General features: G+C 35.7%; 2 protein-coding genes across 3 annotated transcripts in view; both read left to right on the top strand.

Annotated features, from left to right (window-relative positions):
• Positions 1-22,064: 22,064 nt before the first annotated feature.
• On the top strand, positions 22,065-49,522 carry ctsc (cathepsin C). The gene is made up of 8 exons (XM_061919271.1): positions 22,065-22,553; positions 24,718-24,863; positions 26,637-26,794; positions 35,910-36,065; positions 37,686-37,804; positions 42,736-42,867; positions 44,266-44,498; positions 46,836-49,522. The coding sequence occupies exons 1-8, from the start codon at positions 22,394-22,396 to the stop codon at positions 47,100-47,102; spliced, it is 1,371 nt and encodes a 456-aa protein (XP_061775255.1). The 5' UTR covers positions 22,065-22,393; the 3' UTR covers positions 47,103-49,522.
• Positions 49,523-62,010: 12,488 nt separating this feature from the next.
• Positions 62,011-72,089, top strand: part of rab38a (RAB38a, member RAS oncogene family) — a 23,873-nt gene continuing 13,794 nt past the window's right edge. The window contains exons 1-2 of one of the 2 annotated variants that reach the window (XM_061919269.1): positions 62,011-62,487; positions 62,540-62,875. In XM_061919269.1, coding sequence (XP_061775253.1) covers positions 62,424-62,487; positions 62,540-62,875 — 400 coding nt within the window. In that variant the 5' untranslated portion in view covers positions 62,011-62,423. The remainder of the gene's footprint in view (positions 62,488-62,539; positions 62,876-72,089) is intronic. The other variant, XM_061919270.1, reaches the window with a different exon arrangement.

Genomic DNA, 72,089 nt, shown 5'->3' with positions numbered 1-72,089 from the left:
GAGAGCAAACTTTAAACTAAAGACAAACTCAATAAAGATGAGCGAAAGACAGACTTTTTTTTTATTGTTGTGATATTAGCAAAAACAAGACTGCTTCGGTAAACTTTGTAAAAGGCAGTAATACAGCATCAATCACAAAATAAACTCATTTGGAGAGCAACCTGTGACCAAAATACAAATTTAATAAGGATGAGCGAAACATAGATTTAATCCGTTTGTGATATTAGCAAGAACATTGTTTTTGTTAAAATTTGGAGAAAAAAAAAAAAAAAAGGCAGTAATACAGCATCAATCACAAAAGAAACACATTTGGAGAGCAACCTTTAAACTAAAGACAAACTCAATGAAGATGAGCGAAAGACAGACCCAATTTTTGGGGGGTGATATTAGCAAAAACAAGACTTTTTCGGTAAACTTTGTAAAAGGCAGTAATACAGCATCAATCACAAAATAAACTCATTTGGAGAGCAACCTTTAAACTAAAGACAAACTCAATGAAGATGAGCGAAAGACAGACCCAATTTTTGGGGGGTGATATTAGCAAAAACAAGACTTTTTCGGTAAACTTTGTAAAAGGCAGTAATACAGCATCAATCACAAAATAAACTCATTTGGAGAGCAACCTGTGACCAAAATACAAATTCAGTAAGGATGAGCGAAACATAGATTTAATCCATTTGTGATATTAGCAAGAACATTGTTTTCATCAAAATTTGAAATAAAAAAGGCAGTAATACAGCATCAATCACAAAATAAACTCATTTGGAGAGCAACATGTGACCAAAATACAAATTTAATAAGGATGAAAGAAACATAGACTTAATCAATTTGTGATATTAGCAAGAACGTTGTTTTTGTTAAAATATTTTTAAAAAAAAAAGGCAGTAATACAGCATCAATCACAAAAGAAACACATTTGGAGAGCAACCTTTAAACTAAAGACAAACTCAATAAGGATGAGCGAAAGACAGACCCAATTTTTTTTGTGATATCAAAAACAAGACTTTTTCGGTAAACTTTGTAAAAGGCAGTAATACAGCATCAATCACAAAATAAACTCATTTGGAGAGCAAACTTTGACCAAAATACACATTCAGTAAGGATGAGAGAAACATAGACTTAATCTGTTTGTGATATTAGCAAGAACATTGTTTTCGTTAAAATATTAAATGAAAAAGCAGTAATACAGCATCAATCACAAAAGAAACACATTTGGAGAGCAACCTTTAAACTAAAGACAAACTCAATAAGGATGAGCGAAAGACAGACCCATTTTTGTTTTGTGATATTAGCAAAAACAAGACTTTTACGGTAAACTTTGTAAAAGGCAGTAATACAGCATCAATCACAAAATAAACTCATTTGGAGAGCAACCTGTGACCAAAATACAAATTCAATAAGGATGAGAGAAACAGACTTAATCCGTTTGTGATATTAGCAAGAACATTGTTTCTGTTAAAATTTGAAAATAAAAAAGGCAGTAATACAGCATCAATCACAAAAGAAACCCATTTGGAGAGCAACCTGTGACCAAAAGACACATTCAGTAAGGATGAGCGAAACATAGACTTAATCTGTTTGTGATATTAGAAAGAACATTTTTTTTGTTCAAATTTGAAAATAAAAAAGGCAGTAATACAGCATCAATCACAAAAGAAACACATTTAAAGAGCAACCTTTGACCAAAAGACACATTCAATAAGGATGAGAGAAACATAAACTTAATCTGTTTTTGATTGACCAACTTAGTCCTGGGTTTACCAGACAGAACCTGGTCCTAGGTCCCCTTTAATGCTGTCCAGATGTGATCTTGCATCCGCCATAAAAAGACTTTGTTCAATTTGGCAAAGCTGGTCACTCCAGATTAGGACCCTGCATTATGTTCCTTCTCACTCAGCAAAGCATCTTAGTTTGAGCACATCACTAATTGACTTGTGACTAATCAATGATCTTTTGTATGAAGAACACAATCCAGAAGGTTTACATGGCCGTACATATCAACAAACGCGGGGCCGGTCCCCCCCTCCCCCCCCGGGCTTTTTCTGGCCCCGTGTCAGTCGCTGATATCACTTTGACTAACGTGCCCACACAGTGTTTATGGGACCACTGTGTTCGTACTCTGAATGTGTGAGACAACATTCCACAGAACACTTTGGTAAAACACTTTAGTACCAAAACTTCTTTTTTGACACTGAATTCATGCGTTTGAAACATTCTTTTTTTTTTTGTACATCAAAAAATGTTGACAATTTCATTGGGAAAAAATATGCGTGTTTAGAAATGATTGTTTTGTAAATTCAAACATTTTGTGCCGAAAAGCTTCAGTGTATACAAATATTTGTTGTTTCAGACGTAAGCAATCCATCCTGTTGGGGGGGGGGGTTCATGTGGCCCCAGTTCGTCACAGTTTACCTGACACATGAAACGTGACCAAACGGCAGGAGAGTGTTGAATACCTGAAAATGTGTTTTGTGGCAAATCCTAACTTTGACCAGAGTGTCAGTTGATATGTAGAGGGGCGCTTTCCATCATTTTCAGCAGACTGCATTGCATTCCTCTCATGGGAGATCCACTGGGGCCACATGAGTTCCTTCCGTACTGTAAAGTTCTGGAATTGGGCCTCAAGTTTTGAAACAATGAATATTTCTGCATTTATTTTTTTTTGTACTGAGTTTTTTTTTTACACCAAATATTTTTTCCACTCGTTTTATTTTCCACTGAATTTTTTCCCCACTCTTTTTTTATTTCCGATGAATTTTTTTAAACTGACTTTTTTTTCTACTGAATATATTTTCTACTCATTTTTGTTTTACACTTATTTTTTTTCCACTCACTTTTTGTCCACTGGTTATTTTTTGTGCTGATTTTTTTTTTTAAACTGATTTTTTGTTTTACACTGAATATTTTTTCCACCCATTTTTTCCCCCAGGAGTATTTTTTCCACTCATTTTTTTTACACAAATTTTTTTTTTTTATACTGATTATTTTTTACACTAATTTTTTTTTACTCTGAATAATTTTTCCACATAATTTTTTTACACTGGTTATTATTTACACAGATTTTTTTTATATTGATTTTATTTTACATTGAATATTTTTTCCACTCATTTTTTTTTAGTTTTACACTGAATTTTTTTCCACTCATTTTGTATCCACTGAATTTTTTTTCCACTGGTTATTTTTTACACAATTTTTTTTCCACTGAATATTTTTTCCACACATTTTTTTCCACTGAATTTTTTTTACACTGGTTATTTTTTACACAGATTTTTTTTTTTTTACATTGATTTTATTTTACACTGAATATTTTTTACACTCATTTTTTTTAGTTTTACACAAAACATTTTTCCACTCATTTTTCATCCACTGAATGTTTTTTCCACTGGTTATTTTTTACACAATTTTTTTTTTTACACTGAGTATTTTTTCCACACATTTTTTTCCACTGAATTTTTTTTACACTGGTTATTTTTTCGCAGGTTTTTATTTTTTTTACATTGATTTTATTTTACACTGAATATTTTTTACACTCATTTTTTTTAGTTTTACACGGAATTTTTTTACACTCATTTTTCATCCACTGAATTTTTTTTCCACTGGTTATTTTTTACACAAATTTTTTTTTCCACTGAATATTTTTTCCAACGCATTTTTTTCCACTGAATTTTTTTTTACACTGGTTATTTTTTACACAGATTTTTTTTTTTTTTTACATTGATTGTATTTTACACTGAATATTTTTTCCACTCATTTTTTTTAGTGTTACACAAAACATTTTTCCACTCATTTTTCATCCACTGAATGTTTTTTCCACTGGTTATTTTTTACACAATTTTTTTTTTTTGCATTGATTTTATTTTACACAGAATATTTTTTACACTCATTTTTTTTTAGTTTTACACAAAACATTTTTACACTCATTTTTCATCCACTGAATTTTTTTTCCACTGGTTATTTTTTACACTAATTTATTCTACACTGAATATTTTTTCCACACATTTTATTCCACTGAAATTTTTTTACACCGGTCATTTTTTTACACTGATTTTGTTTTTACACTGGATATTTTTTCCACGCATTTTTGTCCACTGAATTTTTTACACTAGTTATTTTTTACACTGATATTTTTACACTGAATATTTTTGTCCCAAATTTTTTTTACACTGACTATTTTACACTGAATATTTTTTCCACTCATTTTTTTTTACACTGAATTTTTTTTTACATTGATTTCTTTTTCTTTTTTTTTTTTACCACTGAATGTTTTTCAAACAGGGTATTTTTTCCACTCATTTTTCTTTTTACACTGAATTCTTTTCCACTCATTTTTTTACACTGAATATGTTTCCACCCATTTTTTTCCACTGAATTTTTTTTTTCACACATTTTTTTTCCACAGTGAATTTTTATTCAATGAAAATGTCAGCATAATTTGACGCATAAAAAAAACATCAGTTCACAAAATTCAAACACTAAAATTCAGTGTCTGAAAAAAGTTCTCCTAATAAAGACACAAACCACCTGTACCATAACTGATCTGTGACTCCCGTGCCAAAGGGGCTCCAGGGGGGCTCCAGCGGGGCTCCAGGGGGCCCCAGCAGGGCTCCAGGGGGCCCCACTACGCTTGTTAGTAACCTTGTGGCTTGATAAAAGCAAAACAATGTAAATGTCAGAGACTTTGTATCATATTTTCATATGTTCGACTTCATCAGAGTGATGTATTTGTTGCAAAAACAATAATAATAATCGAATAGTCGTCGACTATCTTAACGATTAGTCGACTAATCGGACTTATGAAGTGTGCACGTTTTCAGCCGCTCCAATTACAACATCGGCTTTGAGACTCCGCTTGACATATTTTGAGGTGTGAAAATGTTTTATTTATGTAATAACTCTTGTTACACTTTTTAAAGCAAGGAGGGGCTTGTTGAAATATTTATGTCAACAAGTAGAAGTCAAAACAGCAGCAATAAAAACAAACAAAGCAACATTAAATCTATTTAGTTTCCTCGCAGAGAAAAGTGCATTTTGGGTCTTGGTGATCAGAAACATGAAGACAAGTAGACTAAGTTTAGTTGGTGATCAGAAACATGAAGACAAGTAGACTAAGTTTAGTTGGTGATTAGAAACATGAAGACAAGTAGACTAAGTTTTGTTGGTGATCAGAAACATGAAGACAAGTAGACTAAGTTTAGTTGGTGATCAGAAACATGAAGACAAGAAGACTAAGTTTAGTTGGTGATCAGAAACATGAAGACAAGTAGACTAAGTTTAGTTGGGGATTAGAAACATGAAGACAAGTAGACTAAGTTTAGTTGGGGATTAGAAACATGAAGACAAGTAGACTAAGTTTAGTTGGTGATCAGAAACATGAAGACAAGTAGACTAAGTTTAGTTGGTGATCAGAAACATGAAGACAAGTAGACTAATTTTAGTTGGTGATCAGAAACATGAACACAAGTAGACTAAGTTTAGTTGGTGATTAGAAACAAGAAGACTAATTTTAGTTGGGGATTAGAAACATGAAGACAAGTAGACTAAGTTTAGTTGGGGATTAGAAACATGAAGACAAGTAGACTAAGTTTAGTTGGGGATTAGAAACATGAAGACAAGTAGACTAAATTTAGTTGGGGATCAGAAACATGAAGACAAGTAGACTAAGTTTAGTTGGGGATTAGAAACATGAAGACAAGTAGACTAAGTTTAGTTGGGGATTAGAAACATGAAGACAAGTAGACTAAGTTTAGTTGGGGATTAGAAACAAGAAGACAAGTAGACTAAGTTTAGTTGGTGATTAGAAACATGAAGACAAGTAGACTAAGTTTAGTTGGTGATTAGAAACATGAAGACAAGTAGACTAAGTTTAGTTGGGGATTAGAAACATGAAGACAAGTAGACTAAGTTTAGTTGGGGATTAGAAACATGAAGACAAGTAGACTAAGTTTAGTTGGGGATTAGAAACATGAAGACAAGTAGACTAAGTTTAGTTGGGGATCAGAAACATGAAGACAAGTAGACTAAGTTTAGTTGGTGATTAGAAACATGAAGACAAGTAGACTAAGTTTAGTTGGGGATTAGAAACAAGAAGACAAGTAGACTAAGTTTAGTTGGTGATCAGAAACATGAAGACAAGTAGACTAAGTTTAGTTGGGGATTAGAAACATGAACACAAGTAGACTAAGTTTAGTTGGCGGACTTGGACTAACCAGACTCAACTCTGTCTGTCCCTCGTTAGTTAGCCAGCTAACGAGCTAACTCCTGTCCCGTCCGACATGCGCTCTTTAAAAGGAAGTTTACATCCATTCATCCATCCATTTTATACCGCTTGTCCCTCTAGTTTCGCTTCGCAAATCAAGCAAGTTATTCATGTTTTCACATGTTTATGGAGAAATTAAATTATTCATGTTTTGACATATTCAGGTGAAATTTAATTATTCATGTTTTTGACATGCTTAGGGTGAAATTGAGTTATTCATGTTTAGGGTGAAAGTGAGTTATTCATGTTTTCACATGTTTTAGGTGTAATTGAGTTATTCATGTTGAGGGTGAAAGTGAGTTATTCATGTTCTGACATGTTTACAGTGAAATTAAATAATTCATGTTTTTGACATATTTAGGGTGAAATTGAGTTATTCAGGTTTAGGGTGAAATTAAATTAATCGTGTTTAAGGTGAAAGTGAGTTATTCATGTTTTGACATGTTTTAGGTGTAATTGAGTTATTCATGTTTAGGGTGAAAGTGAGTTATTCATGTTTTGACATGTTTTAGGTGTAATTGAATAATTCATGTTTTGACATATTAAGGTGAAATTAAATTATTCATATTTTTGACATGTTTACAGTGAAATTTTGTTTTTCATATTTTTGACAGGTTTAGGGTGAAATTTAGTTATTCGTGTTTAGGGTGAAATTAAATTAATCACGTTTATGGTGAAATTGAGTTATTCATGTTTTGACATGTTTTAGGTGAAATTGAGTTATTCATGTTTAGGGTGAAAGTGAGTTATTCATGTTTTGACATGTTTTAGGTGTAATTGAGTTATTCATGTTTAGGGTGTAATTAAATTAATCATGTTTAAGGTGAAATTGAGTTATTCATGTTTTGACATGTTTTAGGTGAAATTGAGTTATTCATGTTTAGGGTGAAATTTAGTTATTCGTGTTTAGGGTGAAATTAAATTAATCATGTTTATGGTGAAATTGAGTTATTCATGTTTTGACATGTTTTAGGTGTAATTGAGTTATTCATGTTTAGGGTGAAAGTGAGTTATTCATGTTTTGACATGTTTTAGGTGTAATTGAGTTATTCATGTTTAGGGTGAAAGTGAGTTATTCATGTTTTGACATGTTTTAGTTGTAATTGAGTTATTCATGTTTAGGGTGAAAGTGAGTTATTCATGTTTTGACATGTTTTAGGTGTAATTGAGTTATTCATGTTTAGGGTGAAAGTGAGTTATTCATGTTTTGACATGTTTTAGGTGTAATTGAGTTATTCATGTTTAGGGTGAAATTGAGTTATTCATGTTTTGACATGTTTTAGGTGTAATTGAGTTATTCATGTTTAGGGTGAAAGTGAGTTATTCATGTTTTGACATGTTTACGGTGAAATTGAGTTATTCATGTTGAGGGTGAAAGTGAGTTATTCATGTTTTGACATGTTTTAGGTGTAATTGAGTTATTCATGTTTAGGGTGAAAGTGAGTTATTCATGTTTTGACATGTTTTAGGTGAAATTGAGTTATTCATGTTTAGGGTGAAAGTGAGTTATTCATGTTTTGACATGTTTTAAGTGTAATTGAGTTATTCATGTTTAGGGTGAAAGTGAGTTATTCATGTTTTGACATGTTTTAGGTGTAATTGAGTTATTCATGTTTAGGGTGAAAGTGAGTTATTCATGTTTTGACATGTTTTAGGTGTAATTGAGTTATTCATGTTAAGGGTGAAAGTGAGTTATTCATGTTTTGACATATTTTAGGTGAAACTGAGTTATTCATGTTTAGGGTGAAAGTGAGTTATTCATGTTTTGACATGTTTTAAGTGTAATTGAGTTATTCATGTTTAGGGTGAAAGTGAGTTATTCATGTTTTGACATGTTTTAGGTGAAATTGAGTTATTCATGTTTAGGGTGAAAGTGAGTTATTCATGTTTTGACATGTTTTAGGTGTAATTGAGTTATTCATGTTTAGGGTGAAAGTGAGTTATTCATGTTTTGACATGTTTTAGGTGAAATTGAGTTATTCATGTTTAGGGTGAAAGTGAGTTATTCATGTTTTCACATGTTTTAGGTGTAATTGAGTTATTCATGTTTAGGGTGAAAGTGAGTTATTCATGTTTTGACATGTTTTAGGTGTAATTGAGTTATTCATGTTAAGGGTGAAAGTGAGTTATTCATGTTTTGACATGTTTTAGGTGTAATTGAGTTATTCCTGTTTAGGGTGAAAGTGAGTTATTCATGTTTTGACATGGTTTAGGTGTAATTGAGTTATTCATGTTTAGGGTGAAAGTGAGTTATTCATGTTTTGACATGTTTTAGGTGTAATTGAGTTATTCATGTTTAGGGTGAAAGTGAGTTATTCATGTTTTGACATGTTTTAGGTGTAATTGAGTTATTCATGTTCAGGGTGAAAGTGAGTTATTCATGTTTTGACATTTTTTAGGTGTAATTGAGTTATTCATGTTTAGGGTGAAAGTGAGTTATTCATGTTTTGACATGTTTTCAGTGAAATTGAGTTATTCATGTTTAGGGTGAAAGTGAGTTATTCATGTTTTGACATGTTTTAGGTGTAATTGAGTTATTCATGTTCAGGGTGAAAGTGAGTTATTCATGTTTTGACATGTTTTCAGTGAAATTGAGTTATTCATGTTTAAGGTGAAAGTGAGTTATTCATGTTTTGACATGTTTTAGGTGTAATTGAGTTATTCATGTTCAGGGTGAAAGTGAGTTATTCATGTTTTGACATTTTTTAGGTGTAATTGAGTTATTCATGTTTAGGGTGAAAGTGAGTTATTCATGTTTTCACATGTTTTAGGTGTAATTGAGTTATTCATGTTTAGGGTGTAATTAAATTAATCATGTTTAAGGTGAAATTGAGTTATTCATGTTTTGACATGTTTTAGGTGAAATTGAGTTATTCATGTTTTGACATATTTTAGGTGAAATTGAGTTATTCATGTTTTGACATGTTTTAAGTGTAATTGAGTTATTCATGTTTAGAGTGAAAGTGAGTTATTCATGTTTTGACATGTTTTAGGTGAAATTGAGTTATTCATGTTTAGGGTGAAAGTGAGTTATTCATGTTTTGACATGTTTTAAGTGTAATTGAGTTATTCATGTTTTGACATGTTTTCAGTGAAATTGAGTTATTCATGTTTAGGGTGAAATTGAGTTATTCATGTTTTGACATGTTTTAAGTGTAATTGAGTTATTCATGTTTGCAGTGTAATTAAATAATTCATGTTTTGACATATTAAGGTGAAATGAAATTATTCATATTTTTGACATGTTTACAGTGAAATTTAGTTTTTCATATTTTTGACATGTTTAGGGTGAAATTGAGTTATTCATGTTTAGGGTGAAATTAAATTATTCATGTTTTGACATGTTTTAGGTGTAATTGAGTTATTCATGTTTAGGGTGAAAGTGAGTTATTCATGTTTTGACATGTTTTAGGTGTAATTGAGTTATTCATGTTTAGGGTGAAAGTGAATTATTCATGTTTTGACATGTTTTAGGTGTAATTGAGTTATTCAGGTTTAGGGTGGAATTAAATTAATCATGTTTAAGGTGAAATTGAGTTATTCATGTTTAGGGTGAAAGTGAGTTATTCATGTTTTGACATGTTTCAGGTGAAATGGAGTGATGGATGTTTTGAGTTGTGCAGAGAGTGAGTCAAGGATGTTGTTTGGGAGCATCTAGAGTACTTCCACAAACTCTTCTGAGGTTGAGCAGCAGAAAGTGCTGTCCTCAGCACTCTTCCTGCACGTTATCAGCCCCGCGGGTGGAACTCCACATTATTTGTGCTGCCTCAGCACATAAACACACAATCACTGCTTGCATCTTTTTTTTTTTACGACTGCTTTGAAATCATCTTAGATTATGTGTAAGAAAGTGAATAGAAAATTATTTTTTTCTTGCTTGGACATAAACCGACAGAGCTGCTAACTAACTAGCTGCTAACTAACTCTTGACTCATGACACAAATTCACCATTTTTACAAACAACATTGAAGTTGACTAAGATGCTTTTTGTCTGCAAGACAAATATTGGGAAATGGATGACAACAAGACAGTAAATCAACAGAATGTCAGTTGAAAACAACAACAGATTTCAAAATTACCATCTGCAAACTACTTTATATACAGTATATATATATATATATATATATATATGTATATGCATGTATATGTGTATATGGGGCGGTATAGTTTGGTTGGTAGAGTGGCCGTGCCAGCAACTTGAGAGTTGCAGGTTCGATTCCCGCTTGTGCCATCCTAGTCACTGCCATTGTGTCCTTGGGCAAGACACTTTACCCACCTGCTCCCAGTGCCACCCACACTGCTTTAAATGTAACTTAGATATTGGGTTTCACTATGTAAAGTGCTTTGAGTCACTAGAGAAAAGCGCTATATAAATATAATTCACTTCACTTATATACATGTGCATATACACATATGTATATATTCATGTAAATATATATGTGTGTATGTACATATATATGTAAATAAATATGTATATACATGCATATACATATATACATGCATATATATATACATATACATACTTACATATATATGTATATAAGTATCTATATACATATATGTATATGCATATATATGCATACGTATATTTACATATATATGTATATATACACACATATATGTATATGTGTATGTATGTATATGTGTGTATATACATATATATGTAAATATATGTATATATATGTAAATATATGTATATATACTTATATACATATATGTAAATATGTGTGTGTATATGTATATATATATATGTATGTATATGTATTGAATTGTACGACTTCCATTGATTGTTGATAAATCTTTGACATATTTAATGAAGTGATTCTTTAATGTACCACTAGATGGCGCCCGCGTACCACTTTTGGTACACGTACCACAGTTTCAAAACCACTGACCTGTGAAAAATAATGACCAGGAGAATAAAATAGTAGTGAATTACGTGTGTGAATTGAAGGATTTGGTTCAGAATCGATTGTCGATTGAATGTATCATTTGGTTTACTAATTATATTTAAACTTGTCAAAACAGGTTACTGGTTAGAAAATAGTATTGTGGTTGCAAGGAGAAGACTTAAACACGTCTTTTAAAAGATGTATTCTTTAAACAATTTTATTTATTGTATTTTTTTCAAGTTTTGAAAATTATGAATTCATATATAATCAGAATGAATAAGAAATCGCGATTTTTGCGGTGAATATGTGCTTTAGTGCAACCTTTTTATTTGAAATGTAATTTTCTCTGATTATAATCCCTTCAGCTATCGAGGCAGAAAGGAAATGTCAACACAAGCGTGGAAAAGACTCAAACAATGCCAACAAAATAGTCAAATCACATTGAATACTTAGCTATGAGATCTTAAAATGAAGGAAAGTGTACGAAATGCTTCATAAAGTGTAAGAAAATAGTGCAGAGTGTGAAAATCATACCCAACTGAAAGGGTTCACTAAGGTTGTTAGACGCAAAGCATTTTTTTGAGGATTTTGGAGATAAAGGGGAGGTGCAACACCGCCCGGTAGTTTAGCAGGGGGTCAAAAAGCAAATAATGAATTAATGAAAACATGCAGACTGTCTATCTGTGTTGGCCCTGCGATGAGGTAGCGACTTGTCCAGGGTTTACCCCGCCTGCCGCCCGAGTGCAGCTCGGACAGGCTCCAGCAACCCTGAAAGGGACAAGCGTTAGAAAAAATGGATGGATGTACGCAGAGAAACCTGAGAAGAACTACTTCCAGCAGGTTTAGAGGCCGGAAGTTACAGTTGTGCTCTAAAGGGTGAGCTAAGGCGGTGTGTTGTTAGCGCTCTTGCCTTGCATCATGTACACACCACATTGAAAAAAAAAAACCCCGAAAACGTTTCCTCTTTTATCCGCAATTTCTTCATTTTGACTTCCTCTGCTCAAAGAATCAAGCGAACTTGATTGCTGATACCGTCTCCTGATTGGCTGTTAGCGTGTCACCTGATCACTTCCCGCGTTGCTGGGTTGCCAGCGAGCGAGTGCCTTTGTTCATGCAACCGACCTTGCTTCCAATGAACGATCGGACGTTTTATTCAACGCTGTGTCACGGCACGGACTCGAAACCGCATTCCTCCGGCAACGGTTTGTCCGAGTCCCGAATCAATTGGCGGGAACTTACTGTTATGTTTACTAAGGGGAGATGACGGCAGACGGACACCAGGGGGTTAATGTTCATAAATGTATTATGTATATAGAAAATGTATATATAATAATAACAAACAATACTACTGAACTATATAATGGACTCTGACCAAGCGTTGCAGGAGGGATGCGAGTACGAGTCCGTGGTGTGACACGCTGTTTTCATTGATCTCGATGCTGATACGGTCTATGGCCCAGCCCTAGGTTAATAGTCGTCGTTTCCTTGACTTTGTGTGCCAACTTTCATTTCCAAGTGCTTCTGTGTTTCCCAAGTATTCTTCTGACCACGAACCATCTGCTGTGACGGACATTTTCACGCCATTTTAACTTCGGAAGGACTTTTTTCGAACTCTCTTTATTCCAGGAAATCTTGTAAAAATTTCCACCATTTGATATCGTGTGGATTCATTTTTGATGAACTTTTTTAAGCTGTGTCGTTTTTTTTTTTTGTTTGACTTTGAGAAGTGTAGAATGTAAGATGGGTTCCTATTGAAGTGTTTGTGAAGATTCTGGTTGTAGTCTGAAACATGCAGTATCTTTCTAAGTGGCTTTGTGGAGGAGCTGGGGTTCCAACCTTTCTAGAACTTGCTTTAGAATGTTCTTAAAATACTCCAAACTGGGAATAAACTGTCCTCAGATTGTGTGCTGTGGTCCTAAGTGTGTTGCTGACGTTGACACCACAAACATTTTCACTCTCCATGCGATACCAGTGTTGCAGCCTGGAGTGCTGCCAAGCAGGCGCAAGACATCGAAACAACGTTGACAACTTCTTGAATTAGGTCCTGATGTTGAGCAACTGGAAAATAACATTAAAACAACATGCTTTTTGACGACATTTAATCAATGTTGGGTTCTAACGTTGATTTTACCGTTGAAATGTGGTCATTTCCAACCAATATTCTACCACTCAATCAAAATGTTTAATTAACATGCTTGTTGACAACATTTAATCAATTTCGGGTTCTAACGTGGATTTGATCGTTTAATTTTTTTAATTTCCCAATCAATATTCTACAACACAAATACAAATAACATTATTATTTTTTTTCCGGACATTCTGCCCTGAATGTGTTATCAAAGTATGTGGGGCCTCGTTCTCTAGTGTTTTAAAAAATACAAATAAAATGCTGAAAACAAACATTACTTACAGATATTTAAAAGTTAGTGTCAGCTTTACTGCACCATTATTAATGAATACAAAATGTGGCCCGGGGGTCATTTGCAGACCAAAACTCCAGTTTTGTTACACCTCAACATAATATGTGAAAAAACAACAGTAAAAGTGTAAGAAAAGAGACAAAATGACAAAATGTAGTGAGAAAAAGCTGATATTTGGATTACTATTAATTCATATTACAAATTGTCACTTATAACACAAAGCTGACACTAAGTTTTGATAATATTAATCAAATAATAAATATCAAAATGTGCCACAAATACTTTTTTGTATTAATTTTGTAAAAAAAAAAAAATCAATATATTACGTTTTGTTTTGTTTTCTTACATTTTTTCCATTTGATGTTTATTGACATCCAGCATCAGACATTCTTATCCATGACATCATATTCACTTACATCATATATCTGTTGTCTGCCCTAAATGTCAAAATAGTTTGTGTTTATATCCCAACTATATCAACCCCCCCCCCCCCCCCCCCCCAAAAAAAACGCACAACATGCTTTTTGACGACATTTAATCAATGTTGGGTTCTAACGTTGATTTTACCATTGAAATGTGGTCATTTCCAACCAATATTCTACCACTCAATCAAAACGTTGAAACAACATGCTTGTTAACGACATTTAATCAATGTTGGGTTGTGACATTGATGTGATGATTGGAATTTGGTCGTTTTCTTGCAAATATTCTACAACACAAATACAACGTTGAAAAATCAATCGATCAATCAATGTTTATTTATATAGCCCCAAATCACAAATGTCTCAAAGGACTGCACAAATCATTACGACTACAACATCCTCGGAAGAACCCACAAAAGGGCAAGGAAAACTCACAGCCAGTGGGCAGGGAGAATTCACATCCAGTGGGACGCCAGTGACAATGCTGACTATGAGAAACCTTGGAGAGGACCTCAGATGTGGGCAACCCCCCCCCCCCCCCCCTCTAGGGGACCGAAAGCAATGGATGTCGAGCGGGTCTAACATGATACTGTGAAAGTTCAATCCATAGTGGCTCCAAGACAGCAGCGAGAGTCCCGTCCACTGGAAACCATCTCAAGCGGATCAGCAGCGTAGAGATGTCCCCAACCGATACAGGCGAGCGGTCCATCCTGGGTCTCGACTCTGGACAGCCAGTACTTCATCCATGGTCATCGGACCGGACCCCCTCCACAAGGGAGGGGGGGACATAGGAGAAAGAAAAGAAGCGGCAGATCAACTAGTCTAAAAAGGAGGTCTATTTAAAGGCTAGAGTATACAGATGAGTTTTAAGGTGAGACTTAAATGCTTCTACTGAGGTAGCATGCTTTTCCACGACGTTTAATCAATGTCGGGTTCTAACGTGGATTTGATCGTTGACATTTTTTAATTTCCCAGTCAATATTCTACAACACAAATAACATTATTTTTTTTTTTCCGGACATTCTGCCCTGAATGTGTTATCAAAGTATGTGGGGCCTCGTTCTCTAGTGTTTTAAAAAAAAAAAAATAAAATGCTGAAAACAAACATTACTTACAGATATTTAAAAGTTAGTGTCAGCTTTACTGCACCATTATTAATGAATACAAAATGTGGCCGGGGGGTCATTTGCAGACCAAAACTCCAGTTTTGTTGCACCTCAACATAATATGTGAAAAAACAACAGTAAAAGTGTAAGAAAAGAGACAAAATGTAGTGAGAAAAAGCTGATATTTTAATTACTATTAATTCATGTTACAAATTGTCACTTATAACACAAAGCTGACACTAAGTTTTGATAATATTAATCAAATAATAAATATCAAAATGTGCCACAAATACTTTTTGTATTCATTTTGTAAAAAAAAAAAAAAATTCAATACATTACGTTTTGTTTTGTTTTCTTACATTTTTTTTCATTTTATGTTTATCAATCAATGTTTACTTATATAGCCCTAAATCACTAGTGTCTCAAAGGGCTGCACAAACCACTACGACATCCTCGGTATCCAGCATCAGACATTCTTATCCATGACATCATATTCACGGCATAGCTCGGTTGGTAGAGCGGCCGTGCCAGCAACTTGAGGGTTGCTGGTTCGATTCCCGCTTCTGCCATCCTAGTTACTGCCGTTGTGTCCTTGGGCAAGACACTTTACCCACCTGCTCCCAGTGCCACCCACACTGCTTTAAATGTAACTTAGATATCGGGTTTCACTATGTAAAGTGCTTTGAGTCACTAGAGAAAAGCGCTATATAAACACAATTCACTTACATCATATATCTGTTGTCTGCCCTAAATGTCAAAATAGTTTTTGTTTATATCCCAACTATATCAACCACCACCCCCCCAAAAAAAAGAAACACGGAAACAGCAGAAAAACAAAGTAGTAATTGCAAATACATCAATTAAATAAAGAAAAAATAAATAATACATTATTAATAATAATCAGAAATAAAATACAATAATATATATATATATATACACACACACTTGTTTTGTTTGCTTACATTTTTTTTTTAACCATTTTTTTGATTATTTCCACAACGAGTCTATATTTCACTGTATCGATCCGCACATCACCGGGAATCTCCGATATTCTCCGGTGTTCCGATGTTCCAGCCAACGGAAATATCAGAAATAAGGAAGAAAAAAAAAAGTCAACCCTGGAAGAGCTGCTTTGGTTTATTGCTGACACAGCAGTAATAATTCATCATGCGGAAACATGGAAACAAATACTGACTGCACACACTCACTCATGTCTTTAAGTACGCTTCGGTCAATATCCAATTCATTAGTCGTGTGTGTGTGTGTGTGTGTGTGTGTGTGTGTGTGTGCGTGTGTGAGATTTAAAGACGTGTATGAGCTAACTGGGCAGTGGTTTTATGCCTCCACAACCTGTAGAAAGGGTGGTCCCCACAAGTTCTGATCAACAAATGATAACCAGTGTGTGTGTGTGTGTGTGTGTGTGTGTGTGTGTGTGTGCGTGTGTGAGATTTAAAGATGTGTATGAGCTAACTGGGCAGTGGTTTTATGCCTCCACAACCTGTAGAAAGGGTGGTCCCCACAAGTTCTGATCGACACCTTGGTCCCTATTCCAAATGACAACCTGTGTGTGTGTGTGTGTGTGTGTGTGTGTGTGTGTGTGTGTGTGTGTGTGATTTAAAGATGTGTATGAGCTAACTGGGCAGTGGTTTTATGCCTCCACAACCTGTAGAAAGGGTGGTCCCCACAAGTTCTGATCAATAACTTGGTCACTATTTCAATTGACAACCTGTGTGTGTGTGTGTGTGTGTGTGTGTGTGTGTGTGTGTGTGTGTGTGTGTGTGTGTGTGTGTGTGTGAGAGAGAGATTTAAAGATGTGTATGAGCTAACTGGGCAGTGGTTTGATGCCTCCACAACCTGTAGAAAGGGTGGTCCCCACAAGTTCTGATCAACAACTTGGTCCCCATTCCAAATGATAACCAGTGTGTGTGTGTGTGAGTGAGTGTGTGTGTGTGTGTGTGTGTGTGTGTGTGTGTGTGTGTGTGTGTGTGTGTGTGTGTGCGTGCGTGAGATTTAAAGACGTGTATGAGCTAACTGGGCAGTGGTTTTATGCCTCCACAACCTGTAGAAAGGGTGGTCCCCACAAGTTCTGGTCAATGACTTGGTCACTATTTCAATTGACAACCTGTGTGTGTGTGTGTGTGTGTGTGTGTGTGTGTGTGTGTGTGTGTGTGTTTGTTTGTGTGTGTGTGTGCGTCTGGAGGCGATAGAGCGTATTGATTTTGTGCTGAAACAGCGAGCATCATTTCAGGCTTTAATCAAGCGATTCATGTCTGATTCTATTGGCTGTCTGAGTTCAACATCATTCCACTCCATCACGCCGTTATTGCAGCTGTCCCACGGAAATAGAAGAACATTCACACTCTCTTTCATACTTTTTCATTCAAACTTGAATTTACTGCATGTTTTGTACTTATTTGACGTACTACCGGGTAGCGATTCACCTAAAATCCAGTGGTGCATATTTTAATACCTTAGTTGCAGGTGATGTCACGGCCGGTCGCAAGTACTTGGCCGGGAAACAAGCAGTCAAAACTCTGCCGGGCTGCCTTAGGTAACGTTCCAATTTTCCAATGCCAACAAATTGCGCTAGCTGGATGCTAATTGAGAGTGGATTTGCATATTTTCCAAACAGGACGCGATCCAAGCACGACTGTTTAGGAACTAATAAGTAGAAGCATTTAAGTCTCATCTTAAAACTCATCTCTATACTCTAGCCTTTAAATAGACCTCCTTTTTAGACCAGTTGATCTGCCGCTTCTTTTCTTTCTCCTATGTCCCCCCCTCCCTTGTGGAGGGGGTCCGGTCCGATGACCATGGATGAAGTACTGACTGTCCAGAGTCGAGACCCAGGATGGACCGCTCGTCGGGACCCAGGATGGACCGCTCGCCTGTATCGGTTGGGGACATCTCTACGCTGCTGATCCGCTTGAGATGGTTTCCTGTGGACGGGACTCTCACTGCTGTCTTGGAGCCACTATGGATTGAACTTTCACAGTATCATGTTAGACCCGCTCGACATCCATTGCTTTCGGTCCCCTAGAGGGGGGGGGGGGTTGCCCACATCTGAGGTCCTCTCCAAGGTTTCTCATAGTCAGCATTGTCACTGGCGTCCCACTGGATGTGAATTCTCCCTGCCCACTGGGTGTGAGTTTTTCCTTGCCCTTTTGTGGGTTCTTCCGAGGATGTTGTAGTCGTAATGATTTGTGCAGTCCTTTGAGACATTTGTGATTTGGGGCTATATAAATAAACATTGATTGATTGATTGATAACACCGTTGCCCACCAGTGACAGAGCAGGACAGGGCTAAGGACACTGTGCAAGTCGCTTCCTAGTGATACCACTGACATACTTCACAGGAGCCAGGCGTGCCTAGTTGAAAAAAGTTTTAACATTCCTCTTGTGTTAGCTTTCTGTTACCATCTCTTATGTTAACGGGTCGGTTTTGACCCATGTCTTAAATCAGCTGTAAAATACACTAAAAACAATTATCTATCACCCAATTTGTTTCTCATCTCTTGGTTACCTCGTTAGGCTTCCTATTCCTTGAAAATATTGGTTTTAATATTTTTGGTTTGGGCCATTGGGCCTTTTTTTGTCAGTATACCCCTCGATTTCAATTTTTTAAAATGGTAAAATGAACCTCTAGAGAATCATATACATAAAAAAAAAGGTTGTTGTGTTACCTAACTATTACTAAGGGGTATTAGAACACATCTCTTAAATAAATGTGTTTTATTTATTTTTTCATTTTAAGAATTTTAACTATAGTAACATCTATGGTGTTACGGGTCAATTTCGACCCATATATATTTACTTCAAGAAAAAGGCTAAAAAGGTATTTTTTTCAACAACAGAAATCCAACATCAAACAAACAACAACCAATCAAGCAAGTGAAACCAAGAGAAATAGATTACTAGTTCCAAAACTAATAAAAAACAAAATCAGAGTGGCAAAAAGTGACACTTTTAGTGTCCGTTTTTTGTTTGTTTTTGTACAGGATAACAAGGTCAAATGAGAATCCACTAAAGCTCACATTATTGGGAGAGGAGCTGGCTGTCAGTGTGTTCAGTTTTGGCTCTTATCATCTTATTTTTATAACTGGGTCAAAACCGACCCTAACAACACCAAGGGCATAATTTCTACCAGAGCATTTTATAATTTAGTTAAAAAAATTTAAATGTTTTATTTTGTTGACAAAGAGGTTCCTGACAAAGTCAAAAAGCTTTGATGCAAAAAAATAAATGTATGTGGTGTTTTTATGCATTTAAAAACTAAAACACAAGACGAAGGTTAATGTACATATCTTAATCAAAGACTTTATCCAGTAGAAAGTGACTTTTCGGTCCCGTCCGTCTCCTCTCTCCCCTCCTGCTCCCGGCCACTTGCTGTGAGAGACAACAGAGGATTAGATTGACATGTACCATTTGTGAGATCTGGTCACCTGCCAGTTGTGTCTCGCCGTCAGCACAGCCACGCCCCCGTCTGATGGTGCTTTGTCCTCAGCACTGTGGACAGAGGCGGTGACCTTTGCTCCTGCAGGCAGCGCTGGCAACATCTCCCTCCACAAACACGTTAGCAGTAAAATTCGATGTGAAATACTGTCACTCACAGCATGACAAACTCCAAAAAATTTTAAATAGTTTGTTTTAAATCAGATTAATCAGGCTTTTACATTTCAATTATCACTTTCACCATGTAAATGACATTCAAAAAGGACCGCTGTAATAAAACAAATGCAATTTTATAATCAGAAGGTCATACGATATCTGTTTAAATGTTTCACTCAAATCTAGGTCAAATATTTCCTTCAATTTGCTAATAGTTTGAGGCAAAGTTCAGCTTACGTTAAAGTTTGGAAAAACCAACCAAACAGGAAGTGGAGGCGCCGACACGACCTCACTGGAAGTCACTTCAATGTTCACTTCCTGTATCAATAAAACACAACTTTGTTCGTATCGTTGTCTTGTCAAGTATACACACACACTAGGTTTGCGGTCTCATCCGCGGATTATCCGCGGGTCGGGCGGTGTTCATGACGTAAAAAATAGATTTTAATTAAAATTTGGGCGGGTGGCGGTTGAAGCATCCGGAAATATTTGATATGCACGATTCTGTGATTGGTATCTTTTGCCATTCAAAGTGCCATTTAAGACCTGTGTCATAAAGCGAAAAAGACAATAATGGATGCTATTATTCTACGAAATGACTGCCGGCAGTCACCCAGATAATAAGTATTAGTGCGTGCTATGAAGCCATTGGCTTTGTCGCCTCCTACAACATGTACGATCTGTTTGTCAGTCCAGTATCATGTTGTGTGTGGCTTCCGAGGCAACACGCACACCACTGCAAGGCATACTGGGTGACACAGAGTACACTAATGGTTGTGATATAAACAATTTGAACACTCTTAGTAATATGCTCCACGCTGTGAAGCCACACCAATTAAGAACAACAAACACATTTCGGGAGAACATCCTCACAGTAACGCAACATAAACGCAACACCACAAATACCCATAATCCTTTGTATTCATGACAAACCCTGACTATTTTCCACACCCAGCTAGCAGCAACCTCCCCCCCCCCCCTCCCCCCGTGCGTCGTGCGGGGTTGTAAAATATATTCAGGTTGTATCACGGATACAAAGGATTATGGGTATTTGTTGTGTTACTGTGAGGATGTTCTCCCGAAATGTGTTTGTCAATCTTGTTGGGTGTGGCTTCACAGCGTGGCGCATATTAGTAAGTGTTAAAGTTGTTTATATCACAACCATCAGTGTACTCTGTATCACCCAGTATGCCTTTCAATCTTGTACGTGTGATTGCGGAAGCTGCACACAACATGTTGCCGGACTAACAATGGGTTCGTACATGTTGTTGAAGGTGTCTAAGGCAATGGCTTCACAGCACGCCCATATTCTTGTCATCAGGATGAACGCTATTGGATAGTCGCGGTAACGTTAGCGGCTCCAATTGTCATCGTTTCTCTGTGAAACAGGTTTAAATAGCTCTGTGAGTGGTAAAGGCAAACAACTTCTGATGTATTTCAGCGGGCGGTTGGCGGGCGGGTACGGTCCTGATAAAATGTTGGTTCGGGTGGACGGCGGGTGGATGACGACTTTAGTGATGCGGATGCGGATGATATAATTGCCTATCCGCGCATCTCTAATACATACACATTTATATACACACAAACTGTTTATACACGTATATATATATATATATATATATATATATATATATATATACACACACACACACACGCACACACGCACATTTAGTATATACCGACATATATATATATATATATACACTAACATACTGTATATACAGACATCTGTATACACACACACACATGCACGCACGCACACACAGTATATACAGACATATATATACAGACACATACATACAGTAATATATACAGACACATACATACAGTAAAGATATTTTCTTCATTTCGATTGCTGCATTTATTTACATTTTTTTATTTTATGTAATATATCGATTACTGCTTGAAAATATTGTAATTACATTGTTTTGGCCCATTCCAGAGAATTATGTCACATGACTTTGTTCCACCAATCAAATGTAAGCACTAGTGACGTTGGCTCCCATCTCACCAATCAGACGGAGGCTGGCAGTCACATGACCACCCACACTACACGCTGTAAACAAATGACATGCAGTTTTACTCACAAAATAGTTGTATCAAACTAATGTAATAAAAAATACATCGTAACAGTTTCTCATATATGTAACTATAATATTTTAACCTGTATTGGATAAACCGAATGATATTGTTAAGCAACAAAGAAGTAGGAATTGTGTCTTATTTCCTCTTTCGCTATTGTCTCAGCTGCGCAAACTCAGAAATTGTGTCACGTGATCGCGATTAACCAACCCGAACAGCGACACAAACAAAGATTAATTCAAAAGCGAGAGAAGTACGTCTTTCTATTTCCGGGTTTCCTGCCGCCACCATGGGGTAGAAAAAGTATGACCAGGAACTCGATCAAGTAGTACGAAAATCTACACTTACGATGTTTAAGCGCGTTTTTAGATGGTATAAATATACACATTTGTTATTCGCTGCTAGTTTGTGGTCTGATTTAGGATTGTTGTTAGCCATTTTCTCATGCATGTACCGATACCCTTCTTGGCTATTCATGTTCTTTGTTTAAAAAAACAACAGTTGTACCTTGCCATGATTCGTCAGTTTTGGGGGACAAGCGGGACAGAAAGAAGAAGTTGACTTTTTCTTTTTAAACTCCTTGTAAAAAGTTTCCGTGTTAGTAAAGATGAGGTTGAATGGCGTCCTGGCGTGTTTGCTGGTGATGTGTGCTGATGTGTGCCGGGGGGACACACCAGCCAACTGCACCTATGAAGACCTGCTGGGGACTTGGAGGTTCCAGCTGTCCGAGGGGGGCCACAATAAAGACATCAACTGCTCCTCTGCAGGTAAGTCACGTCCCTCACCTTTCTTACGTCATCAACGCTGAGAGGAAGCTTGTAAATTAGTCGTGTCCAAACTTAAAGGCCTACTGAAATGAGATGTTCTTATCTAAACCGGGATAGCAGGTCCAAAGGGAATAAGCGGTAGAAAATGGATGGATATATGTAGTGAAGTGAATTATATTTATATAGCGCTTTTCTCTAGTGACTCAAAGCGCTTTACATAGTGAAACCCAATATCTAAGTTAGATTTAAAGCAGTGTGGGTGGCACTGGGAGCAGGTGGGTAAAGTGTCTTGCCCAAGGACACAACGGTAGTGACTAGGATGGCGGAATCGAACCTGCAACCCCCAAGTTGCTGGCACGGCCACTCTACCAACCGAGCTATATTGCCCCAATATGTGTGTGTGTATGTTTCCTTTCTGCCTTCATCTGAGAGGACTGTAATCACAGGAAGTTCCTTTTCAAATTAAAGGTTTACATTTCATATAGGCCAAAACTATCAATAATTAAGCTCAGCAAAATGTATCAAAGTGAGTTGTAGACCCTGCTATAAATAGTTGTCCGTGTCAAAACAATCACATGACGCCAAGACTGAAAATATCAATCAATCAATCAATCAATGTTTATTTATATAGCCACAAATCACAAATGTCTCAAAGGACTGCACAAATCATTACGACTACAACATCCTCGGAAGAACCCACAAAAGGGCAAGGAAAACTCACACCCAGTGGGCAGGGAGAATTCACATCCAGTGGGACGCCAGTGACAATGCTGACTATGAGAAACCTTGGAGAGGACCTCAGATGTGGGCAACCCCCCCCCCCTCTAGGGGACCGAAAGCAATGGATGTCGAGCGGGTCTAACATGATACTGTGAAAGTTCAATCCATAGTGGCTCCAAGACAGCAGTGAGAGTCCCGTCCACAGGAAACCATCTCAAGCGGATCAGCAGCGCAGAGATGTCCCCAACCGATACAGGCGAGCGGTCCATCCTGGGTCTGGACTCTGGACAGTCAGTACTTCATCCATGGTCATCGGACCGGACCCCCTCCACAAGGGAGGGGGGGACATAAGAGAAAGAAAAGAAGCGGCAGATCAACTGGTCTAAAAAGGAGGTCTATTTAAAGGCTAGAGTATACAGATGAGTTTTAAGATGAGACTTAAATGCTTCTACTGAGGTAGCATCTCGAACTGTTACCGGGAGGGCATTCCAGAGTACTGGAGCCCGAACGGAAAACGCTCTATAGCCCGCAGACTTTTTTTGAGCTCTAGGAATCACTAATAAGCCGGAGTCTTTTGAACGCAGATTTCTTGCCGGGACATATGGTACAATACAATCGGCAAGATAGGATGGAGCTAGACCGTGTAGTATTTTATACGTAAGTAGTAAAACCTTAAAGTCACATCTTAAGTGCACAGGAAGCCAGTGCAGGTGAGCCAGTATAGGTATATATGTATGTATATATGTATATAAAGGTATATACAGTACAGGCGTAATATGATCAAACTTTCTTGTTCTTGTCAAAAGTCTAGCAGCCGCATTTTGTACCAACTGTAATCTTTTAATGCTAGACATGGGGAGACCCGAAAATAATACGTTACAGTAATCGAGACGAGACGTAACAAACGCATGGATAATGATCTCGGCGTCTTTAGTGGACAAAATGGAGCGAATTTTAGCGATATTACGGAGATGAAAGAAGGCCGTTTTAGTAACGCTTTTAATGTGTGACTCAAAGGAGAGAGTTGGGTCGAAGATAATACCCAGATTTTTTACAGAGTCACCTTGTTTTATTATTTGGTTGTCAAATGTTAAAGTTGTATTATTAAATAGAGGTCGGTGTCTAGCAGGACCGATAATCAGCATTTCCGTTTTTTTGGCATTAAGTTGCAAAAAGTTAGCGGACATCCATCGTTTAATTTCATTAAGACACGCTTCCAGCTGACTACAGTCCGGCGTGTTGGTCAGCTTTATGGGCATGTAGAGTTGGGTGTCATCAGCATAACACCAGTGTTACTTCTGCTGCTATTTTTAGTTGAAATCCTCTTTCAGCATCTTTTAGCATCTTTTAACGCTTCCTGCGACACTAAGTGTTTCATAGTGTAAGTGGGTCATTACCACGTAACATCATTTGAAATATACGTCTGTGTTCTTGTCTTTTGCAGCCACAAGCGAGAACACGATGGCGGTGACGCTGGAGAAACTTTCCGTGGCCAAAGACGAGTTGGGAAACCTGGGCTTCTTCACTCTGGTTTACAACCAGGGCTTCGAGGTGGTCATCAACGGCTACAAGTGGTTCGCCTTCTTCAAGGTAAACAAGACAATTCCCATTGTTTTATCGCAAAACAAAATATTGAACAGTAATACATGCCAGTTGGGACTTAGTCTCAAGTAGCAGAGAGCATGCTTTATCAGTATCATGCTTCAAATCCCGCAGCATTGAATCTGCACAAATTGTTGTATTTGTTTAGTTTTGTAGGTGAAAGTGTTTTATGTATTGTGCTCCTGTTGATGTTGCTGATCCATTCAAGTTCTTTTTACTGATTGAGTTGATGTGACATCCCACTGGGTTGTGAGTTTTTCCTTGCCCTTATGTGGGCTCTGAACCGAGGATGCCGTTGTGGCTCGTGCAGCCCTTTGAGGCACTTGTGATTTAGGGCTATATGAATAAACATTGATTGATTGATTGATAATTGTATTTTTCAGTGTCAAATGGTTCAAGCCAATCCAAAGTTTTTAGTCTAAATAAGGCTGGGCGATACGGCTGAAAACTATATCACGATATCAGTGTTTTGTATCGATCAATATTGATGGTTATTGATTTCTTTTTGGAAAATAAGGAGCAGGAGAAAAATATGTTTTTTATTTGAAATGTAACTTCCTCGGATTTTAATCCCCTCAGCTATATTTTAATTTTAAAACAATAATAAAAATAATAATCAATTGAAAAAAAAAAAAAAAAAAAATATATATATATATATATATATATATATATATATATGTATATATAATATATAATTTATATAATATATAATTTTTCTTTAATTTTTAATTAAAATGTAGCTGAGGGGATTACAATCAGAGGAAGTTTACCTTTTGTATTTATTTAATTTATATTTGATAATAAAACATATATATATATATATATATATATATATATTTTTTTTTTTTGTTTGTTTGTTTTTTTGTTTTATTATCAAATATAAATAAGATAAATAAATAAACACAAATTTAAACTTCTGATTCCAACACCAACCTATTCATATCATCTAGGACAGTGGTCCCCAACCACCGGGCCGCGGCCCGATTGGTACAGGGCCGCAGAATAATTTTTTATAAAAAAAAATAAAAAAATATTTTTATTTATTTATATAATTAAATCAACATAAAAAAACACAATATACTTACAAATAGTGCACCAACCACAAAAAACTCCCTTTTTCATGACAAAAACGTCCCTTTTTCATGACAAAGAAGAAAAAAAAAAAGGACACCCCCCCCCCCGGGCCGCAGGACAACTTATTAAGCGTTGACCGGTCCGCGGATACAAAAAGGTTGGGGACCACCGATATAGGACATTTGTGCTCTATTTAAAAAAATTCACGTTTTTTTCCCCTAAATTCCCAAATTTCCAGAAATTTCCCATTCAAAGGAATGGACATATCGTAGTTCTGCGATGCCCCATTTTTAAACCCGATTCTGACCTTTCACCCATCCACCCTCACTACTCTTCCCATATGTCAAACACAAAACATGTTTTCCCTTTCCCAAAATTCCCGGTTTCCCCCAAATTTCCAGGAATTCTCTCCCATTGACAATGAATGGGTAATTTACAATATGCAAAACTCTCCATATCCCACATTTCTCATCTGATTTGAAGTGTTCCAACATCCACACATTTCACTTCCACTCATGCATGTCGCTGGCTCGTACACATCGGGCATTAACACAAATGCTAGTTCTTCAAAAAACACAGTTGGTGTTGTAGAGATGTTAAAGAGATAACGAGGCAGCTTCCCTTTTCTCTCACATGACACTTGAGGAAGGGAAAAGACTGATAAAAGTATTTCCTTCTCCTTTTCAGTACACTGAAGACGGCGGCGGTCAGGTGACTAGCTACTGTGACCGGACTCTCCCGGGGTGGGTGCACGACGTGCTGGGCAACAACTGGGCCTGTTTTGTTGGCAAGAAAGTGGAGCCAGTGGCCCCGCAACTTGACTACAAACCTGTCACCAGCCCCAGGTGACACTTACACACACTTTCACTGTCAGTAATGACAATAGATATGAGGCTACATGACAGGTGACACTTACACACACTTTCACTGTCAGTAATGACAATAGATATGAGGCTACATGACAGGTGACACTTACACACACTTTCACTGTCAGTAATGACAATAGATATGAGGCTACATGACAGGTGACACTTACACACGCTTTCACTGTCAGTAATGACAATAGAAATGAGGCTACATGACAGGTGACACTTACACACACTTTCACTGTCAGTAATGACCATAGATATGAGGCTACATGACAGGTGACACTTACACACACTTTCACTGTCAGTAATGACAATAGAAATGAGGCTACATGACAGGTGACACTTACACACACTTTCACTGTCAGTAATGACCATAGATATGAGGCTACATGACAGGTGACACTTACACACACTTTCACTGTCAGTTATTGACAATAGATATGAGGCTACATGACAGGTGACACTTACACACACTTTCACTGTCAGTAATGACAATAGATATGAGGCTACATGACAGGTGACACTTACACACACTTTCACTGTCAGTAATGACAATAGATATGAGGCTACATGACAGGTGACACTTACACACACTTTCACTGTCAGTAATGACCATAGATATGAGGCTACATGACAGGTGACACTTACACACACTTTCACTGTCAGTAATGACAATAGAAATGAGGCTACATGACAGGTGACACTTACACACACTTTCACTGTCAGTAATGACCATAGATATGAGGCTACATGACAGGTGACACTTACACACACTTTCACTGTCAGTTATTGACAATAGATATGAGGCTACATGACAGGTGACACTTACACACACTTTCACTGTCAGTAATGACAATAGATATGAGGCTACATGACAGGTGACACTTACACACACTTTCACTGTCAGTTATTGACAATAGATATGAGGCTACACGACAGGTGACACTTACACACGCTTTCACTGTCAGTAATGACAATAGATATGAGGCTACATGACAGGTGACACTTACACACACTTTCACTGTCAGTAATGACAATAGATATGAGGCTACATGACAGGTGACACTTACACACACTTTCACTGTCAGTAATGACAATAGATATGAGGCTACATGACAGGTGACACTTACACACACTTTCACTGTCAGTAATGACAATAGATATGAGGCTACATGACAGGTGACACTTACACACACTTTCACTGTCAGTAATGACAATAGATATGAGGCTACATGACAGGTGACACTTACACACACTTTCACTGTCAGTAATGACAATAGATATGAGGCTACATGACAGGTGACACTTACACACACTTTCACTGTCAGTAATGACAATAGATATGAGGCTACATGACAGGTGACACTTACACACACTTTCACTGTCAGTAATGACAATAGATATGAGGCTACATGACAGGTGACACTTACACACACTTTCACTGTCAGTAATGACAATAGATATGAGGCTACATGACAGGTGACACTTACACACACTTTCACTGTCAGTAATGACAATAGATATGAGGCTACATGACAGGTGACACTTACACACACTTTCACTGTCAGTAATGACCATAGATATGAGGCTACATGACAGGTGACACTTACACACACTTTCACTGTCAGTAATGACCATAGATATGAGGCTACATGACAGGTGACACTTACACACACTTTCACTGTCAGTAATGACCATAGATATGAGGCTACATGACAGGTGACACTTACACACGCTTTCACTGTCAGTAATGACCATAGATATGAGGCTACATGACAGGTGACACTTACACACACTTTCACTGTCAGTAATGACCATAGATATGAGGCTACATGACAGGTGACACTTACACACACTTTCACTGTCAGTAATGACAATAGATATGAGGCTACATGACAGGTGACACTTACACACACTTTCACTGTCAGTAATGACCATAGATATGAGGCTACAGGACAGGTGACACTTACACACACTTTCACTGTCAGTAATGACAATAGATATGAGGCTACATGACAGGTGACACTTACACACACTTTCACTGTCAGTAATGACAATAGATATGAGGCTACAGGACAGGTGACACTTACACACACTTTCACTGTCAGTAATGACAATAGATATGAGGCTACACGACAGGTGACACTTACACACACTTTCACTGTCAGTAATGACCATAGATATGAGGCTACATGACAGGTGACACTTACACACTTTCACTGTCAGTAATGACAATAGATATGAGGCTACATGACAGGTGACACTTACACACACTTTCACTGTCAGTAATGACAATAGATATGAGGCTACATGACAGGTGACACTTACACACGCTTTCACTGTCAGTAATGACAATAGATATGAGGCTACATGACAGGTGACACTTACACACACTTTCACTGTCAGTAATGACAATAGATATGAGGCTACATGACAGGTGACACTTACACACACTTTCACTGTCAGTAATGACCATAGATATGAGGCTACATGACAGGTGACACTTACACACACTTTCACTGTCAGTAATGACAATAGATATGAGGCTACATGACAGGTGACACTTACACACACTTTCACTGTCAGTAATGACCATAGATATGAGGCTACATGACAGGTGACACTTACACACACTTTCACTGTCAGTAATGACAATAGATATGAGGCTACATGACAGGTGACACTTACACACACTTTCACTGTCAGTAATGACAATAGAAATGAGGCTACATGACAGGTGACACTTACACACACTTTCACTGTCAGTAATGACCATAGATATGAGGCTACATGACAGGTGACACTTACACACACTTTCACTGTCAGTAATGACCATAGATATGAGGCTACATGACAGGTGACACTTACACACTTTCACTGTCAGTAATGACAATAGATATGAGGCTACATGACAGGTGACACTTACACACACTTTCACTGTCAGTAATGACAATAGAAATGAGGCTACATGACAGGTGACACTTACACACACTTTCACTGTCAGTAATGACCATAGATATGAGGCTACATGACAGGTGACACTTACACACGCTTTCGCTGTCAGTAATGACAATAGATATGAGGCTACATGACAGGTGACACTTACACACGCTTTCACTGTCAGTAATGACAATAGATATGAGGCTACATGACAGGTGACACTTACACACACTTTCACTGTCAGTAATGACAATAGATATGAGGCTACATGACAGGTGACACTTACACACACTTTCACTGTCAGTAATGACCATAGATATGAGGCTACATGACAGGTGACACTTACACACACTTTCACTGTCAGTAATGACAATAGATATAAGGCTACATGACAGGTGACACTTACACACACTTTCACTGTCAGTAATGACAATAGATATGAGGCTACATGACAGGTGACACTTACACACGCTTTCACTGTCAGTAATGACCATAGATATGAGGCTACATGACAGGTGACACTTACACACTTTCACTGTCAGTAATGACAATAGATATGAGGCTACATGACAGGTGACACTTACACACTTTCACTGTCAGTAATGACCATAGATATGAGGCTACATGACAGGTGACACTTACACACACTTTCACTGTCAGTAATGACAATAGATATGAGGCTACATGACAGGTGACACTTACACACACTTTCACTGTCAGTAATGACAATAGATATGAGGCTATATGACAGGTGACACTTACACACACACTTTCACTGTCAGTAATGACCATAGATATGAGGCTACATGACAGGTGACACTTACACATGCTTTCAATGTCAGTAATGACAATAGATATGAGGCTACATGACAGGTGACACTTACACACACTTTCACTGTCAGTAATGACAATAGATATGAGGCTACATGACAGGTGACACTTACACACACTTTCACTGTCAGTAATGACCATAGATATGAGGCTACATGACAGGTGACACTTTCACTGTCAGTAATAACAATAGATATGAGGCTACATGACAGGTGACACTTACACACACTTTCACTGTCAGTAATGACAATAGATATGAGGCTACATGACAGGTGACACTTACACACACTTTCACTGTCAGTAATGACAATAGATATGAGGCTACATGACAGGTGACACTTACACACTTTCACTGTCAGTAATGACAATAGATATGAGGCTACATGACAGGTGACACTTACACACACTTTCACTGTCAGTAATGACAATAGATATGAGGCTACATGACAGGTGACACTTACACACGCTTTCACTGTCAGTAATGACAATAGATATGAGGCTACATGACAGGTGACACTTACACACACTTTCACTGTCAGTAATGACAATAGATATGAGGCTACATGACAGGTGACACTTACACACACTTTCACTGTCAGTAATGACAATAGATATGAGGCTAGATGACAGGTGACACTTACACACACTTTCACTGTCAGTAATGACAATAGATATGAGGCTACATGACAGGTGACACTTACACACACTTTCACTGTCAGTAATGACAATAGATATGAGGCTACATGACAGGTGACACTTACACACACTTTCACTGTCAGTAATAACAATAGATATGAGGCTACATGACAGGTGACACTTACACACACTTTCACTGTCAGTAATGACAATAGATATGAGGCTACATGACAGGTGACACTTACACACACTTTCACTGTCAGTAATGACAATAGATATGAGGCTACATGACAGGTGACACTTACACACACTTTCACTGTCAGTAATGACAATAGATATGAGGCTACATGACAGGTGACACTTACACACACTTTCACTGTCAGTAATGACAATAGATATGAGGCTACATGACAGGTGACACTTACACACACTTTCACTGTCAGTAATGACCATAGATATGAGGCTACATGACAGGTGACACTTACACACACTTTCACTGTCAGTAATGACAATAGATATGAGGCTACATGACAGGTGACACTTACACACACTTTCACTGTCAGTAATGACAATAGATATGAGGCTACATGACAGGTGACACTTACACACACTTTCACTGTCAGTAATGACAATAGATATGAGGCTACATGACAGGTGACACTTACACACACTTTCACTGTCAGTAATGACAATAGATATGAGGCTACATGACAGGTGACACTTACACACACTTTCACTGTCAGTAATGACCATAGATATGAGGCTACATGACAGGTGACACTTACACACACTTTCACTGTCAGTAATGACCATAGATATGAGGCTACATGACAGGTGACACTTACACACACTTTCACTGTCAGTAATGACCATAGATATGAGGCTACATGACAGGTGACACTTACACACACTTTCACTGTCAGTAATGACCATAGATATGAGGCTACATGACAGGTGACACTTACACACACTTTCACTGTCAGTAATGACAATAGATATGAGGCTACATGACAGGTGACACTTACACACACTTTCACTGTCAGTAATGACAATAGATATGAGGCTACATGACAGGTGACACTTACACACGCTTTCACTGTCAGTAATGACAATAGATATGAGGCTACATGACAGGTGACACTTACACACGCTTTCACTGTCAGTAATGACCATAGATATGAGGCTACATGACAGGTGACACTTACACACACTTTCACTGTCAGTAATGACAATAGATATGAGGCTACATGACAGGTGACACTTACACACACTTTCACTGTCAGTAATGACAATAGATATGAGGCTACATGACAGGTGACACTTACACACACTTTCACTGTCAGTAATGACAATAGATATGAGGCTACATGACAGGTGACACTTACACACACTTTCACTGTCAGTAATGACAATAGATATGAGGCTACATGACAGGTGACACTTACACACACTTTCACTGTCAGTAATGACAATAGATATGAGGCTACATGACAGGTGACACTTACACACACTTTCACTGTCAGTAATGACAATAGATATGAGGCTACATGACAGGTGACACTTACACACACTTTCACTGTCAGTAATGACAATAGATATGAGGCTACATGACAGGTGACACTTACACACACTTTCACTGTCAGTAATGACAATAGATATGAGGCTACATGACAGGTGACACTTACACACACTTTCACTGTCAGTAATGACAATAGATATGAGGCTACATGACAGGTGACACTTACACACACTTTCACTGTCAGTAATGACAATAGATGAGGCTACATGACAGGTGACACTTACACACTTTCACTGTCAGTAATGACAATAGATATGAGGCTACATGACAGGTGACACTTACACACACTTTCACTGTCAGTAATGACAATAGATATGAGGCTACATGACAGGTGACACTTACACACACTTTCACTGTCAGTAATGACAATAGATATGAGGCTACATGACAGGTGACACTTACACACACTTTCACTGTCAGTAATGACAATAGATATGAGGCTACATGACAGGTGACACTTACACACGCTTTCACTGTCAGTAATGACAATAGATATGAGGCTACATGACAGGTGACACTTACACACACTTTCACTGTCAGTAATGACAATAGATATGAGGCTACATGACAGGTGACACTTACACACGCTTTCACTGTCAGTAATGACCATAGATATGAGGCTACATGACAGGTGACACTTACACACACTTTCACTGTCAGTAATGACAATAGATATGAGGCTACATGACAGGTGACACTTACACACACTTTCACTGTCAGTAATGACCATAGATATGAGGCTACATGACAGGTGACACTTACACACACTTTCACTGTCAGTAATGACCATAGATATGAGGCTACATGACAGGTGACACTTACACACACTTTCACTGTCACTAATGACCATAGATATGAGGCTACATGACAGGTGACACTTACACACACTTTCACTGTCAGTAATGACCATAGATATGAGGCTACATGACAGGTGACACTTACACACACTTTCACTGTCTGTAATGACCATAGATATGAGGCTACATGACAGGTGACACTTACACACACTTTCACTGTCAGTAATGACCATAGATATGAGGCTACATGACAGGTGACACTTACACACACTTTCACTGTCAGTAATGACAATAGATATGAGGCTACATGACAGGTGACACTTACACACACTTTCACTGTCAGTAATGACCATAGATATGAGGCTACGTGACAGGTGACACTTACACACACTTTCACTGTCAGTAATGACAATAGATATGAGGCTACATGACAGGTGACACTTACACACACTTTCACTGTCAGTAATGACCATAGATATGAGGCTACATGACAGGTGACACTTACACACGCTTTCACTGTCAGTAATGACAATAGATATGAGGCTACATGACAGGTGACACTTACACACACTTTCACTGTCAGTAATGACCATAGATATGAGGCTACATGACAGGTGACACTTACACACACTTTCACTGTCAGTAATGACAATAGATACGAGGCTACATGACAGGTGACACTTACACACACTTTCACTGTCAGTAATGACCATAGATATGAGGCTACATGACAGGTGACACTTACACACACTTTCACTGTCAGTAATGACAATAGATATGAGGCTACATGACAGGTGACACTTACACACACTTTCACTGTCAGTAATGACAATAGAGGAAATATGTCAACCCATGTGCAGACACCACTGATTATCTTTCCGATCCGATACTGAGTAAAATTCAGCCTGGTATCGGCGATTCCGATCCAATATCGATACTTGGTGCAAGTAGGCTAAATGTGTCTGCTGAAATTTAAAAAGTTTTGTATTTCACATAACATATCTAGAACTATATTTAAATTATAAACAAAGTTTAGTTAGTACACTAAAACAAATACTAATTTATGAAGAAATGAATTACAAAAAATACAACAATAATTTTATAGGTATATATATATATATATATCATATAAAATAAAAAATAATATATATATGTATATATATACATTTTTTTTATTTAAAGAAGAATGTTTAATTGAAATATAGCTGAGGGGATTAAAATCAGAGGAAAGTTACATTTTTATTTACATTTGATAACAAAACATATGTATGTATGTATGTATGTGTATATATATATATAATATATATATATATTTGTGTGTGTGTAATGTATATATATACATACATATATATATACATACATATATATATACACATATACATTCATATATATACACACATACATACATATATACACATATACATACATATATATATATATGTGTGTGTGTGTGTATACAGTATATATATATATATACATACATATATATACACATTTATATATATATATACATACATATATATATACACATTTATATATATACATATATACACACATACATACATATATACATACATATATACACACATACATACATACATATATACACACACATATATATATATATATATATAGATAGTACATTTTTTATACGTAACAAAAGTATCGATATTTTGATTTGACTGTCGAAAACCTAAAAATCTAGTATCGGCTGTATTGATATTTCAGTATCCATCTGCACATCATTAGTGGACCTGCCAACTGTTTTTTATGGGCCTGTGCGACATTTCCGATTTGAAAATATATTATTCAAGCACATACACGATATTGTATTTTCCAAACTAAATTTCAGAATACCTTTTTTTCCCCATACATTAGCCACACCGGACAATAAGCCGTGGATATATAGGTTGTGAACTGAGTTATTTACACAGAAATATTCTGTAAATGTTTATTTACATCCCTTCATTGCTTCCGAACAGTGTCTGTAACAGGGCAGTAAAACGGCGGATCAAACCAAACAGAAGTGATGGTCATGGACCCACTAGCCGCTCAAGCTATGACTCTTATTGTTTAATTGAACTTCTTATGTGATGCTGTTTCCTGTAGATTTATCTCCAAACATCATTCACAGGACAACATGTGAGTGCACGGAAATAATGTCGAAGACTGCAGAATGTTCTAAAAGTTGTCATTGTCTTTTTTTCCACGCGCAAGATCTGCTTCCAAGTTAAGATTTGATCAAACTAGGCAATGAAGACTTTGGTTGTTCTCCAGTTGGAGGCTGACCTTTGTCTCCTCTCCTCAGGCTCCTTCACAGGACGTTCACACCCAACCAGGACGTCATTGAGGCCATCAACTTGGTCCAGGACTCCTGGAGGGCGGTCTCTTATCCAGAATATAAGACGTACTCGCTGAGAGAGCTGCATTATAGAGCAGGAGGTCCCGCCTCCCGCATTCCTGTGTGAGTTTCTGCCCTATCACATGCAGTCCTCTGAAACAATGGCTGTTTAGATACGTGCCGTGGATTTAAACTATATATATATATCTATATATATATATATATATATATATATATATATATATATATATATATATATATATATATATATATATATATATATATATATATATATATATATATATATATATATATATATGTGTATGTATATATATATGTGTGTGTATATGTATGTATATATATATATATATATATATATATATATATATATGTGTATATATATATATATATGTGTGTGTATATGTATATATATATATATATACACACAAAAAATATATATATATTCTTGTATATATATATATATATATATATACACATACATATATATCTATGTATATATATGTATGTATGTGTATATATGTGTATATATATATATATATATGTATATACATGTATGTATACACACATATATACATACATACATATTTGTGTATATATATATATTTATATATATGTATATATGTGTGTATATATATTTATATATATATATATGTGTATAAGTATGTGTATACATATGTATATATATGTGTGTGTATGTGTACGTATATATACACACACATATATATATGTGTATTATACATATATATGGATATATACACATGTGTATGTATACGTATATATACACACACATATATATAAATATATGTATATAAACATATGTGTATATATATTTATATATATTTACACATATATATATATATATATGTATATATATATATTTGTATATATGTATAAGAATATATATATATATATATATATATATATATATATATGTATGTGTATATATGTATGTGTATATATGTTTACATATATATGTGTGTATATGTGTATACATATGTATATATATATATGTATATGCGTGTATATATATACATATACATACTGTGGATGTATATATGCACATATATATGTATATATATATATATATGTGTGTGTATGTGTATATATATATGTATGTATGTATGCCTGTGTGTGTATGTGTATATATATATATGTACGTATGTATGCCTGTGTGTATACGCGTGTATATATATATATACATACTGTGGATGTATATATGCACATATATACATATATATGTGTATATATATATATATATATACATATAGAAAGTATATAAAAATATTAGTATCAAAAATGTTATACTTTTAGGAGTATTGTTTTTATTGTTTTGGTGAATAGGCTTTTTTTATTTAAATAATATCCACAAAGTTCATTGAGCATGTCTGTTGACATTTTGTGCAGTTTTTTTTTTCTTTCACTATGATTAGGGAAGGTTGTTTGCTTTGGGTTATATAAATAAATGCTGCACATTTAGGAAGAACTACAAAGTATTAAATAAAATACTAGTATCAAAAATGTTACACTTTTAAACAAATATACAATCTCGCAGCGAGCAACATCATTTAAAGTCACGACAATGTCCAGCACCAATTTTAAGGACGTGGGCGGGTCACACTTGGCTTGTGGGCCGTGGTTTGGACACCCCTCGGTCACACCATCATTTCTAAAATGTCTTCATCCAAAATGCGATCCAATGTTTTGTTTTGTGCGACCCCTCAGGCGCGGCGGTCCTCGCCCTGCGCCGCCTCACCTCGCCAAGCTAGCGGCGGCGCTGCCTCAGCACTGGGACTGGAGGAACGTGAGCGGCGTCAACTTTGTCAGCCCCGTACGAAACCAAGGTGACTTCGATATATCCATCTTCATCTTGTCCTGTATCGATAGTAGCTACACTGGTGCTCAAAAGTTTACATACACTTGTAAAGGACATCATTTCAGGGCTGTTTTGAGTTTCCAATCATTTCTACAACTATTATTTTTCTGTGAGTAGTGATTGGAGCACATACTTCTTGCTCACTAAAAACATTCATGAAGTTTGCTTCTTTTATGAATTTATTATGGTTCTACTGAAAATGTGAGCTGGGTGAAAAGTATACGTACAGCAATGTTCATATTTGCTTCCATGTCCCTTGGCAAGTTTACCTGCAATAAGGCGCTTTTGGTAGCCATCCACAAGCTTATGCTAACATTTTTGACCACTCCTCTTGACAAAATTGGTGCAGTTCAGCTAAATGTGTTGCTTTTCTTTTATGGACTTGTTTCATCAGCATTGTCCACACCTTTAAGTCAACTCTTTGGGAAGGCCATTCTAAAACCTTCATTTTAGCCTGATTCAGCCTTTCCTTTAACACTTTTAACTTGTGTTTAGGGCAGGGGTGTCCAATCTTTTTCCCTTGAGGGCCGCTCACTGAAAAATCAAAGCACGCGAGGGCCAAGTTAATATTTTTTCATTTTCAAAACCAATACAATATACACTTTTTTTTTTTAGTTGTTTGGGCTCCTTCAAGTTAGGTCTTAGGGACCCCGAAGGGTTTCAGTCTTAAACAAGTTTCAAAATAAATCATACATTATTTTTTTCATAAAAACCTTGAATCGTTAATTCTACTTAATTTTTTTTTTACATTTTACGAGCTTTTTGTCAAAACCCTTTTTTTTGAGGCAAAATACAAAATAAAAAAGTGAAATATTTCATGTTTAAATAGGTCAATAATTCATAGCAAAATTGATTAGAATTTATATATATATATTTTTTTTTACATTTTACGAGCTTTTTGTCAAAACCCTTTTTTTTGAGGCAAAATAAAAAAGTGAAATATTTAATGTTTAAATAGGTCAATAATTCACAGCAAAATTGATTAGAATTTTTATATATATATTTTTTTTTACATTTTACGAGCTTTTTGTCAAAACCCTTTTTTTTGAGGCAAAATACAAAATAAAAAAGTGAAATATTTAATGTTTAAATAGGTCAATAATTCATAGCAAAATTGATTAGAATTTTTATATATTTTTTATTTTTACATTTTACGAGCTTTTTGTCAAAACCCTTTTTTTTGAGGCAAAATAAAAAATACAGAGTCTCGGAAAGCTGGCGTGCACAAGGGATGTGCACGCCAGCTTTCTGAGGGATCGCTTGTGCACGCCAGTTTTCCGAGACTCTGTATTTAGTTAGCGCAGGCAGCATGAAGCAGGGCTTTTATTGTGAAGATAGGAAATGTGCAGTCGGCTTTTAGAGTTTTGACGGAAGGTACGGCGCGAGAGTCTGTTGAAATAAAAAGTGTTTCTCGCCTTCCTCTCGGTCATATTTTCATAATAATGATCTTGCAGCAGCCAGCGTCATCTCACAAGACCCTCGGGTACCGTGAATGTCATTTAAGTGACGTCTTGGTGAAGATTGATCACTCATTTTTAGATCTATTTTTTTTAAAAGCCTGGCTGGAGATGGACTGACACACCCCCCGCGGTCGACTGGTAGCTCGCTATCGACGTAATGGGCACCCCTGTTTTACGGTAATGTGTTAATAATTTCACACATAAGTGAAATTATGAAAACTATGAAAAAAACTGCGACTTATAGTCCGAAAAATACGGTATATTTTGACCCAGCAGATTTGCTCACCTTTTCAGTAGAGCCATAATAAATTCATAAAAGAAGCAAACGTCATGCATGTTTTTAGTGAGCAACAGGTATGTGCTCCAGTCACTACATCACAAAAAAATAAGCGTCGTAGAAATGACTGGAAACTCCAGACAGCCATGACATGATGTCCTTTACACGCGTATGTAAACACCTGATTTGTCGTCATGGCAACGCAGTCAAATTTGGGTCATTGTCCCAGCTTTTTGGAAGAAGTGAAATGTGAGCGGTGCGTCGATGTCTGAGAGGAGATCAGCAGGAGGATGAGGAGCAGTCCTGGGCCGCCGTGCAGGGATTAAGTCTGAGAGTCTGAGAGTGTGAGAGCGGCTCTGCGGGCCTGCAGAGTCACTCAAGTGCCTCCATGATGGCCGCTCTGCCACACTTAAGTGCAACTGTTGGACTTCTCGTAGCAGGAAACATCAAGAGAAGTGCAATTGTGGTCTGCCACATCATTTATTGTGGCACTGCACATTTCTATTCAATGTGACTCGCAAAGTCATTTAATGTAGCCCACTTTGTCATTTAAAGTGGTCACCCTGTATAATTCAATGTGGCCCGTCACGTTATTAAATGTGGCCTGCAATGTAAAGTCAACATGGTCTGCCAGGTCATTTAAAGTGGCCCGCCACGTCATTTAAAGTGGCCCGCCACGTCATTTAATTTGGCCCGCCATGTCATTTAAAGCAATCCGTTACAATTCTTAAAGTGGTCCGCCACGTCATTAAAATCGGCCCGCCACATCATTTAAAGTGGTCCACTCCGTCCTTTAAATGTGGCCCGCCACGTCATTTAATGCGACCTGTTACAATTCTTAATGTGGCCTGCCACGTTATTTCAATTTGGCCCACCACGTCATTTAAAGCAACCAGTTACAATTCTTAAAGTGGCTCGCCACGTCATTTAAAGTGGTCCGCCACATCATTTAGAGTGGCCCGCCACGTCATTTAAAGTGGCCCGCCACGTCATTTAATTTGGCCCGCCATGTCATTTAAAGCAATCCGTTACAATTCTTAATGTGGTCCGCCACGTCATTAAAATCGGCCCGCCACATCATTTAAAGTGGTCCACTCCATCCTTTAAATGTGGCCCGCCACGTCATTTAATGCGAACTGTTACAATTCTTAACGTGGCCTGCCACGTTATTTCAATTTGGCCCACCACGTCATTTAAAGCAACCAGTTACAATTCTTAAAGTGGCTCGCCACATCATTTAAAGTGGTCCGCCACCTCATTTAGAGTGGCCCGCCACATCATTTAAAGTGGTCCGCCATGTCATTTAGAGTGGTCCGCCACGTCATTTAAAGTTGTCCGCCACGTCATTTAAATTGGCCCGCCATGTCATTTAACGCGACCCGCTACAATTCTTAAGGTGGCCCGCCACATCATTTAATGCGACCCGCTACAATTCTTAAGGTGGCCCGCCACATCATTTAAAGCAACCCGTTACAATTCTTAAAGTGGCCCGCCACGTCATTTAAAGTGGTCCGCCACATCATTTAGAGTGGCCCGCCACGTCATTTAAAGTGGCCCGCCACGTCATTTAAAACGGTCCCCCACGTTTTTTAAAGTGGCCCGCCGTATCATTTAATGCGACCTGTTACAATTCTTAAGGTGGCCCGCCACATCATTTAAAGCAACCTGTTACAATTCTTAAAGTGGCCCGCCACATCATTTAAAGCAACCTGTTACAATTCTTAAAGTGGCCCGCCACGTCATTTAAAGTCTTCCGCCACGTCATTTAAAGTAGCCCGCCACATCATTTAAAGTGGTTTGCCACATCTTTTAGAGTGGTCCGCCACGTCATTTAAAGTAGCCCGCCACATCATTTAAAGTGGTTTGCCACATCATTTAGAGTGGTCCGCCACGTCATTTAAAGTAGCCCGCCACATCATTTAAAGTGGTTTGCCACGTCATTTAAAGTGGTTTGCCACATCATTTAGAGTGGTCCGCCACGTCATTTAAAGTGGTTTGCCACATCATTTAGAGTGGTCCGCCACGTCATTTAAAGTAGCCCGCCACATCATTTAAAGTTTGCCACATCATTTAGAGTGGTCCGCCACGTCATTTAAAGTAGCCCGCCACATCATTTAAAGTGGTTTGCCACATCATTTAGAGTGGTCCGCCACGTCATTTAAAGTAGCCCGCCACGTCATTTAAAGTGGTTTGCCACATCATTTAGAGTGGTCCGCCACATCATTTAAAGTGGTTTGCCACATCATTTAGAGTGGTCCGCCACGTCATTTAAAGTAGCCCGCCACATCATTTAAAGTGGTTTGCCACATCATTTAGAGTGGTCCGCCACGTCATTTAAAGTAGCCCGCCACATCATTTAAAGTGGTTTGCCACGTCATTTAAAGTGGTTTGCCACATCATTTAGAGTGGTCCGCCACGTCATTTAAAGTAGCCCGCCACATCATTTAAAGTGGTTTGCCACATTTTTTAGAGTGGTCCGCCACATCATTTAAATTGGTCCGCCACGTCATTTAGTGGCCCACCATTACATTTTAATAATTTCTTGTGGCCCGCTATGTCATTTAATGTTGTCTGCCACATCATTAAATGTGGTCTGTCATGTAATTCAAGATGGCCTGCCACATCATTTAAGTTGGCCCACCACGTAATTCAATGTGACCTGCCAACTCATTTATAGTGTTTCGCCTCATCATTTCAAGTGGCCCGCCACGTAATTCATTTTGCCTGCAAACTCATTTATAGTGTTTCGCCTCATCATTTAAAGTGGCCCACTACGTCATTTAATGTGTTCGGCTACATCATTAAATGTGGCCCGCCACAACATTCTATGTGGAGCGTCACGTCATCTAAAGTGGCCTGCCATGTTTTTCAGTATGGTGTGCCACATCATTTAAATTGGCCCACCACCTCTTTTAAATTGGCCAACCATGTCATTCAATGTGGTGTGCCACATCATTTAAATTGGCCCACCACCTCTTTTAACTTGGCCTGCAATGTAATTCAATGTGGCCCGCCGTGTAACTCAACATGGTCCGCCACATTAATAAATGTAGCCCTTTAATGGCAGCCATAGTTGCGAAGTGGCCCTGACTGAGTGTGTTAGATTGGTGCAGGAGGACGTCGCACATATTGCGACAGCAACATGATATCTCTGTGTTTCAGCGTCATGCGGCAGCTGTTACTCCTTCGCCTCCATGGGAATGTTGGAGGCTCGCATCCGCATCCAAACCAACAACACCCGCACCCCCGTCCTCAGCCCCCAGCAGGTGGTCTCCTGCTCCGAGTATTCTCAAGGTAAATATTCTGCTGTGTGTCCCGACCCGATATTGATATCGGCCTTACATCGGCAGAAAAGCGGATGATGTCGTCCCGCATGTAGAAAGTGTCATGCAAGCAGTGCTTGTGCGTATTTTACTAGGGTAAAGCTGGACAGCCTAAATGATGTCAGTGGAGTGTCAATACAGTTAGTGAGTGTGCCACTCGATCGCTAAAGCATCATGTAGTCACCACTAGTAAACACAGTTGTCTTCAATTGATACAGTTAGTGAGTGTGCCACACGATCACTAAAGCATCATGTAGTCATCACTAGTAAACACAGTTGTCTTCAATTGATACAGCTAGTGAGTGTGCCACACGATCACTAAAGCATCATGTAGTCATCACTAGTAAACACAGTTGTCCTCAATCGATACAGTTAGTGAGTGTGCCACACGATCACTAAAGCATCATGTAGTCATCACTAGTAAACACAGTTGTCCTCAATCGATACAGTTAGTGAGTGTGCCACACGATCACTAAAGCATCATGTAGTCATCACTAGTAAACACAGTTGTGTTCAATCGATACAGCTAGTGAGTGTGCCACACGATCACTAAAGCATCATGTAGTCATCACTAGTAAACACAGTTGTGTTTAATCGATACACCTAGTGAGTGTGCCACACGATCACTAAAGCATCATGTAGTCATCACTAGTAAACACAGTTGTGTTCAATCGATACAGCTAGTGAGTGTGCCACACGATCACTAAAGCATCATGTAGTCATCACTAGTAAACACAGTTGTGTTCAATCGATACAGCTAGTGAGTGTGCCACACGATCACTAAAGCATCATGTAGTCATCACTAGTAAACACAGTTGTGTTCAATCGATACAGCTAGTGAGTGTGCCACACGATCACTAAAGCATCATGTAGTCATCACTAGTAAACACAGTTGTGTTCAATCGATACAGCTAGTGAGTGTGCCACACGATCACTAAAGCATCATGTAGTCATCACTAGTAAACACAGTTGTGTTTAATCGATACACCTAGTGAGTGTGCCACACGATCACTAAAGCATCATGTAGTCATCACTAGTAAACACAGTTGTGTTTAATCGATACACCTAGTGAGTGTGCCACACGATCACTAAAGCATCATGTAGTCATCACTAGTAAACACAGTTGTGTTTAATCGATACACCTAGTGAGTGTGCCACACGATCACTAAAGCATCATGTAGTCATCACTAGTAAACACAGTTGTGTTTAATCGATACACCTAGTGAGTGTGTCCCACGATCACTCAAGCATCACCAGTAAACAATGTTGTTATTTATCAACAAAGAGTTGTTGTACTTTTATTATTCCGAGGACTTCTCATATTTTCCAACAATGACCTCGACCAAAGTCTTCTCCTCCTCTCCCCAAGGCTGTGACGGCGGCTTCCCGTACTTGATGGGAAAGTACGTGCAGGACTTCGGTATCGTGGAGGAGTCCTGCTTCCCCTACGTGGGCAAGAAGACTCCTTGTGGCGGGCTGCAGAAGTGCGGCCGCACCTACGCGGCGGAGTACAGCTACGTGGGGGGGTTCTATGGCGGGTGCAGCGAGGCGGCCATGATGCTGGAACTGGTCCAAAACGGCCCCATGGCGGTCTCCTTTGAGGTACCAACTAGCTCTCACTCCTACATGTCTTAAATATCCATATTAGTCCGATACCATATCGGCAGGAATCATACATACTTGTATTATTTAGTAGTGTGGAATGTTAATAACATATTTATTATTAACTCTTTGCAATGGACTGATGCTGTCTTTAGTAGTTTTTTTTGGCGAGAAGGTGACAATAATTTATGAAGTTAAGCCCAGGATTAAGTTGAATGAAGCAAACACGTTTGATACTGGATACCTTCTCAGACGCTCCTGCCTTTTTAAACAGTGAATATTGACTTTTAAATTGCAACATTAACTCTGATATCAGCAACAACCAAGTACTGGACAATATGTGCTCGCACGTGAAAAGTTTGATATCAAGTATGTACGATTCCTGCTGAGATCATGTGTGATACAAGCAGTCCTGCAGACTGTTTACTTGTGTGTGTGATATCATGTGCGATAAGTAAACGCAAGTAAACACGCTGCAGGACTGCTTGTATCGCACATGATATCACACACAAGTAAACAGTCTGCAGAACTGCTTGTATCGCACATGATATCACACACTAACAAACACACTGCAGGACGGCTTGTATCGCACATGACATCACAAAGAAGTAAACACTGCTAAACTGTTTGTATCGCACACTATATCACACACTAGCAAACACTCTGCAGGACTGCTTGTATCGCACACTATATCACACACTAGCAAACACTCTGCAGGACTGCTTGTATCGCACATGATATCACACACAAGTAAGCACTCTGCAGGACTGCTTGTATCGCCCATGATATCACACACTAGCAAACAGTCTGCAGGACCGCTTGTATCACACATGATATCACACACAAACACGCTGCAGGACTGCTTGTATCACACATGATATCACACACAAGTAAACACACTGCAGGACGGCTTGTATCGCCCATGATATCACACACAAGTAAAAACTCTGCAGGATGGCTTGTATCGCACATGATATCACACACTAGCAAACAGTCCGCAGGACCGCTTGTATCGCACATTATATCACGAACTAGCAAACAGCCTGCAGGACTGCTTGTATCGCACATGATATCACACACAATTAAACACGCTGCAGGACTGCTTGTATCACATATGATATTGCAAACAAGTAAACACACTGCAGGACGGCTTGTATCGCCCATGATATCACACACAAGTAAACACTCTTTGTGATATCACACACTAGCAAACAGTCCGCAGGACCGCTTGTATCACACATGATATCACAAACTAGCAAACAGCCTGCAGGACTGCTTGTATCGCACATTATATCACATACAAATAAATAGTCTGCATGACCACTTGTATCGCACATGATATCACACACTAGCAAACACTCTGCAGGACTTCTTGTATCGCACTTGATATCACACACTGGCAAACAGTCTGCAGGACGGCTTGTATCGCACACTATATCACACACTAGCAAACACTCTGCAGGACTGCTTGTATCGCACATGATATCAAACACTTGCAAACACTCTGCAGGACCGCTTGTATCGCACACTATATCACACACTAGCAAACACTCTGCAGGACTGCTTGTATCGCACATACTATCACGAACAAGTAAACAGTCTGCAGGACTGCCTGTATCGCACATGATATCACACACTAGCAAACACTCTGCAGGACGGCTTGTATCACACATGATATCACACACAATTAAACACGCTGCAGGACTGCTTGTATCACACATGATATCACGAACAAGTAAACAGTCTGCAGGACTGCTTGTATCACACATGATATCACACCCTAGCAAACACTCTGTAGGACTGCTTGTATCGCACATGATATCACGAACAAGTAAACAGTCTGCAGGACTGCTTGTATCGCACATGATATCACAAACAAGTAAACACTCTGCAGGATTGCTTGTACCACACATGATATCACACACTAGCAAACAATCTGCAGGATCGAGTGTATCGCTCATGATATCACACTAGCAAACACTCTGCAGGACTGCTTGTATCACACATGATATCACACACTAGCAAACACTCTGTAGGACTGCTTGTATCGCACATGATATCACGAACAAGTAAACAGTCTGCAGGACTGCTTGTATCGCACATGATATCAAACAATTGCAAACACGCTGCAGGACTACTCGTATCGTACGTTTTACATGCAAGCCGATACCACCAGATACTTGTTTTTTTATGCTGATACGGGACTGATCTGTGATATCGATATTGGATGGGGACAGCACTACAAATTGCAATCATGTTTCGTACGATCCTGGTTCGACCTGAGGCACACCTGATATCAGGCCGCTGAGAAATGATGGCGCCCCCTGGTGTGTGCAGGTGTACCCAGACTTCATGCACTACAAGGAGGGCATCTACCACCACACGGGCGTCCAGGACCCCTTCAACCCCTTCGAGCTGACCAACCACGCCGTGCTGCTGGTGGGCTACGGCCACTGTCACATGACCGGCCAGAGCTACTGGCTGGTCAAGAACAGCTGGGGCGCCGGCTGGGGCGAGCGCGGCTACTTCCGCATCCGCCGGGGAAGCGACGAGTGTTCCATCGAGAGCATCGCGGTCGCCGCCAGGCCCATCCCACAACTCTAGTGGACGCACACGCCTTCAAGGTGCACACTCAACTTTGCTGTCTTGTTTTTTTTAATCAACAATGATTTTAACGGGGAGGAAATTATCGTACTTCCGGATATAAGCCACACCCACAAAATTTTAGACGAAAAAAATAGGCCTCATCATATTGACTACATATTGTGAATTGAGTTATTTACAAAAAAATATTGTGTAAATGTTTATTTACATACTTTCGTTGTTTCCAAATGGTGTCTGTAACAGGGCAGTAAAACGGCTGATCAAACAAAACAGAAGTCATGGTCATGGACCTACTTGCTCTCCAGTCAGCCAAAAAGACTCGATAACTCCACAGTGACGTATAATATCACGATTAATATAAATACAGTCTATTATACAGCATTATTCACATGTGAATAACATGAATACAGTTTAGTATACATCATTATTTACATGTGAATAATATAAATACAGTCTATTATACAGCATTATTCACGTGTGAAAAATATAAATACAGTCTATTATACAGCCTTATTCACATGTGAATAATATAAATACAGTCTATTATACAGCATTATTCACATGTGAATAACATGAATACAGTTTAGTATACATCATTATTTACATGTGAATAATATAAATACAGTCTATTATACAGCATTATTCACGTGTGAAAAATATAAATACAGTCTATTATACAGCCTTATTCACATGTGAATAATATAAATACAGTCTATTATACAGCATTATTCACATGTGAATAACATGAATACAGTTTAGTATACATCATTATTTACATGTGAATAATACAAATACTGTCTATTATACAGCATTATTCACATGTGAATAACATAAATACAGTCTATTATACAGCATTATTCACATGTGAATAACATAAATACAGTCTATTATACAGCATTATTCACATGTGAATAACATAAATAGTTTAGTACACATCATTATTTACATGTGAATAATACAAATACTGTCTATTATACAGCATTATTCACATGTGAATAATATAAATAGTCTATTATACAGCATTATTCACATGAAAAAATATAAATACAGTATATTATACAGCATTATTCACGTGTGAATAACATAAATACAGTCTATTATACTGCATTATTCACATGTGAATAACATAAATACAGTCTATTATACAACATTCACATGTGAATAATATAAGTACATTCTATTATTTAGCATTATTCACATATGAATAACATAAATACAGTCTATTATACAGCATTTTTCACATGTGAATAACATAAATACAGTCTATTATACAACATTCACATGTGAATAATATAAGTACATTCTATTATACAGCATTATTCACATGTGAATAATATAAATACAGTCTATTATACAGCATTATTCACGTGTGAATAATATAAATACAGTATAAACTTAAAGTACATGTACAGTCAAAAGGAACATATGCATTATACAGTCTGATGGCTGCCTGTATGAAAGACTTTAGTAAGAATTGTTTTAGTTATATTGTAAAACTTACAAATGACAAACGTCGCTGGGAGGGATGAATGAAGAAACGCTGTGGACGGCGAGAAGAGGGAACGGAACTTCTACTTCCGGTTGAGAGCTCAGTCCAAACTTGTCTAAAAGATTACGCCACAGTACAAACAACTTTTTAATATTTTTTTTTTTGTTTTATTTGAACTATTTGCATGGAGGCCGTCAGCAAATAAAAACCCACATATCAGCCGCACCGTTTTATAGGCCGCGGGGTTCAAACGTAGGAAAAAAGTGGAGGCTTATAGTCCGGAATTTACAGTACACATTTTAGAACAAGGGATTTTTCCAGAAATGACAAATGATGTCATTTGCTAAAGTTTCTGCAGTAATAATCACACTTCTTTGGCGTCTGCTGGTCAGAATATTCATGTTTGTCTCAGGGAAGCACCGCACTCCTTCAAGTGGTATCCAGCCTAGCAATAAAGTTGTATCCAGCCTAGCAATAAAGTTGTATCCAGCCTAGCAATAAAGTTGTATCCAGCCTAGCAATAAAGTTGTATCCAGCCTAGCAATAAAGTTGTATCCAGCCTAGCAATAAAGTGGTATCCAGCCTAGCAATAAAGTTGTATCCAGCCTAGCAATAAAGTGGTATCCAGCCTAGCAATAAAGTGGTATCCAGCCTAGCAATAAAGTTGTATCCAGCCTAGCAATAAAGTGGTATCCAGCCTAGCAATAAAGTGGTATCCAGCCTAGCAATAAAGTTGTATCCAGCCTAGCAATAAAGTTGTATCCAGCCTAGCAATAAAGTTGTATCCAGCCTAGCAATAAAGTGGTATCCAGCCTAGCAATAAAGTGGTATCCAGCCTAGCAATAAAGTTGTATCCAGCCTAGCAATAAAGTGGTATCCAGCCTAGCACTAAAGTTGTATCCAGCCTAGCAATAAAGGGATCTCAATCAAACCTAGAATGCTTCGTCAATGGCTGCCTTTGCAACACAAGCACGTTATTCAAACTGCAACATTTGGAAATGTCAAAGGAAGTTATGATTTTCTTGCTGGCACGTCCTCCACACTGCAGTCCTCGCGGCTTCTTCTGACCTTCCAGGCGAACATCTGACCAGGCTGCAGGCCGCAGTCGCAGCTTGTGACTCCCACTCGTTCCTTCTTCTCCTGCACTCATGCTATTTAAAAAAAAAAAAAGGGAAATAAAAGAGCAAACAGGTGAAATTTAACGAGAAAAAGATGCAAAGTTGACTTTAGTAACACAAAGCTGTCATTGCTCAACAAATAATATTGAATCAAAATCAATGTTGTTATGAATTATTGACATATTTAAAGCTCCAACGACTTCATATTAAATATTACACTATGAAATATTTCTGGGAGAAAATATTGCTTTTTTCTTTTCACAAAAACTAAGTTTTCTTTGACAAAAAGGTCATAAACTATTAAAAATAGTAATAATAAATACTTCTAATTGACAGATCTCAAGTTGATTGACAGATTTAAGTGTTAAAAGTAAAATAAAATAATAATAATTTTTAACAATTTTATAAGTGAGGCACTTTTAGATCCACGGGAATCTTGACAAAATTATAATTTTTTGTAACTGTTTGCTCCAAAAATAATAATGAATCAAAATCAATGTTGTTATGAATTATTGACATATTTAAGGCTCCGATGAATTCACATTAAATATTACACTTTGAAATATTTCTGGGAGAAAATATTGCTTTTTTTTCTCACAAAAACTAAGTTTTCTATGACAAAAAGGTCATAAACTATTAAAAATAGTAATAATAAATACTTCTAATTGACAGATCTTAAGTTGATCGAGAGATTTAAGTGTTAAAAGTGAAATAAAAAAAATATATATATATTTTTAACACTTTTAGATCCACGGGAATCTTAATGGAATTTTTTTTTTTTTAAACTGTTTGCTCTAAAAATAATAATGAATCAAAATCAATGTTGTTATGAATTATTGACATTTTTAAGGCTCCAATAAATTCACATTAAATATTACACATTTGAAATATTTCTGGGAGAAAATATTGCTTTTTTCTTTTCACAAAAACTAAGTTTTCTATGACAAAAAGGTCATAAACTATTAAAAATAGTAATAATAAATACTTCTAATTGACAGATCTTAAGTTGATTGACAGATTTAAGTGTTAAAAGTAAAATAAAATAATAATTTTTAACAATTTTATAAGTGAGGCACTTTTAGATCCACGGGAATCTTGACGAAATTATAATTTTTTGTAACTGTTTGCTCCAAAAATAATATTGAATCAAAATCAATGTTGTTATGAATTATTGACATTTTTAAGGCTCCAATAAATTCACATTAAATATTACACTTTGAAATATTTCTGGGAGAAAATATTGCTTTTTTTTCTCACAAAAACTAAGTTTTCTATGACAAAAAGGTCATAAACTATTAAAAATAGTAATAATAAATACTTCTAATTGACAGATCTCAAGTTGATTGACAGATTTAAGTGTTAAAAGTAAAATAAAATAATAATCATTTTTAACAATTTTATAAGTGAGGCACTTTAAGATCCACGGGAATCTTGACAAAATTATAATTTTTTGTAACTGTTTGCTCCAAAAATAATATTGAATCAAAATCAATGTTGTTATGAATTATTGACATATTTAAGGCTCCAATGACTTCACATTAAATATTACACTTTGAAATATTTTTGAGAGAAAATATTGCATATTTTGTGTTTTTTCCCCCCACAAAAACTAGGTTTTTTTTAAGACAAAAAGGTCATAAACTATTAAAAATAGTAATAATAAATACTTTTAATCGACAGATCTTAAGTTGATCGAGAGATTTAAGTGTTAAAAGTGAAATTAAAAAAAATATATATATATTTTTAACACTTTTAGATCCACGGGAATCTTAATGGAATTTTTAATTTTTTTTAAACTGTTTGGTCTAAAAATAATAATGAATCAAAATCAGTGTTGTTATGAATTATTGACCTTTTTAAGGCTCCAATGAATTCACATTAAATATTACACTTTGAAATATTTCTGGGAGAAAATATTGCTTTTTTCTTTTCACAAAAACTAAGTTTTCTATGACAAAAAGGTCATAAACTATTAAAAATAGTAATAATAAATACTTCTAATTGACAGATCTTAAGTTGATTGACAGATTTAAGTGTTAAAAGTAAAATAAAATAATAATTTTTAACAATTTTATAAGTGAGGCACTTTTAGATCCACGGGAATCTTGACAAAATTATAATTTTTTGTAACTGTTTACTCCAAAAATAATATTGAATCAAAATCAATGTTGTTATGAATTATTGACATATTTAAGGCTCCAATAAATTCACATGAAATATTACACTTTGAAATATTTCTGGGAGAAAATATAGCTTTTTTTTTTCTGACAAAAACTAAGTTTTCTATGACAAAAAGGTCATAAACTATTAAAAATAGTAATAATAAATACTTCTAATTGACAGATCTTAAGTTGATTGACAGACTTAAGTGTTAAAAGTAAAATAAAATAATAATTTTTAACAATTTTATAAGTGAGGCTCTTTAAGATCCAAGGGAATCTTGACGAAATTATTATTTTTTAACTGTTTACTCTAAAAATAATAACGAATCAAAATCTATGTTGTTATGAATTATTGACATTTTTAAGGCTCCAATGACTTCACATTAAATATTACACTTTGAAATATTTTTGAGAGAAAATATTGCATATTTTGTGTTTTTTAGCCCCCCACAAAAACTAGGTTTTTTTTAAGACAAAAAGGTCATAAACTATTAAAAATAGTAATAATAAATACTTTTAATCGACAGATCTTATGTTGATCGAGAGATTTAAGTGTTAAAAGTGAAATTTAAAAGAATATATATATATTTTTTAACACTTTTAGATCCACGGGAATCTTAATGGAATTTTTTATTTTTTTTTAAACTGTTTGCTCTAAAAATAATAATGAATCCAAATCAATGTTGTTATGAATTATTGACATTTTTAAGGCTCCAATGAATTCACATGAAATATTACACTTTGAAATATTTCTGGGAGAAAATATTGCTTTTTTTTCTCACAAAAACTAAGTTTTCTATGACAAAAAGGTCATAAACTATTAAAAATAGTAATAATAAATACTTCTAATTGACAAATCTTAAGTTGATTGAAAGACTTAAGTGTTAAAAGTAAAATAAAATAATAATTTTTAACAATTTTATAAGTGAGGCACTTTTAGATCCACGGGAATCTTGACGAAATTATAATTTTTTGTAACTGTTTGCTCCAAAAATAATATTGAATCAAAATCAATGTTGTTATGAATTATTGACATTTTTAAGGCTCCAATGACTTCACATTAAATATTACACTTTGAAATATTTCTGGGGGAAAATATTGCTTTTTTTTCTCACAAAAACTAAGTTTTATATGACAAAAGGGTCATAAACTATTAAAAATAGCAATAATAAATACTTCTAATTGACAAATCTTAAGTTGATTGAAAGATTTAAGTGTTAAAAGTAAAATAAAATAATAATTTTTAACAATTTTATAAGTGAGGCACTTTTAGATCCACGGGAATCTTGACGAAATTTTTTTTTTTTTTAACTGTTTGCTCAAAAAATAATAATGAATCAAAATCAATGTTGTTATGAATTATTGACATTTTTAAGGCTCCAATAAATTCACATTAAATATTACACTTTTAAATATTTCTGGGAGAAAATATTGCTTTTTTTTTTCTCACAAAAAACTAGGTTTTCTATGACAAAAAGGTCATAAACTATTAAAAATAGTAATAATAAATACTTCTAATTGACAGATCTTAAGTTGATTGACAGATTTAAGTGTTAAAAGTAAAATAAAATAATAATTTTTAACAATTTTATAAGTGAGGCACTTTTAGATCCACGGGAATCTTGACGAAATTATTTTTTTTTTTAACTGTTTGCTCAAAAAATAATATTGAATCAAAATCAATGTTGTTATGAATTATTGACATTTTTAAGGCTCCAATGAATTCACATTAAATATTACACTTTGAAATATTTCTGGGAGAAAATATTGCTTTTTTTCTGACAAAAACTAAGTTTTCTATGACAAAAAGGTCATAAACTATTAAAAATAGTAATAATAAATACTTCTAATTGACAGATCTCAAGTTGCTTGACAGATTTAAGTGTTAAAAGTAAAATAAAATAATAATTTTTAACAATTTTATAAGTGAGGCCCTTTAAGATCCACGGGAATCTTGACGAAATTATAATTTTTTGTAACTGTTTGCTCCAAAAATAATATTGAATCAAAATCAATGTTGTTATGAATTATTGACATATTTAAGGCTCCAATGACTTCACATGAAATATTACACTTTGAAATATTTCTGGGAGAAAATATTGCTTTTTTTTCCCACAAAAACTAAGTTTTCTATGACAAAAGGGTCATAAACTATTAAAAATAGTAATAATAAATACATCTAATTGACAGATTTCAAGTTGATTGACAAGATTTAAGTGTTAAAAGTAAAATAAAATAATAATTTTTAACAATTTAATAAGTGAGGCTCTTTTAGATCCACGGGAATCTTGACAAAATTATTTTTTTTTAAACTGTTTGCTCTAAAAATAATAATGAATCAAAATCAATGTTGTTATGAATTATTGACATTTTTAAGGCTCCAATGAATTCACATTAAATATTACACTTTGAAATATTTCCGGGGGAAAATATTGCTTTATTTTCCCACAAAAACTAAGTTTTCTATGACAAAAAGGTCATAAACTATTAAAAATAGTAATAATAAATACTTCTAATTGACAGATCTTAAGTTGATTGACAGATTTAAGTGTTAAAAGTGAAATAAAAAAATATATAGTTTTCAACAATTTTATAAGTGAGGCACTTTTAGATCCACGGGAATCTTGACAAAATTATTTTTTTTTAACTGTTTGCTCTAGAAATAATAATGAATCAGCATCAATGTTGTTATGAATTATTGACATATTTAAGGCTCCAATGAATTCACATTAAATATTACACTTTGAAATATTTCTGGGAGAAAATATTGCTTTTTTCTTTTCACAAAAACTAAGTTTTCTATGACAAAAAGGTCATAAGCTATTAAAAATAGTAATAATAAATACTTCTAATTGACAGATCTTAAGTTGATTGACAGATTTAAGTGTTAAAAGTGAAATTTAAAAAAATATAGTTTTCAACAATTTTATAAGTGAGGCTCTTTTAGATCCACGGGAATCTTGACAAAATTATATTTTTTTAACTGTTTGCTCTAAAAATAATAATGAATCAAAATCAATGTTGTTATGAATTATTGACATATTTAAGGCTCCAATGACTGCACATTAAATATTACACTATGAAATATTTATGGGAGAAAATATTGCATTTTTTTTTCCTAAATACTAAGTTTTCTATGAAAAAAAGGTCATAAACTATTACAAATAGTAATAATAAATACTTCTAATTGACAGATAGATTTAAAGTTGATTAAGAGATTTAAGCTTTAAAAATAAAAATTTTAAAGTATAATTTATTTTTAGCACTTTTAGATCCACGGGACTCTTAATAAAATTATAAAAAAAAATTTTTAAACAGTTTTGCGCCCCCCCAAAAAAATGAATCAAAATCAATGTTATCAATCATTGACATACTTAAGTTTTCAATGACTTCACAATAAATATTACACTTTGACATATATTTTGGAGAAAATATTGCATATTTTGTGTTTTTTTTTACAAAAACTAGGTTTTCTACGACAAAAAGGAGTTTAAGAAACATTGTTTTAAAATTTGAGACACATTTTATTGAGTTTGAGGCATTTTTTGAAGTTAGAAAAAAACATTGAGACAAAAAATGATTTTGAAACCATTTTTTAAGTTAGAAAACATTTTTTGAGTTTGAAAAAATGTTTAGAGTTTGAAACATTTTTCCGAGTTTGAACAAAAAAATTGAGTTTGAAACCATATTTTAAAGTGTAAACATTTTTTAAGTTTGAAAAATGTCTTTGAATTTTAACTTTTTTTTAGTTTGAAACCTTTTTTTGATTTTAAAACATTATTTTGAGTTAAAAAATTTTTGTGTTTAGTAAACTTTTTTTTATTTATTAGAGAAACATTTTATTGAGTTCAAGGCATTTTTATAAGTTAGAAAAAAATGGAGTTTGAGAAAAAAAATGGAGTTTGAAACATTTTTTTGAGTTTGAAACATTTTTTTGCAGTTAAAAATGTTTTCTGTTTAAAAAACTTTTATTTTTTTGAATTTCAGAAACATTTTCTTAATAAATAAAATATTTTTGAGATACAAATGTTTTTGTGTGTTTAAGAAACATTTTTTGGAGTTTGAGAAACATTTTGAGTTTAAGGTATTTTGATAAGTAAGAAAAAAATTAGTTTGAGAAATTTTTTTTTAGATTTGCAAACATTTTTGTTTGAGAAAAACCTATTTGAGTTTGAAACCATTTTTTTGAGTTTCCAAAATTTTTTGGGAGTTTCAAACTTTTTTGAGTTTGAAATATTTTTTAAAGTTTGAAAAAATGTTTTGAGTTTCAAACAATATTTTAAAGTTTAAAACATTTTTTTTACTTTGAAAAATGTCTGAGTTTTAAAGTATTTTTTGTTTGAAACATTTTTTTTATTTAGAATTTTTTTTTTAGTTGAAACATTTTTTTGAGTTTAAAACATTTTTTTGAGTTGGATATTTTTTTGCTTGTTTGAGAAACATTTTTTGGAGTTTGAGAAACATTTAAAAAAAACAAGTTTTGGAGTTAGAATTTTTTTGTGTTTAAGAAACATTTTTTTAGTTTGAAAAACATTTTATTGAGTTTAAAGCATTTTTTAAAGTTTGAAAAAAATCAGAGTTTGAGAAAAAAAAATTGAGTTTAAAACCATTTTTTAAGTTTGAAACATTTTGGGAGTTTTGCAACATTTTTCTGAGTTTGAAACTTTTTTTTGAGTTGAAAACATTTTTTTTTTAGTTTGAAACTTTTTTAAGTTTGAAAAAATGTTTAGAGTTTGAAACAATATTTTAAAGTTTGAAACTTTTTTTTTAAGTTTGAAAAATGTCTGAATTTTACGTTGTTTTTTTTTGTTTGAAACATTTTTTTTGAGTTTGAATTTTTTTTTTTTTTTTAAACATATTTTTGTGGGTTTAAGAATACATTTTTGGAGTTTGAGAAACACTTTATTGAGTTTGAGGCATTTTTTTTAATTTAGAAAAAAAATTGTGTTTGAGAAAAAAAATTGTGTTTGAAACCATGTTTTGAGTTTTGAAACATTTTTCTGTGTTTGTGAAACATTTTTTTGAGTTTCAAACATTTTTTTGTGTGCTTAAGAAATAATTTTTTTGAGTTTCAGAAACATTTCTTTTACTAAAAAAATATTTAGGAATTCGACAAATGTCTTTGAGTTTTAACATTTTTTTTTAGTTTGAAACATTCTTCCGAGTTTTGAAACATTTTTCTGAGTTTGTGAAAAAAAAATTTGAGTTTAAAAAAAAAATGTTGGCGTTTAAGCAACTTTTTTTAATTAAAAACAATTTTGGTGTTGGAAATTCTTTTGGTGTTTAAGAATATATTTTGGGAGTTTCAGAAACATTTTATTGAGTTTGAGGCATTTTTTTTTTATTTAGAAAAAAAATGGTGTTTGAGAAAAAAAATTGAGTTTGAAACCATGTTTTGAGTTTTGAAACATTTTTCTGTTTGTGAAACTTTTTTTTGAGTTTCAAACATTTTTTTTGTGTGTTTAAGAAATATATTTTTTGAGTTTGAGAAACATTTCTTTTACTAAAAAAATATTTTGGAATTTGAAAAATGTCTGAGTTTTAGAAAAAAAAATTTAGTTTGAAACATTTTTTTGTATTTTGAAACATTTTTATGAGTTTGTGAAAAAAAAATTTGAGTTTAAAAAAAATGTGGGCGTTTGAGAAACTTTTTTTAATTAGAAAAAATGTTGGATTTCGAAATTTTTTGGGTGTTTAAGAATATATTTTTGGAGTTTGAGAAACATTTTATTGAGTTTGAGGCATTTTTTTTTATTTAAAAAAAAAATTGTGTTTGAGAAAAATAATTGAGTTTGAAACCATGTTTGGAGTTTTGAAACATTTTTCTGTGTTTGTGAAACATTTTTTTGAGTTTCAAACATGTTTTTTGTGTGTTTAAGAAATATTTTTTTGGAGTTTGAGAAACATTTGTTTTACTAAAAAAATATTTTGGAATTTGAAAAATGTCTTTGAGTTTTAACATTTTTTTTTAGTTTGAAACATTTTTTTGTATTTTGAAACATTTTTCTGAGTTTGTGAAAAAAAAATTGAGTTAGAAAAAAAATGTTGGCGTTTGAGCAACTTTTCTTAATTAGAAAAAAATTTGGAGTTCGAAATTCTTTTGTTGTTTAAGAAAATATTTTGGGAGTTTCAGAAACATTTTATTGAGTTTGGGGCATTTTTTTTAATTTAGAAAAAAAATGGTGTTTGAGAAAAAAACTTGAGTTTGAAACCATGTTTTGAGTTTTGAAACATTTTTCTGTTTGTGAAACATTTTTTTGAGTTTCAAACATTTTGTTTAAGAAATTTTTTTTTTTGAGTTTGAGAAACATTTCTTCTACTAAAAAAATATTTTGGAATTTGAAAAATGTCTTGGTGTTTTAACATTTTTTTTTAGTTTGAAAAATTTTTTTGTATTTTGAAACATTTTTGTGAGTTTGTGAAAAAAAAATTTGAGTTTGAGCAACTTTTTGTAATTAAAAAAAATTTTGGAGTTGGAAAATTTTTGGTGTTTAAGAAAATTTTGGAGTTTCAGGCATTTTTTTTAGTTTAGAAAAAAAATCGTGTTTGAGAAAAAAAATAGAGTTTGAAACCATGTTTTGAAACATTTTTCTGTTTGTGAAACATTTTTTTGAGTTTCAAACATTTTTTTGTGTGTTCAAGAAATATTTTTGGGGAGTTTGAGAAACATTTCTTTTACTAAAAAAATATTTTGGAATTTGAAAAATGTCTTTGAGTTTTCAAATTTTTTTTTAGTTTGAAACATTTTTCCGAGTTTGGGAAAAAAAATTGGAGTTTGAAAAAAGTGTTGGCGTTTGAGAAACTTTTTGTAGTTAAAAAAAAAAATTTGGAGTTCGAAATTTTTTTTGCATTTAAGAAAATATTTTTGGAGTTTGAGAAACATTTTATTGAGTTTGAGGCATTTTTTTTAATTTAGAAAAAAAATTGTGTTTGACAAAAAATTTTTAGTTTGAAACCGTGTTTTGAGTTTTGAAACATTTTTCTGTGTTTGTGAAACATTTTTTTGAGTTTCAAACATATTTTTAGTTTAAAACATTTTTTTTGTGTGTTTAAGACATTTTTTTTTGAGTTTGAGAAACATTTCTTTTACTAAAAAAGTATTTTGGAATTTGTAAAATGTCTGAGTTTTAACTTTTTTTTTTTTTTTAAACATTTTTTTGAGTTAGCCTTTTTTTTGTGTGTTTAAGAAATATGTATTCTTTTGTTTTGAGAAACATTTATTTTACTAAGAAATATTTTGGAGATACAATATTTTTTTTGTGTTTAAGAAAAAAAATGGAGTTTGAGAAACATTTTTATTGAGTTTGAGGCTTTTTTTGAGAAAAAGTTTTGGGTATGAAACATTTTTCTGAGTTTTTGAAAAATGTCTTTGAGTTTTAACGTTTTTCTTTAGTTTGAAACGTTTTTCCGAGTTTGTGGAAAAAAAATGTGAGTTTGAAAAAAATGTTGGCGTCTGACAAACTTTTTTTAACAAAAAAAAATTTTGGGCGTTCGAAATTTTTTTGTGCTTAAGAAAATAATTTTGGAGTTTGAAAAACATTTTATTGAGTTTGAGGCATTTTTTTTAATTTAGAAAAAAAATTGTGTTTGAGAAAAAAAAATTGAGTTTGAAACCATGTTTGGAGTTTTGAAACATTTTTCTGTGTTTGTGAAACATTTTTTTGAGTTTCAAACATTTTTTTGTGTTTAAGAAATATTTTTTGGGAGTTTGAGAAACATTTCTTTTACTAAAAAAATATTTTGGAATTTGAAAAATGTCTTTGAGTTTTAACTTTTTTTTTTGTTTGAAACAGAATAAGCGGTAGAAAATGGATGGAAACATTTTTCCGAGTTTTGAAACATTTTTCTGAGTTTGTGAAAAAAAAATTTGAGTTTGAAAAAAATGTTGGCGTTTGAGAAACTTTTTAATAAAAAAAAAAATTGGAGTTCGAAATTTTTTTTGTGTTTAAGAAAATCTTTTTGGAGTTTGAGAAACATTTTATTAAGTTTGAGGCATTTTTTTTAATTTAGAAAAAAAGTTGTTTGAGCAAAAAAATAGAGTTTGAAACCATGTTTTGAGTTTTGAAACATTTTTCTGTGTTTGTGAAACATTTATTTGAGTTTCAAACATTTTTTTTGTGTGCTTAAGAAATATTTTTTTTGAGTTTGAGAAACATTTCTTTTACTAAAAAAATATTTAGGAATTTGAAAATTGTCTTTGAGTTTTAACATTTTTTTTTTAGTTTGAAACATTTTTCCGAGTTTTGAAACATTTTTCTGAGTTTGTGAAAAAAAAATTTGAGTTTGAAAAAAATGTTGGCGTTTGAGAAACTTTAAAAAAAAAAGATTGGAGTACGACATTTTTTTTGTGTTTAAGAAAATATTTTGGGAGTTTCAGAAACATTTTATTGAGTTTGAGGCATTTTTTTTATTTAGAAAAAAAATTGTGTTTGAGAAAAAAAATTGAGTTTGAAACCATGTTTGGAGTTTTGAAAAATTTTTCTGTTTGTGAAACTTTTTTTGAGTTTCAAACATTTTTTTGGTGTGTTTAGGAAATATTTTTTTGAGTTTGAGAAACATTTCTTTTACTAAAAAAATATTTTGGAATTTGAAAAATGTCTGAGTTTTAACATTTTTTTTTAGTTTGAAACATTTTTCAGAGTTTTGAAACATTTTTCTGAGTTCGTGAAAAAAAAATTTGACTTAAAAAAAATGTTGGCGTTTGAGAAACTTTTGAATAAAAAAAAATTTTGGAGTTCGAAATTTTTTTTGTGTTTAAGAAAATATTTTGGAGTTCGAGAAACATTTTATTGAGTTTGAGGCATTTTTTTAATTTAGAAAAAAAATTGTTTGAGAAAAAAAATTGTTTGAGAAAAAAAAATTTTGTGTTTAAGAAAATATTTTGGAGTTTGAGAAACATTTTATTGAGTATGAGGCATTTTTTTAATTTAGAAAAAAAATTGTTTGAGAAAAAAAATTGTGTTTGAGAAAAAAAATTGAGTTTGAAACCATGTTTTGAAACATTTTTCTGTGTTTGTGAAACTTTTTTTTGATTTTCAAACTTTTTTTGTGTGTTTAAGAAATATTTTTTTTTGAGTTTGAGAAACATTTCTTTTACTAAAAAAATATTTCGGAATTTGAAAAATGTCTGAGTTTTAACATTTTTTCTTAGTTTGAAAAATTTTTTTGTATTTTGAAACATCTTTTTGAGTTTGTGAAAAAAAAAATTGAGTTCAAAAAAAATGTCGGCGTTTGAGAAAATTTTTTCAATCAAAAAAAATTTTGGACTTCCAAATTCTTTTGGTGTTAAAGAATATATTTTTGGAGTTTGAGAAACATTTTATTGAGTTTGAGGCGTTTTTTTTTATTTAGAAAAAATGTGTTTGTGAACCATTTTTTTGAGTTTCAAACATATTTTTAGTTTAAAACTTTTTTTGTGTGTTTAAGACATTTTTTTTTGAGTTTGAGAAACATTTCTTTTACTAAAAAAATATTTTGGAATTTGAAAAATGTCTGAGTTTTAACATTTTTTTTAGTTTGAAACATTTTTCTGAGTTTTGAAACATTTTTCTGAGTTCGTGAAAAAAAAATTTGACTTAAAAAAAAATGTTGGCGTTTGAGAAACTTTTGAATAAAAAAAAATTTTGGAGTTCGAAATTTTTTTTGTGTTTAAGAAAATATTTTGGAGTTTGAGAAACATTTTATTGAGTTTGAAGCATTTTTTTAATTTAGAAAAAAAATTGTTTGAGAAAAAAAATTGTGTTTGAGAAAAAAAAAAATTGTGTTTAAGAAAATATTTTGGAGTTTGAGAAACATTTTATTGAGTATGAGGCATTTTTTTAATATAGAAAAAAAAATTTTTGAGAAAAAAAATTGTGTTTGAGAAAAAAAATTGAGTTTGAAACCATGTTTTGAAACATTTTTCTGTGTTTGGGAAACTTTTTTTTGATTTTCAAACTTTTTTTGTGTGTTTCAGAAATATTTTTTTGGGAGTTTGAGAAACATTTCTTTTACTAAAAAAATATTTTGGAATTTGAAAAATGTCTGAGTTTTAACATTTTTTCTTAGTTTGAAAAAAATTGAGTTTAAAAAAAATGTCGGCGTTTGAGAAAAATTTTTCAATCCAAAAAATTTTGGACTTCCAAATTCTTTTGGTGTTAAAGAATATATTTTTGGAGTTTGAGAAACATTTTATTGAGTTTGAGGCGTTTTTTTTAATTTAGAAAAAATGTGTTTGTGAACCATTTTTTTGAGTTTCAAACATATTTTTAGTTTAAAACTTTTTTTGTGTGTTTAAGACAATTTTTTTTGAGTTTGAGAAACATTTCTTTTACTAAAAAAATATTTTGGAATTTGAAAAATGTCTGAGTTTTAACATTTTTTTTTTAGTTTGAAACATTTTTTTAGAGTTTGTGGAGTCTTGGCAGTAATATCACTCCATACATCCACCCCAAGTTGAATCATGTGATCGGCATTGGTATCGGCCGATCTCCCTCATGGATGATCGCTATCAGAATGCTCAGCACAACAAAAAAGTCCGACTTCCCTAACATTTATTTAACATCTCCCACTCATGTGCAGCAGGGACTCGCACAAATTCCTTGTCAGAAGTGGGCGGGGCTTGTGGCAGTCACAAGGTCCGAGCGCCTCCGCTTGTCAGAAGTGGGCGGGGCTTGTGGCAGTCACAAGGTCCGAGCGCCTCCAGTGGACGTCCCACCTTGGCTCCCACTTGGCCTCCCCTTCCTTCTTCTCTCCCCCTCGCCGCCCTTCCCCCGTCCCGGCGGCCACTTCCACCCGAGTGGATTCATGCTCGGCACCTCGCCATGCAGAACAACCACGCCAAGGAGCACCTGTACAAGATCCTGGTCATCGGGGACCTGGGGGTGGGCAAGACCAGCATCATCAAGCGCTACGTGCACCACAACTTCAGCCCCAACTACCGGGCCACCATCGGGGTGGACTTTGCCCTCAAGGTGCTCAACCTGGACCAGGAGACCGTGCGCCTGCAGCTGTGGGACATCGCAGGTACGTGGACTCCAACACGACTCACCTTCCACTACTCAGCTCCCTAAGTTTTAGGCGTCATTCGGTCAGAAAAAGGCTCCCTTTGTATGTCACAATCGGACCTTTTGGACCGTCAGTACAAGTGCAGAAACTGTTTCCATGTTGATTATTAGGCGTAAAACTGCCGATGTTTAGAAATGAAGTCCCGAAGGTTCCGTCTCACGTGAGTGTCGCCTGGACTCCCAGCTGAGGAGTGCGGCCCCCAGCTGCACTTTGGGAGCACGAGCTCCTCATGTGAGGCGGATTTCAGGCCAACAGAGGAGCGTTTATTGTGAGCGCTCCTTCTTGGCCGCGCCGCATGCCGTCCTTTTAGTTGTGGGCCTGTGAAGAATGTTCTTGTGATGACAAGCAGATCTTAGACGCTCACCTGACTCCTGACCTGTCACATGACCTGCGGACCAGTCCCTAATAGTGCTGGAACCGTACCGTTATTTCGGTACTTTTCTAAATAAAAGGGACCACAAAAATGTTTTCATTATTGGCTCCATTTTAACCAAAAATCTTAGGGTACCATCCATCCATTTTCTACCGCTTATTCCCTTTGGGGTCGCCGGTGCCTATCTCAGCTAAAATTGGGCGGAAGGCGGGGTACACCCTGGACAAGTCGCCACCTCATCGCAGTGCATAAAACACATGTTTATTATTGCAGTTAAGTCCTTTAGTGGTTTGGTAGTTTTAGTAGTAAGTAAACATCCATCCATTTTGTACCGCTTATTTCATTTGGGGTCACTGGTGCCTATCTCAGCTAAAATCGGGCGGAAGGCGGCGTACACCCTGGACAAGTTGCCACCTCATCGCAGTACATGAAACATATGTTTATTATTGCAGTTAAGTCCTTTAGTGGTTTGGTAGTTTTTAGTAGTAAGTAAACATCCATCCATCCATCCATTTTCTACCGCCTATTCCCTTTGGGGTGGCGGGGGGTGCTGGTGCCTATCTCAGCTAAAATCGGGCGGAAGGCGGTGTACACCCTGGACAAGTCGCTACCTCATTGCAGTACATAAAACATATGTTTATTATTGCAGTTAAGTCCTTTAGTGGTTTGGTAGTTTTAGTAGTAAGTAAACATCCATCCATCCATCCATTTTCTACCGCCTATTCCCTTTGGGGTGGCGGGGGGTGCTGGTGCCTATCTCAGCTAAAATCGGGCGGAAGGCGGTGTACACCCTGGACAAGTCGCTACCTCATTGCAGTGCATAAAACATATGTTTATTATTGCAGTTAAGTCCTTTAGTGGTTTGGTAGTTTTAGTAGTAAGTAAACATCCATCCATCCATCCATTTTCTACCGCTTATTCCCTTTTTTGTGGTGGCGGGGGGCGCTGGTGCCTATCTCAGCTAAAATCGGGCGGAAGGCGGGGTACACCCTGGACAAGTGACCACCTCATCGCAGTACATGAAACATATGTTTATTATTGCAGTTAAGTCCTTTAGTGGTTTGGTAGTTTTAGTAGTAAGTAAACATCCATCCATCCATCCATTTCCTACCGCTTATTTCCTTTGGGGTCACTGGTGCCTATCTCAGCTAAAATCGGGCGGAAGGCGGCGTACACCCTGGACAAGTGGCCGCCTCATCGCAGTACATGAAACATATGTTTATTATTGCAGTTAAGTCCTTTAGTGGTTTGGTAGTTTTAGTAGTAAGTAAACATCCATCCATCCATCCATTTTCTACCGCTTATTCCCTTTTTTGTGGTGGCGGGGGGCGCTGGTGCCTATCTCAGCTAAAATCGGGCGGAAGGCGGTGTACACCCTGGACAAGTCGCCACCTCATCGCAGTACATGAAACATATGTTTATTATTGCAGTTAAGTCCTTTAGTGGTTTGGTAGTTTTAGTAGTAAGTAAGCATCCATCCATCCATCCATTTTCTACCGCTTATTCCCTTTTCCCTTTTTTGGTGCCTATCTCAGCTAAAGTCGGGCGGAAGGCGGCGTACACCCTGGACAAGTCGCCACCTCATCGCAGTACATGAAACATATGTTTATTATTGCAGTTAAGTCCTTTAGATGTTTGGTAGTTTTAGTAGTAAGTAAACATCCATCCATTTTTTACCGCTTACTCCCTTTTTTTGGGGTGGCGGGGGGCGCTGGTGCCTATCTCAGCTAAAATCGGGCGGAAGGCGGGGTACACCCTGGACAAGTGGCCGCCTCATCGCAGTACATGAAACATATGTTTATTATTGCAGTTAAGTCCTTTAGTGGTTTGGTAGTTTTAGTAGTAAGTAAACATCCATCCATCCATCCATTTTCTACTGCCTATTCCCTTTGGGGTCGCTGGTGCCTATCTCAGCTAAAATCTTGCGGAAGGCGGGGTACACCCTGGACAAGTCGCCACCTCATTGCAGTGCATAAAACATATGTTTATTATTGCAGTTAAGTCCTTTAGTGGTTTGGTAGTTTTAGTAGTAAGTAAACATCCATCCATTTCCTACCGCTTATTTCATTTGGGGTCACTGGTACCTATCTCAGCTAAAATCGGGCGGAAGGCGGCGTACACCCTGGACAAGTCGCCACCTGATCGCAGTACATGAAACATATGTTTATTATTGCAGTTAAGTCCTTTAGTGGTTTGGTAGTTTTAGTAGTAAGTGAACATCCATCCATCCATCCATTTTCTACCGCTTATTCACTTTTTTGGTGCCTATCTCAGCTAAAATCGGGCGGAAGGCGGTGTACACCCTGGACAAGTCGCCACTTCATCGCAGTACATGAAACATATGTTTATTATTACAGTTAAGTCCTTTAGTGGTTTGGTAGTTTTAGTAGTAAGTAAACATCCATCCATCCTTCCATTTTCTACCGCTTATTTCCTTTGGGGTCACTGGTGCCTATGGTGCCTATCTCAGCTAAAATCGGGCGGAAGGCGGGGTACACCCTGGACAAGTGGCCGCCTCATCGCAGTACATGAAACATGTTTATTATTGCAGTTAAGTCCTTTAGTGGTTTGGTAGTTTTAGTAGTAAGTAAACATCCATCCATCCTTCCATTTTCTACCGCTTATTTCCTTTGGGGTCACTGGTGCATATCTCAGCTAAAATCGGGCGGAAGGCGGGGTACACCCTGGACAAGTCGCCATCTCATCGCAGTACATGAAACATATGTTTATTATTGCAGTTAAGTCCTTTAGTGGTTTGGTAGTTTTAGTAGTAAGTAAACATCCATCCATCCATTTTCTACCGCTTATTCCCTTTTTTGGGGTCGCGGGGGGCGCTGGTGCCTATCTCAGCTAAAATTGGGCGGAAGGCGGTGTACACCCTGGACAAGTCGCCATCTCATCGCAGTACATGAAACATGTTTATTATTGCAGTTAAGTCCTTTAGTGGTTTGGTAGTTTTAGTAGTAAGTAAACATCCATCCATCCATCCATTTTTCTACCGCTTATTCCCTTTTCTCTTTTTTGGTGCCTATCTCAGATAAAGTCGGGCGGAAGGCGGCGTACACCCTGGACAAGTGGCCGCCTCATCGCAGTACATGAAACATATGTTTATTATTGCAGTTAAGTCCTTTAGTGGTTTGGTAGTTTTAGTAGTAAGTAAACATCCATCCATCCATCCATCCATTTTCAACCGCTTATTCCCTTTGGGGTGGCGGGAGGTGCTGGTGCCTATCTCAGCTAAAATCGGGCGGAAGGCGGGGTACACCCTGGACAAGTCGCTACCTCATTGCAGTGCATAAAACATATGTTTATTATTGCAGTTAAGTCCTTTAGTGGTTTGGTAGTTTTAGTAGTAAGTAAACATCCATCCATCCATCCATATTCTACTGCCTATTCCCTTTGGGGTCGCGGGGGGCGCTGGTGCCTATCTCAGCTAAAATCGGGCGGAAGGCGGGGTACACCCTGGACAAGTGGCCCCCTCATCGCAGTACATGAAACATATGTTTATTATTGCAGTTAAGTCCTTTAGTGGCTTGGTAGTTTTAGTAGTAAGTAAACAAACAAAGACTCCTAATTAGTCTGCAGTAACATATTGTGTCATTTATACACCTATTATTTTCTACATATTATGAGGGACAAACTGTAAAAAATTGATTAATCCACTTGTTCATTTACTGTTAATATCTGCTTATTGTCTGCTTGAACATGTTCTATCTACACTTCTGTTCAAATGTAATAATCACTTATTCTTCTCTTCTTTGATACTTGACATTAGTTTTGGAGGATACCACACAATTGAGTGTCGATCTGATACCAAGTAGTTACAGGATGATGCAATAAAATAAAATACCTAATAATAAACCAATACTGATGAAGAAATAGTGATGTAAAGGGTAGGTGTCGCGCTATTTTCCATTTTAACATGTTTATCTACACTTCTGTTCAAATGTAATAATCACCTATTCTTCTCTTCTTTGATACTTTACATTAGTTTTGGATGATACCACACATTTAGGTATCGATCCGATACCAAGTAGATACAGGATTGGTCTTATACTTAGTCCTCATGTGTCCAGGGACATATTTACTGACTTTATAACCATAATATATATATTTTTTAAGAACGAAAGAAGATGTTGTGATGCGATGTAATCATAGTAGTATCGACTCGATACGTGCCTGTACTTGGTATCATTACAGTGGATGTTAGGTATCGATCCACCAAAGGCGTTTGTTTACATTGTGACGCCGTTGAGCTATTCCTCAGCCTGCAGTGATAATGGTACTTGTCACCTGACCTGCGTACTAGTCTGTAGATATAAACATGTTACATGTCACCTGACCAGTCTGTAGATATAAACATGTTACATGTCACCTGACCAGTCTGTAGATATAAACATGTTACATGTCACCTGACCAGTCTGTAGATATAAACATGTTACATGTCACCTGACCAGTCTGTAGATATAAACATGTTACATGTCACCTGACCAGTCTGTAGATATAAACATGTTACATGTCACCTGACCAGTCTGTAGATATAAACATGTTACATGTCACCTGACCAGTCTGTAGATATAAACATGTTACATGTCACCTGACCAGTCTGTAGATATAAACATGTTACATGTCACCTGACCAGTCTGTAGATATAAACATGTTACACGTCACCTGACCAGTCTGTAGATATAAACATGTTACATGTCACCTGACCAGTCTGTAGATATAAACATGTTACATGTCACCTGACCAGTCTGTAGATATAAACATGTTACATGTCACCTGACCAGTCTGTAGATATAAACATGTTACATGTCACCTGACCAGTCTGTAGATATAAACATGTTACATGTCACCTGACCAGTCTGTAGATATAAACATGTTACATGTCACCTGACCAGTCTGTAGATATAAACATGTTACATGTCACCTGACCAGTCTGTAGATATAAACATGTTACATGTCACCTGACCAGTCTGTAGATATAAACATGTTACATGTCACCTGACCAGTCTGTAGATATAAACATGTTACATGTCACCTGACCAGTCTGTAGATATAAACATGTTACATGTCACCTGACCAGTCTGTAGATATAAACATGTTACACGTCACCTGACCAGTCTGTAGATATAAACATGTTACATGTCACCTGACCAGTCTGTAGATATAAACATGTTACATGTCACCTGACCAGTCTGTAGATATAAACATGTTACATGTCACCTGACCAGTCTGTAGATATAAACATGTTACATGTCACCTGACCAGTCTGTAGATATAAACATGTTACATGTCACCTGACCAGTCTGTAAATATAAACATGTTACATGTCACCTGACCAGTCTGTAGATATAAACATGTTACATGTCACCTGACCTGCGTACTAGTCTGTAGATATAAACATGTTACATGTCACCTGACCAGTCTGTAGATATAAACATGTTACATGTCACCTGACCAGTCTGTAGATATAAACATGTTACATGTCACCTGACCTGTCTGTAGATATAAACATGTTACATGTCACCTGACCAGTCTGTAGATATAAACATGTTACATGTCACCTGACCTGTCTGTAGATATAAACATGTTACATGTCACCTGACCAGTCTGTAGATATAAACATGTTACATGTCACCTGACCTGCGTACTAGTCTGTAGATATAAACATGTTACATGTCACCTGACCAGTCTGTAGATATAAACATGTTACATGTCACCTGACCAGTCTGTAGATATAAACATGTTACATGTCACCTGACCAGTCTGTAGATATAAACATGTTACATGTCACCTGACCAGTCTGTAGATATAAACATGTTACATGTCACCTGACCAGTCTGTAGATATAAACATGTTACATGTCACCTGACCAGTCTGTAGATATAAACATGTTACATGTCACCTGACCAGTCTGTAGATATAAACATGTTACATGTCACCTGACCAGTCTGTAGATATAAACATGTTACATGTCACCTGACCAGTCTGTAGATATAAACATGTTACATGTCACCTGACCAGTCTGTAGATATAAACATGTTACATGTCACCTGACCAGTCTGTAGATATAAACATGTTACATGTCACCTGACCAGTCTGTAGATATAAACATGTTACATGTCACCTGACCAGTCTGTAGATATAAACATGTTACATGTCACCTGACCAGTCTGTAGATATAAACATGTTACATGTCACCTGACCAGTCTGTAGATATAAACATGTTACATGTCACCTGACCAGTCTGTAGATATAAACATGTTACATGTCACCTGACCAGTCTGTAGATATAAACATGTTACATGTCACCTGACCAGTCTGTAGATATAAACATGTTACATGTCACCTGACCAGTCTGTGGATATAAACATGTTACATGTCACCTGACCAGTCTGTGGATATAAACATGTTACATGTCACCTGACCAGTCTGTAGATATAAACATGTTACATGTCACCTGACCAGTCTGTAGATATAAACATGTTACATGTCACCTGACCAGTCTGTAGATATAAACATGTTACATGTCACCTGACCAGTCTGTAGATATAAACATGTTACATGTCACCTGACCAGTCTGTAGATATAAACATGTTACATGTCACCTGACCAGTCTGTAGATATAAACATGTTACATGTCACCTGACCAGTCTGTGGATATAATCATGTTACATGTCACCTGACCAGTCTGTAGATGTAAACATGTTACATGTCACCTGACCAGTCTGTACATATAAACATGTTACATGTCACCTGATCAGTCTGTAGATATAAACATGTTACATGTCACCTGACCAGTCTGTAGATGTAAACATGTTACATGTCACCTGACCAGTCTGTAGATATAAACATGTTACATGTCACCTGACCTGTCTGTAGATATAAACATGTTACATGTCACCTGACTAGTCTGTAGATATAAACATGTTACATGTCACCTGACCAGTCTGTAGATATAAACATGTTACATGTCACCTGACCAGTCTGTAGATATAAACATGTTACATGTCACCTGACCAGTCTGTAGATATAAACATGTTACATGTCACCTGACCAGTCTGTAGATATAAACATGTTACATGTCACCTGACCAGTCTGTAGATATAAACATGTTACATGTCACCTGACCAGTCTGTAGACATAAACATGTTTCATGTCACCTGACCAGTCTGTAGATATAAACATGTTACATGTCACCTGACCAGTCTGTAGATATAAACATGTTACATGTCACCTGACCAGTCTGTAGATATAAACATGTCACCTGACCAGTCTGTAGATATAAACATGTTACATGTCACCTGACCAGTCTGTAGATATAAACATGTTACATGTCACCTGACCAGTCTGTAGATATAAACATGTTACATGTCACCTGACCAGTCTGTAGATATAAACATGTTACATGTCACCTGACCAGTCTGTAGATATAAACATGTTACATGTCACCTGACCAGTCTGTAGATATAAACATGTTACATGTCACCTGACCAGTCTGTAGATATAAACATGTTACATGTCACCTGACCAGTCTGTAGATATAAACATGTTACATGTCACCTGACCAGTCTGTAGATATAAACATGTTACATGTCACCTGACCAGTCTGTAGACATAAACATGTTACATGTCACCTGACCAGTCTGTAGATATAAACATGTTACATGTCACCTGACCAGTCTGTAGATATAAACATGTTACATGTCACCTGACCAGTCTGTAGATATAAACATGTTACATGTCACCTGACCTGCAATACCAACTTTGGTTTTCGTAAAGAACTCAGAAAAAAACGAATACTGTGTTGACGTTTTACTCGATTTACAACACACCGACTAATAACAAGTAAACATCTATCCATCCATTTTCTACCGCTTGTCCCCGAAAGGGACAAGCGGTATATATATATGTGTATATGTATATATATATATATGTGTATGTATATATATGTATGTATATATATATGTATATACATACATACATACATACATACATACATATATATATATATATATATATATATATATATATATATATATATATATATATATATATATATATCTATCTATCAGTGCTGGTATCATATCGGATCAATATTGGTATTGGCCAATACTCAATTCTCTAATATTGTAAATATAAATAATAATGTCACCTATAATACAAAGTTAGGACACCCCTGGTATAGATATACAATATATAGAAGCTGCATATATACAGTATACTTTGACAACAGACAAATACGGTGGTATTGATTATGATAGTATTGATCTGATATTGATACTACTGTGCATGGATCAACCAACCTCCCAACAACCCCGGAACTATATTAGCATTCTCCGCTAGTAAAATAATATATACGAACAAACGTGATTTGTAGTCGTTTAGTAAAGCACTTTGAAAAAGACAGATTGTCATCCTGAAAGTGAAAATAAACGACATCGCCTACAGCCGCCAGAAGATAATCACACATCTCTGATGATCAATAATCCTCCTTGCTTTTTTGTTGTTGCGTAATAAAAAGTCACCCTGACTCTGTTATGATCCACTTCCTGGATCATGTATGGTTTTAGGTTTTGAGTCTCTTGTGTTTCTTGTTTATTGTTTGACTCTTCCGAAGTTTGTGCACTTCCTTGTTTGTATTTGTCACCATGGCGACTTGATTCGTTCACCTGCCTTTCTTTGCACACCTGTTTTTTTTCCATTAGAGACGCTACATTATTTAACAAAGCAGTTTCAGTCGCTGGTTCTCTTCTCCAAGTCTGTGTTACATACAGTTTGTCCTCACAAGTGACG

The sequence above is a fragment of the Nerophis ophidion genome, linkage group LG13, assembly GCF_033978795.1.
Source record: "Nerophis ophidion isolate RoL-2023_Sa linkage group LG13, RoL_Noph_v1.0, whole genome shotgun sequence".
Lineage (NCBI taxonomy): Eukaryota > Metazoa > Chordata > Actinopteri > Syngnathiformes > Syngnathidae > Nerophis > Nerophis ophidion.
Note: the sequence above shows the minus strand (reverse complement) of the source record. Positions and strands in the feature narration are given on the sequence as shown.

What these genes read in the sequence shown, in the direction of transcription:
- ctsc (XM_061919271.1), top strand. Translation starts at nt 22,394, where the DNA reads ATGAGGTTGAATGGCGTCCTGGCGTGTTTGCTGGTGATGTGTGCTGAT. An exon ending in AAACCTGTCACCAGCCCCAG is followed by an intron (nt 26,795 to 35,909) that starts GTGACACTTACA and finishes TCCTCTCCTCAG; the next exon opens with GCTCCTTCACAGGACGTTCA. An exon ending in CCCGCCTCCCGCATTCCTGT is followed by an intron (nt 36,066 to 37,685) that starts GTGAGTTTCTGC and finishes GCGACCCCTCAG; the next exon opens with GCGCGGCGGTCCTCGCCCTG.